Genomic DNA, 70,386 nt, shown 5'->3' on the forward strand with positions numbered 1-70,386 from the left:
TGCGTTACATGTAGGCTATATGGCATTATTGGTCTTTGTGTGTTGTTGCTGGTACGTTGCAAATAGAGGGGCAGCACAATTGTTTTTCGCCTAGTGCGGCAGAAGTGCACTCATTCGAAGTGTAAAAAAAGCTGTAAAGCACATGGAGGAGCTTTACAGGGGGTATGGCTTATCTAAATGAGATGTAAATGAGCCCTATTGTCACCCCCAGCAGCAGAGACAGGTGAGAACTGCACAATCTTTAGCTCGTTTTCTCCTCTTTGAGCTTTTTTAAGTGCCTACTTTAAAATGGCCACAACTTCTCCAAATATTATCAGATTTCCACATGTTACACATCGTTGGAAAGCTTGGATATTACACTCTCAGAATCTATGAATAACTCAAAATGCCCCAGAACCGACTTGTGTCCCTAGTTTCCGTGACTGGTCACATATGCATCAGAGTTTCTGGCTCTGTCTCGCACATGTCACACTCTCTACTCACATTTTTGTTTATTTGATGAATAACCACCTTTGTGTATATTCTATTGTGTCTCAGTTTGAAGTCCAAATTCTCACAGTCCAATCCGTTATATTTTACATTTAAGTTTCTCCATATTGTCTTTTCTTTCAAGCCAGGAAAAACTCTTGGCCACACCGCCTCTGATGCAGGCATTTTGATTTCTTTTTTTACCATTATTTTGTATATCGTTTTCACATTTATTTCCCGCAAAAACTTTTTTTCCTCATTTTCCACAATATACATTTCAGGCATTCCCCAATATCCCACTTTGGCAGTTTCACTTTCAATCCCTTCTACCCACTTTTCAGGCAGGCTTTTTTTAATGTTTTCACATTCACCATCCACTTTTGCTTTCTCAATTTCATCATCCCACGCCACCACACAATCATATATTGCCCTATTCGGTAAGAAACCTTTCACATATTCGTATGCCAAGTCTTTTACTTTCCTTACCCCCGCTCTCATGAATAGCCTGTTGTAGAGCATTTTCCCTCCCCTCCTTATTCTTGGGTTCAGGAATATTGGCTGATTGTGTACTTGGTTTATGTTTTCACATTCATAGTTTACATTCACCACAAACTCAGCCCATGCAATAAACAGTTCTTGATAAAATAAAGGCAGCTTTTCTATCATTGGCTTTTTTAACACCATGAACACTCCTTCTTCACCACAACCTCCACCTTCATTTAAATATTTTCTCATATACCCCTTCCATCCATATTCTATTTTGCCACATAAATACTTTTTTATTGTTTTAACTCTTATTGCATTCCTTTTTACATTTAAATCTATCAACCTCAAACCCCCCTCGCTGTAATCTGCAATTAATGTTTTCGATGATATTTTCACTCCTTTCCCACCCCACACAAAAGTATTCACAGCCTCTTTTATTCCATTTAACACCCAGTCAGGTAAATCAATTGCTCCCATCACATAATTACATTTAGTTAACAATAAAGAATTAACCACTACCACCTTGCCTCTTAGCCTTAATTCTCTTAGTCTCCAAAACTGTAATACTTGTTTGATTTTATTTAGCACTCCCGACCATGTTGCATCTCTTGCCTCTTTTACATCCTCTCCTATATTTACCCCTAGAATTTTTATAAAGTCTTTCGTTATTTTAAATGGAACATCAGCCCCTTCAACCATCACTCCTCCTATACTCATTATCTCTGATTTTTCCACATTTATTTTTGCACATGACGCTTTCCCATATTTTTCTATCTGTTTCCTTATTTTGTTAATGCTCTCTAGGTCCCTAACCGTAAACGTAGTGTCATCTGCATATTGATGTATTACACTCAATCCCTCATTTGGTATTTGGATACCTTTTATCTCTTCATCTTTTTTGATATGTATCGCCAGCGGCTCGGCTGTTATTGAGTACAATAATGCTGACAGCGGACAGCCTTGCCTAACTGACCTCTCTAACGGAAAGGGGTCAGTTAATATCCCATTAACTTTTACACAACTTTTAGCATTCTCATATATTAATTTTATCCACTTTTGCATCCTATCCCTAAAACCAAATTTCGCCATTGCCTGTTCTATAAAGCTATGTTCCACCCTGTCAAAAGCTTTATTTAAGTCTATCGATAAAATCAATCCCCCTTTTCTATCTTTCCCCGTCCCTTCTACTACATCCCTAATTGTGCAAATTGTATCTGTGATGTCTCTTCCCTTTATACTATAAGCTTGGCTTGGTGATACTATTGTCCCAACAACCTCTTTTATCCTATTTGCCAATACTTTTGTCAGAATTTTATAATCAGTATTTAAGAGATTTAACGGTCTATAATTTTCTAGCTTCATTGGACTCCCTTTATTTTTATATAATATTGTGATTACTCCTAGCCCCATAGACTCCGGCATTTCCCTTCCCTCTTCCATACTTCTATAAACCTTCCACAGTATTGGAGCTACAGTCTCTATTAAGGCCTTATAAAATTCATGCGTTAATCCATCCGAGCCTGGGCTTTTATTTTTTTTTGTCTGTTTTATAGCTTCTTTTATTTCTTCGATGCCTATATCTCTTTCACATTCATTTTTTTCCCCTTCGCTTAGCCTCACACTCACAGTATTTAAAACTTCCTCTACACATTCCTGTTTTACCCCTTGTTTCTTAAATAGTCCCCTGTAAAACTGTTCTACTTCACTTATTATCTCCACATAATCAGTAATCTTGTCACCTTTTTCGTTTTCCAGTTCTGTTATATGCTTTTTCCTCTGTTTTTTCTTTTCTAAGTTCACGCATACTGCGCTCTACTCCTTATCATTGCACCCTTACTTTTCTCATTTTCATATTCTTTTATCTCTGCTTTTATCCGCACAAACCTCTCTTTATCTTGCTCTGGATTTCTTTCTATTTTTTCTGCTTTCCCTTCCAGTTCATTTTCCATTGCCTCAACTTTACTCCTTCTCATAAAATCCCTTTGTTTTGCATATCTAATACTCCTTTTTTTTATTTTCTCTTTCATTTTTTCCCACCACTCACATATGTCTTCTTCAAATAATGAGTTTTGCATTTCATAATTTATGCATTTTCTGATGTTTTCTTTATACGCCTCTTCTTTTAGCAAGTCAGCATTCAAACACCAGATTCCCCCTCCCCTCTCTTCCCTGATTACACCCATCTTTACCATCATCATAGCATGGTCACTCAACCCTACAAACTTATATTTAACATTTTTAACATATTTTAACATTTCCCTTTTGGTTAAACAAAAATCTATACGGCTTTGCTTCAAAACCCCCATCACCATTTGTCTTCTGGAGAATTCTTTTTTGTAGGGATTCTCTTCCCTCCAAACATCAACCATGTCCTCATTATTCCTCCACTCCGTTAAAAATTTTCTGGAAACATCAGACTTAAAGTTTGCGCTGCATGAAGCGTCCAGTCTTGTGCACCATACATTAAAGTCCCCAACAACTATACAATTTCCTTTGCACAACGGCTTAATTTCTTTGAATAGTTCTTTTCTTTCATTTTCTGTATTTGGCGCATATATATTTATCAGCCTGAAGAGCTCATTTTGAAACACAAATTCAGTCACTAAAATTCTCCCATTACCATCCTTATATACTCCCTTCGCACTATAAACCCTCCCTTCTTTTATCAGGGTTGCCACACCACATGCTTTTGCATTACCATGATTGACAAAAACATCACCTTGCCATCTCTTTTTTATCTTTTCCATTATGTCATCAGACCAGTGTGTCTCTTGTAGACAGAGTATATCACCTTTAAGTACTCTCTTCACACTCTCCAACTTATTTCCGTCTCGTAGTCCATTGCTGTTCAGACAAGCAATGTTCATAATTCCCCACATAGCAAAAAATATGGCTTTTAAAACAGTAACACTCATTTTGATCCATCCAAGCACTTACTTTCTGCATTTTGCTCCACCCTTTCTTTCTTCTTTCTTTTCTTCTGCACTCTTTGCCCTTCACTTGTGTCCATTTCCTCCTCATCGGCTTTAGCAAGACTCTCTGGCACCTCATTCTTTCCTCCACCTCCTTGCCTTTTCGTTTTATCACCCGCCTGGCTCTTGCCTTCGCCTTTTGCTGTCTCCCCTTCTCCATCTTCACACTCCACGTCATTCGTTGACATCTTCTTACCAGGTACCTCTTCCCTCTCTTTCTTTTTTCTCTCTCTCTCTCTGCCTCTGCCCTGGAGCCTCCTCCTCTTGACTGCTCACGCTCTCGGTCGCTCTCCACTCCCCAGTTCTCCCTTTTCCACTCCATATGCCTGTTCTCTCTTCTTCTCCATTCGCTGCACCTCCCTGTCCTTCGCTCTCCACCTCCTCGTCCACCTCGTACAGATCTGACTCCTCATCCCTCTCCGCCGGCGTTTCACACACACACAGCCCAGGTCGCAATATTACACATACTGCAATTCACCTCCTTGCACTCTCTTGCGTAATGTCCCTGCTTGTCGCATTTGTAACATCTGAAGCCAGGGCAGTCTCTGACAATGTGCCCTGGCTGAATACACAAACGGCAGACTTTAACCTGCCTGTCGTGTATTACCCTAAAATGCTCCACCCCCCCTAATGTCTCAAACTTTGTGGAATACGGCAGTGACTTTACCTCCTCATTGAACTTTACTTTTAAAAACCTTGTCCCGTCGGCGATTTCAGTTCCCGCCAACATTCTCCTCTTCACTCTTGAGACTGCTTTGACTCCCCATTCCGAAAGCTTGCTCAGAATCTCCTCATCCTGAATGTATGTTGGCAGACCCAGGAACGAGACCACCATCTCCAAACAGTCCACCTCTTACGCCATCACTCTACTTTTCTTTATCCTCAATCCGTCAAGTAACTTTTCCTTTCCTTTTTCCTCTTCCATTGTCAACTCGTATTCTTTTGGTGTTTTGTATCTACACCCAATCACCACTCCGCATTCTTCTCTCACTTTCTTCAACAACTCCATCATTGTTATTCTTTCTTCTCCTTCTATTTCCACTAGCACTGTGAGCTTCTTTTCATAATTCCTTCCTCTTTGATCCAGTTCTTCATTTTTTTCTCTCAAGCTCTTTCTTTGCAGGCCTCTTCCCACCTCCATTTTGTCATCCAGCGCTGTCACCATCTCCGTACTTAAAGTATTTATCCCCAAACAGCAAGCGCTGTTTGGGGAGTAAATAGCTCCACTGCACACAAGTTCCCCTTTTTGAAAAGGTTATATTCAAATCACGGCTTCTGTTTATAGTTCTCAAACTCACAGTTCTCTTTGTTTAATCTCACTCTGCTAGCTGTACCACTTCCTGCTTCCACTAGGGCGTGACCAAGGTGGTATGGCCGTAAGCGAAAACTGCTGCCAAAATTGGGCTATTTAAAAGGTTAGACCAGGGGTAGGCAAGTTCGGTCCTAGAGAGCCACTGTCCTGCAGAATTTAGTTCCAACCCTAATCAAACACACCTGAACAAGCTAATCAATGTCTTCAGGATTACTAAGGCTATAGGCAGGTGAGGTTTTTCTCAGTGTTGGAGCCAAACTCTGCAGGACAGCGGCTCTCTAGGGCCGAACTTGCCTACCCCTGGGTTAGACCATTAATGAAGAAAACTAAGAAGAATTTTTGAAAAAACTCAAACTCTTTCAGGCTTTTTGAAGAAACTCAGGGACTCTTTTTTTAAAAACTATTAAGAACTTTTGAAAAAACTAAAACTCTTTCATGCTTTCTGAAGAATCTCAGAGACTTGTTCAGGCTTTTTGAAGAAACTCAGTGACTCTTTTTTTTTAACTAAGAAGAACTTTTGAAAAAACTCAACTCTTTCATGCTTTCTGAAGAATCTCAGAGACTTTTAAAGGCTTTCTGAAGAAGCTCAGGGATTCTTTTTTTTTTTTTTTTTTAATCAAAAAAGCTTACAGCACCTGGTATTGCCAGGCGGTCTCCCATCCAAGTACTAACCAGGCCTGACCCTGCTTAGCTTCCGAGATCAGACGAGATCGGGCGTGACCAAGGTGGTATGGCCGTAAGCGAAAACTGCTGCCAAAATTGGGCTATTTAAAAGGTTAGACCATTAATGAAGAAAACTAAGAAGAATTTTTGAAAAAACTCAAACACTTTCAGGCTTTCTGAAGAATCTCAGAGACTTGTTCAGGCTTTTTGAAGAAACTCAGTGACTCTCGTTTTTTTTAAACTAAGAAGAACTTTTGAAAAAACTCAACTCTTTCATGCTTTCTAAAGAATCTCAGAGACTTTTAAAGGCTTTCTGAAGAAGCTCAGGGACTATTTTTTTTTTTTTAAATCAAAAAAAGCTTACAGCACCTGGTATTCCCAGGCGGTCTCCCATCCAAGTACTAACCGGGCCCGACCCTGCTTAGCTTCCGAGATCAGACGAGATCGGGCGTGACCAAGGTGGTATGGCCGTAAGCGAAAACTGCTGCCAAAATTGGGCTATTTAAAAGGTTAGACCATTAATGAAGAAAACTAAGAAGAATTTTTGAAAAAACTCAAACTCTTTCAGGCTTTCTGAAGAATCTCAGAGACTTTTTCAGGCTTTTTGAAGAAACTCAGGGACTCTTTTTTTTTAAAACTATGAAGAACTTTTGAAAAAACTCAAACTCTTTCATGCTTTTGAAGAATATCAGAGACTTTTAAAGGCTTTCTGAAGAAGCTCAGGGATTATTTTTTTTTTAATCAAAAAAGCTTACAGCACCTGGTATTCCAGGCGGTCTCCCATCCAAGTACTAACCAGGCCCGACCCTGCTTAGCTTCCGAGATCAGACGAGATCGGGCGTGACTTTTTTTTAATTTTTTTTTATTAAAATCAGAAGTTTTACATTAAAAACAATATAAAGTAAATTTTTTATACATTCAAAGTTGTAAATAGCATACATACAATTAACATCTTTACAAAATAAGTGTTACATCCAAGTTAATTTCATCTTCTTTTATCATTCCCTAAACATTCATTTTTTTTAAATTAACTTTTCGAAAAACATGTAATGTTTCCAAAAAAACTCCACCACACTAAACTAAAACAGGGAAAGCAATCTACATATGTCTTATTCATACTCGAAATAATTTTCAATAACTTTTCTCTTTTCCTTTATATCAGTCCTCCTTAACTTCTGTTTTTTTAGCACAAGCTTTAAATTGGGAATTTCCTTATATCTGAGCACATGTCCTCCTATACTCTGGTTTTTCGGTTTATTTTTGGTAAAATTATTTCTTTCTTTACTTCTGGATTTTATAGTAGACGCATCCACCACAGTCAAATGGTCCAAGTCAACATCGAGCCATGGGCTCTCTCCCATATCCCCACTGCATATTTGCTCAGGTTCATTCCTTGATACGTTACTCAGTTCATGTGTCCTTTTTTCATTAAATTCGTGTATATCTGTCACCTTCTCCTCATCCCTGTGCTGTTTTTCTTCTCCTTTCTCATTGTTTTGTCAAAAACCCTTTCCACAGTCTTTTGGTTCAAAAACATTGTTTTCTTCCCTCATTGTCCCTTCTAATTCCACCAAAACTTCCTCCCCCTCCATTTTCTCTTGATTCTCCACATTAGTCTCTTTGTTCCCTCCATTTTCTTTCTCAGTCTCTCCAATATTTCCCAGTTCGGTTTCATTCAACATTTACCTCACTACATCCTCTGACTCTGCATTTTGCAAATCAACCTGATCCTCTATCCAACACTCACATCTTACCATCACCTTTCTGCAATCCGGGCACTTTAATGCATTGCAATCCCGCGCAAAATGTCCTTGTTCCTCACACTGTAAGCATTTGAACTCCGGACAATCTTTAAACACGTGCCCCGGATTCATGCACAATCGACAGGTTTTAACCTGACGATCATGCATGATCCGGAAGTATTGTGTTCCGTCCTCCGTTTCAAATTTTGCGCTGTACGGGAGGGATTTTACCTCTTTTGGGAATTTCACCCTTAGGTACCTTGTACCATCTGCAATTTCTGTACCAGGATACATTCGTCTCCTGATGTCAGATGCCGGTGCTACTCCCCATTTTGTTAATTTTTCTAGAATTTCTGAATCATTAATGTAAACAGGCAAATGTATAAAGGAAACCACACATTCTCTTACTTGTAGTTGTCTTATTCCACACAATTGTCCTTTTATCTTCAGTCCTTCTTCCAAAATCCCGCACTCATCTTTGTTTGTCAATGTTATTTCATAGTCCTTCCCATTTCTCGGTCTCACTGCCAGAATCTTTCCTTCTCCAATCCTTTCATTCACCGCTTTTATAATGTCCTCCACTCCTGCATCTCTCAATTCCGCAATGTCCACAATCACCGTCGCCTCTCTAGAATAAACCTTATCGGAATCCATTCGTCCGTGTCCAGCTCGTCGTCTTTTTCCCACTCCATTTTCCGTTAGCCTTCGTCCTTCTCCTGCCGTGTCCATTTCCTTGCCTTTTAAACCGTCCATTGTCCAAATTAACAAAAAAAAAAACTCACCAGACAGCAAACTGCTGCTGGGAGATGTGTAAACTCACAAGAAACAAGCTTAAACAAATCAAAACAAATGACTAAGATAGAGCACATGGGAGAGCCTCCCTCTCCCAACTGCCAACTCACTTCCTGGATCGTACCACTAACGAGATCGGGCGTGACCAAGGTGGTATGGCCGTAAGCGAAAACTGCTGCCAAAATTGGGCTATTTAAAAGGTTAGACCATTAATGAAGAAAACTAAGAAGAATTTTTGAAAAAACTCAAACTCTTTCAGGCTTTCTGAAGAATCTCAGAGACTTGTTCAGGCTTTTTGAAGAATCTCAGTGACTCTTTTTTTTTTAAATTTAGAAGAACTTTTGAAAAAAACTCAACTCTTTCATGCTTTCTGAAGAATCTCAGAGACTTTTAAAGGCTTTCTTAAGAAGCTCAGGGACTCTTTTTTTTTTTAAATCAAAAAAGCTTACAGCACTTGGTATTCCCAGGCGGTATCCCATCCAAGTACTAACCAGGCCTGACCCTGCTTAGCTTCCGAGATCAGACGAGATTTTTTTTAATTTTTTTTATTAAAATAAATTACATTAAAATTTCATAAATTGCATATTCAAACATTCGAAAATCTCCTAATAACAGCACTTTAGAATTACATAATTTTACATATTCAAACATTCAAACATCTCCTGGTAATAGCACTTCAAAACCAGTCCAAGTTCTTACAACATATGGATTATCTTTTATAATACATTTATCAAATATTTCCATATTTTCCAATGTTTTACAATAATCATATAAAATTTGTATTTCCTCCATCAAGATTTGTTTATATAATAAATTTATAGATATTTCTTTTTTCTTTTGTTTCATAATATTCCTCCTTCTCCATATAGCGTATCTTGCAAGTGTTAACATAAAGTTAAGAGCATACTTATTTTTGGCCCTTCCATCAAACCCAAACAAAAGCAATACATCCCATTCTTCCAGTATAATCGTTTAATCATACGACAAATCGCATACCATCGTTTTTAAACTTTTTAAAAAATCACTTAATTTTCTGCATTTCAAAAATAAATGCAAAACACCTTCCTTTTTCTCCAAACACAAGCATCAGTCAGTTTCGCCCTATTTCACTATTAAACGTCGAAGGCAAAATTTTCTTCAGCATTATTGCTCAGAGATTGTCAACCTACCTATTAAAGAATGGCTTCATTGACACTTCAGTTCAAAAAGCGGGCATTCCAGGATTCTCAGGATGCTTAGAACATATCAGTGTTATCTGGCAACGAATACAATCAGCTAAAAAGGAGAGGAAGGAGCTCCACGTGACATTCCTGGATTTGGCTAATGCATATGGTTCAGTGACACATGAGCTTCTTTGGGCATCATTTGATTTTTTCAGGGTACCGATGTCGATAACAAATTTAGTGAAAGCCTATTTTGGAGATTTGCAATTTAGTTTCTCAACTCCAGAATTCAGCACTACATGGCAATGCTTAGAGGTTGGAATAATGGCAGGATGCACCATTTCTCCACTGGCTTTTACCATGGCAATGGAAGTAATCATTAGGGCATCAAAATGGGTAGTAGGAGGAGAGCGCTTGGCTTCTGGGATGTGACTACCACCAATCAGAGCATACATGGATGACATGACAACCATGACTACAACGGTAGCCTGCACTAATCGGTTATTGGGGAAGATAACAGATAATATTGAATGGTCACGAATGCAATTTAAGCCCTCTAAATCAAGGAGCATCTCAGTAGTTAAAGGCAAGGTAGTAGATAAAATATTCTTCATTAATGGTGAGGCAATACCAACAGTTTCTCAGAAGCCAGTGAAGAGTCTAGGGAGATGGTACGATGGGGATCTAAAGGACACAGTTCGAGTGGGAGAAGTTAGACGACAAGCAGTGGAAGGGTTGAAGAGCATAAACAGCTGTGCTCTACCAGGCAAACTAAAACTCTGGTGCTTTCAGTTTGGTCTACTGCCAAGGTTGCTGTGGCCACTGACTGTGTACGAGGTTTCTTTGACAACAGTGGATAAGCTGGAAGCGTTAATAAGTTCATACATCAGGAAATGGTTGGGAGTTCCACGCTGCCTCAGCAGAGTGGGACTTTATAGTAAAGGAGTATTGCAGCTGCCAGTCTCTGCTTTAAACGAGGAGTTTAAGTGTGCCAAGGTCAGATTGGAAATGACTCTAGCAGAGTCACGCGACAAATGTGTAAGGGAGGCAGCCCCTGTGGTAAAAACTGGTAGAAAGTGGTCAGCAAAGAAATCTGTAGTAGAGGCAAAGGCTGACCTTCAAATTGGGGATATCGTGGGACAGGTACAGCATGGAAGAGGGGGTTTTGGGCTCAGTTTAGCTCCTCCTAAATGGCACAAGGCAGGCCCAGCTCAAAGGAGGAAGCTGGTATTCAACGAGGTGCGAAAGCAGGAGGAGAGGATGAGATGTATAAAGGCCATTTCCCAGGCCAAGCAGGGAGAGTGGATGAGATGGGAGAGTGTGGAACAACGAAAAATGGGCTGGCAAGACCTTTGGTCAATGGAAGAGAGTAGGATCAGTTTCCTTATTAGGTCAACATATGATGTTCTCCCATCACCGCAGAACCTAAACCTCTGGGTAGGAGAGGATCCCTCTTGTCCTTTGTGTTCATCACCTGCCACATTAAGGCACATTTTGACAGGATGTAAGGTGGCTCTTAGCCAAGGTCGGTTTACTTGGCGCCATGACCAAGTATTGCGATGTTTGGCTTTAGCATTGGAAGGCAAGCGTAGTATGACCAATAAGTTGCCGCCTGTTCTAGCAAAACATTACACGCAGAAGACAATATTCCTCCGCCCAGGCGAGCAAGCACCAAGAAAAGGTGCTAACACCAATTCTCGCCCAGGACATCTGGAAGCTGCTAGGGACTGGAAGATGCTGGCCGATCTTGATCAACGGCTTATTTTTCCACCTGAGATTGCCACCACTAACCTACGACCAGATATTGTTTTGTGGTCTGGATCAGCACGCATTGTTCAACTGATAGAGTTAACAGTGCCACGGGAGGATGCGGTAGATGAGGCATATGAGAGGAAGAAATTGCGGTATGCTCATCTGGCCACTGAAGCAGAACAGCGAGGATGGAGAGTCCAGGTTTATCCAGTGGAAGTGGGTTGTCGAGGTTTTGTGGCACACTCTACAACCCGGTTCCTCAGAGACGTCGGATTCAGTGGTCAAGAGTTGCGTCGCACAGTAAAGAACTTATCTGAAGCAGCAGAAAGGAGCAGCAACTGGCTGTGGTTGAGACGGAAAGATTCTAGCTGGCTGAGTACAGGCCGCCATGCTAAGGTTTTGTAGAATTCTTGAAAACTTGAAGGGTGTTGGTTTATTTGTATAGGTTGTATAGTATTTACAGTCATTACGTTCCTGTGTATATTGCCTGAATGACGGGATGTGGGGCAGATATTGTGTTTTGCGGTAGGTGGTATGCCATACGGAACCGTTGCCACTGAAACTGCATATTACCGCACCAGTGGGGCTCGACAGCCTTAGTCAAACGGGTTGGCGCGTATGGTTGAGTTGCGGAGAGATTGTGAGATTGTGGTTAGGTCTCAGCAGCACTGTTGGTTTATTTGTAGAGGTTGTATAGTATTTACAGTCATTAAGTTCCTCTGTATATTGCGTGAATGACGGGTGGTTGGGCAGATATTGTGATTTGCGGTAGGTGGTATGCCATACGGAACCGTTGCCACTGAAACTGCATATTAACGCACCAGTGGGGCTCGACAGCCTTAGTCAAACGGGTTGGCGCGTATGGTTGGGTTGCGGAGAGATTGTGAGATTGTGGTTAGGTCTCAGCAGCACTGTTGGTTTATTTGTAGAGGTTGTATAGTATTTACAGTCATTACGTTCCTGTGTATATTGCGTGAATGACGGGTGGTTGGGCAGATATTGTGTTTTGCGGTAGGTGGTATGCCATACGGAACCGTTGCCACTGAAACTGCATATTAACGCACCAGTGGGGCTCGACAGCCTTAGTCAAACGGGTTGGCGCGTATGGTTGGGTTGCGGAGAGATTGTGAGATTGTGGTTAGGACTCAGCAGCAAGAGGGAAGTAGAGGTCAGTAAGCTGGGCTGAGTTGAGTGGGGGACGGAGGGGGGTGACTCTGGGACGCCAGAGTCACTGTCGAGCCCTCTTGAGGTGTCGTGGGCTAGTCGACGAAACACTGAGGAGGGAAGGTGCCCACTTGAAGACCCTAGAGATGTTCCCTACTCCGCTCAATCCAGAGGGTTGTTATGGGGGGACCGCACTGTGGTTGCAGCCGTTGTGTGTGCTGACGCGCAAATACACTATTAACACCAGACAGAAGGAGATTCACGTCACCAGATGGAAAGAAGCGTAAATGGATGGAGAAGCATAGGTTACTGCAAAAGCTACGTCTTAGTTGGTGCTTATCTTGGCGAAAGCCGAGTACAAATCAGCATGAAGTTTTAACATCTACTCTCGTGTAATGGAAATCTTTACACAATTCATCTTGTGCTAACCTACTTTTACATAAAATCATTTCCGTCATCATGCAATTGTGTCTTATTAAAAAATCAAAATTTTCCAAAACCGGGCTTTTAAAATTCACTCTTACACTTTTCCATATTTTCGAAGCATCGAAATTGTCAAATAACTTCTCCCAATATTCTATCGCTTTAGGATTTACAAAAACAGACTTACATAAACAGGTATAGAACATCTTGACCACACAATCGTTTAAAACAGTCTTATCATCCCCCATTTTCAAAAAAACCTTTGGTTCTTCATTCTCACATTCTTTTTTTTCTTCAATTTCTTTTATCCAATATTCTGGCAATGCTAACTTTAATTTTGTATATTGTTCTTCAATTTTCCTTTTATCTTCTATATGTTCCATTTCCTCCAGAGAGTCAATTATTGCTTGTGTAGGTAAAAATCCAGGTTTCACTTCATAAAATATGTTTTTAACTTGTCTAAAACCTACTGCAAACCAATTCCTATAAAACATTTGTTTTTTGGCTTTATTATTTTGATTTAAAAACAGGGGTTGCTGTAAATACTGTTTTCTCCCCTCAATCTCTACATACAAATTATCATAAAACGCCTTCCAGGCTCTCAAAAGCTCTTTATAAAACTCCGGTATATTCCCTATCATATTATCCTTAAAAGCCATCCATAAAAAATCATCTCCCATTTTCCCACACTTATTAATAAAGTAACTCATAACACTTTTCCACGGGATATCTTCTTTGTTTAAAAACTTTTTAACCGTTTTAATCCTCATGCTTTTCATTCTCAACCATGGATCTATAAGTCCTAATCCTCCATCTTCCACCTTCCCGATGATTGTATAATATGCAATTTTAGATGGCTTTCCATCCCAAAGAAACTTTAAAACCATAGCTTTTATTCTCTTGTATACCCACTCTGGTAAACAAACCACACTTAAAACGTACCACATTTTAGAGAGAAAAAGAGAATTTAAGACAAGCACCTTCCCTTTTAGGAACAATATTTTAATCTTTTTTCCATTTTATTCACAACTTCATCCCAATTTATTACTCTATTTATAATGTCATCATATCCAAGCGTAATGCCTAAAATTTTTATGTTGCTTTTTTGTTCTTTGAAGCACCAATTTCTTTGTGGAACTTCCACTTTTCCAATCTTCATATATTCTGTTTTTTCCTTATTTACTTTTCAGAGGTGGAAAGTAACGAATTACATTTACTCGCGTTACGTAATTGAGTAGTTTTTTTGTGTACTTCTACTTTTTAAAGTAGTTTTTAAAATCTGTACTTTTACTTTTACTTAAGAACGTTTTCTTTGAAGTATTGTACTTCGCTACATTTGAAATCATATCCGTTACTGAGTAAAAAATAATAATACAAGGGGGGGAAAAAAATCACACACTCCGGAAACTACTGAATTGATTGAAGGGCGGGAGAACAAACGCGCAAAAAAGGTGACGCAGACCCAGCTGAAGCTGAAAGCTAAGCGCCAAGCGAATTATGGCCAGTATGAAAAGTAGAAAAAAAGCGTGGTTGTCCTCGAGGATAGATATCCAATTTGCAAAAAATGTGGATGCAAAGTGGCTGCAAAAAGAGGATATAGGACACCATCCCTCCTGCAGATAAAGGTATGTCCCGATTTACGTGATGCAAAGGGAATCCCGGAATCAGTCATGAAAATAGGATTCACTTAATGCAGATGTCACGTAAAACATGTAAAATAATGGATGGATGAATACATGGAAAGTAGAACTGTGCAATAAATCCAATCGCGACATGGTCTGTGAATATTTAAGCTAAGCACAAAAATACTGCAAGTAAATATATAACCCTATTGTTCTGCTAAGCTGCGTTTGTCTCAAGTACTCGTGACGTTCATGGTGTTTTCAGCGTCTCAGAAACAATTTGAGGATATGAATACATGAACATTTCCAGAGCTGCTCTGAGAGAACGTCTAATGAGCATTTTCATATTTTTATTTGAGAAAATCCATTGTCGTATCCAATACAATCCAATACACTTTTAACAGGTCTTCACAACCCGTCAAAATAAAAGTTCGGTTTTACTAGGAGAAATTATGACAGAAATATATTACTATTGTAGGCATACAGTAGAACGTAGCCTACTTCTCAAAATAATAATAATAACAACAATAATAATAATAAATTTTATTTGAACATTATTTAAAGGAATATTTTTTTTGTCCATGGTTTAATTTAGTAAATCTGTTTTTGCAGCGCTTCCCCAAAAAATAAAAGGACACAAGTTTAAATTTACATTTGATTACCACCGTTTTTGAAAATATATTTGGATTAAATCATAAAAAGTAGGGGTGTAACGATACACAAAACTGACGGTTCGGTTTTCCCACGGTTTTGACGTCTCGGTTCGGTTCGGTTTAGAAAGCTAAAAAAAAAATTAAAAAGTGGTTTAATGAAAAAATGGTGTCTTTGTCTTTAAATTAATTCAATTACAATTAAACGTTTTGGAAGGATTAAAAATCTGCTAATGCTGTATAGGGAGCCGCACATTACTATAACATTAAAGGTTAACAACAGAGCCTAAATTTAGATGCTATTTATTTTTTAGAAATAATAATCAACACCCAACAAATTTTATGAAAACATGTAAACTGAACATAAGGCAGTTTTTGCATTAACTTTACTCAAATTTGTTATTGAAATATAATAATTTACACAGTTGCTGTCATTTTCATTAAAGATATTTTAAACGTACTTGAAATAATCAAAATATAATTAACAGGTTAAGTAAAATATAATATATAGGATAATATTGTGCATTTATTTAGTGCAAGAGTTAATTTCTCTAGGAACCAACAAGTTGTGGACACTTAATCACTAGCCTGCTGAGGTAAATATAATGCTAGTGACAAGCTATGCAGTTTTATTGACGTCTTTGCGCTGATGAAACACTGATTGAGCGATTACACGAGTTATGATGCCTTTCAGTAAGTATACTGTATTTTTCAACATACCTTCAGGTGTCCATTCATGTTTATTCTGTAACTGAGGAAGAGATGATCGCGTTTACTCGCGTTTACTCCGCGCTGCCGCTGCTGTTACAATCCGTGGTGACAGATAGTTTTAAACTGTGGGTACAGATTGTCAATTTACATCCAAGTGGACAGATTGGTAAACTGTGCCTAGTTTTGTAAAACTGTGCACACGGTAGTTTATTTTTCTTCTGTAATGAAGCTTGGCTGTCCATCTAGTGAAAAATGTTGGTACTGCGGCCAAATAAAATCTTACTGAAAGCTCATTTTTTGAGATATCAACCTAAAATTTGGAACACAACTTCTTCAGATTTTTGGCCTACATTTTCTGGCAGTTTTAGAGTAAAATATATTTTGTAATATATATATTTTATATAAAATATAAATAATTATATTTTTACATTGTTCATTTTCATAAACTCAAACTTGTATAACTTTTTTTCTGTTTCACTTTCATAACTTCATAATACTTCATTTCAACATTAATCTGGCAAATGTCTTCTTTAAAACAAGACCAACCATTGGTCTATATTCCAAAGCATTTAAGTTTGAATAGTGATTTTCATGTCTATGCGAAAAAAGGGGGAGTGACAGTTAAAGGGTTAAACGATATTAAACTATTATATCTATATCTAAAATATAATTTATATATAAAAACTCTCCTACAGTCCAGCACCATCGGTCGCGACTCGCACGTATTTTCATTTAAACGTCACTCACTGACGTTTTCCTAACCAGAAAAAAAAAACGATTGCCCTGCTCTGCCTCTGATTGGCTAGTACTCATTGCCATCTGGGTCAGAGCCAATTAGAAGCAGGATGTGGGTGGGAAAAAAACTCTGTGTATAGGGAAAGGGGAGAGACAGAGGGAACAGGCAAGACAAACTCCTACGTTTAAATAACATATAGAAAATATCTGCTTGACAACGAGCTGAGAACAAGCTCAAATAAGCAACTACACTTTAGAAACAAGCCCAGAAAAAAAACGCGACCCGCGACTACCAATATTTGTAAGCGACTTTACAGAAAAACAAGCCCAAAGTCGCTTATAATAAGCGGACTTGGCAACACTGATTCCAGGTCCAATCAATGAGCCGGGCTGGGCGGGGCCGGGGTAGCTTGCTGGGCGGGGCGTGTTCGGTACGCCATGAGAGTATCGCTATTCGAATCGTGGGTTCTGTATCGCGGTTCTTCGGTTTGGTTCGAATATCGTTACACCCCTAATAAAAAGAAACATTAATTTTCTGAATAAAATACATTTCATAGGACATTATTATTCTTAAACATTTTAATAAATTATTAATGTTAAAAATAAGTTGTTAATCTAATTCATTATTAATTATCGAATTTAATTGATTAGACATGTTTTATTGAAATTTTAATAAACAAACAAATTATTTCAAGTTTGTTATAATAAAAGCATTTGTTCAACCAAAATAAAATCCTGTTTTCATTAATTTAACTGTCATTTTAACTGATGATAATAATAATAATACCCATAATTTAATAATACAGTTTATTTATTTAACAATTGATTAATACTGTAAACCGTGATATTTTCTGAGACGTTACCATACTGTGAAAATCTTATACCATTACAACCCTACACGGGAGGGTCCCCCACCCCACCCCCGCTGTCAAAAAAGTAACTCAGTAACTTTTACTCTGAGTCAATTTTAAATGAGCTACTTTTTACTTTTACTTGAGTAGATTTTTAGACCGGTACTTTTACTTGTACTTAAGTAAAATTTCATTGAAGTAGTAGTACTTTTACTTGAGTAGAATATTTTATTACTCTTTCCACCTCTGTTACTTTTGCACCTGAACCCCGACAATATTTATCAAAAATTCCCATAGCTTTTTCAACACTATTGTAATCTTTTAAAAACAAAGTGGTATCATCCGCATACTGGATAATCTTTTGTTCCGTTTCATTTCCTTCTATTAAAATGCCCTTTATTTCTTTTTCTCCCATTATCGCTAAACCTAACGGTTCAGCTACTAATGTATATAGTAAAGCTGACAAGGGGCATCCTTGCCTTATGGATCTAGAGATTTCTACGTAATCTGTTAAAAAACCATTTATTTTAAAACAACTAAAAATATCTGTACAAAAACATTTCATCCACTTTATAAAATTATTCCCAAAACCAAATCGTTTAATCAAATCAAATAAATATTTATGTTCCACCCTATCAAATGCCTTTTCTAGATCTATATTGAATAAAAAACCATCACCCTTTTTCTCTTTCATATAGCAAATTAAGTCTATAATGCTCATCACCGTGTCAGCTATGTCCCTTCCTAATACACCGTACACTTGGTTGGTTTTGACAATATGAGGAAGTACTCTTTTAAGTCTATTAGCAAAGATCGTTGCTAATATTTTATAGTCAGTGTTAAGCATACTTAATGGTCTATAATTTCGCAAATCATCTTTATTCCCTTTCTTTTTATAAATGATCTTAATCATTCCTTTTTTCATACTCTCGCTCAATTGTCCGTTCTGAAAGATAACTAAGAAGAGATCCCTCAAAATCGGTATTAAAACATCTTTAAAAACCTTATAAAATTCTGATGATAAACCATCTAGACCAGGGGCCGTATTCACAAAGAATTTTATTTTACCACTAGGAGTACTCCTAAATCACACTAAAATATTTTAGCTAGGAGTTTTCTCTTAAAAGTTATTCACAACGCCTTTCAGACCTACTCTTAGTAAGGAAAAATGACAACTCCTAAACTAAGAGTGATTCTCCGTTGCTATGGATGACGTCAATTCTCATGCACGAGTTTCCTCGCAATGATCACGGTGATTGGTTGTTAGATGACAGGGCCATCATGCGGAACATAACACAGACGCAACAAATCATGGAATTACGACATCTAAATATGTCTGTGTCCTACACAAAATAATAATAGTAATGTCATCGAAATGCATATATAATGACATGTTTGTGCAGGCCCCAGTGAAGTGTAATTCTAAAAAGGCAGAGAGAGAGAGAGAGAAAAGTGGTGAATTCAATTAAATTAAATCAAGGTAGCCTAATACCCTAATGAAACCGCCACTTGCCCAATAATAAAAAACGACACTTGCATTAACACTTGCTTGGTTAATTGGCATCCTATTAGTAGGCCTATGGAAGCTTGTTTCCGCCACTGAATAAAAATAAAAATAAATAATTGCAACATTTATCGAGATATGAAGTCAGAATTGTGAGAAATAAAGTCGCAATTGCGAGATATAGGAAGTCGCAATTGTGAGATAAAAAGTCGCAATTACCTTTTTATTTTTCATTCTGTGGCGGAAACAAGCTGTCATAGCCTAAATAGACTAGGCTACTTAAAGCAAGGAAATGTTGCTCCTATTGAAGTAATGTAATAGTTGAATGACGGTGGATTATGAACTCGCCAAAACGGAAAAGAAAGCCCAACTGGACGCAGGATCAGTTACTGCTGGCCCAGTTGGTGCTAAAAAAAAAAAAAACATATTAAAAGGGAAATTCGACACTGGGATATCAAGCAAAACTACGCGTGAGACATGGGAGAGGATTTGTTTGCAGATCAATGCAGCATTCCCGCTTGTGTCGCGAACCCCGGACGACTGCGAGATTTTAAGATCCTTTGTGAATAGGTCTTAGTGAGTTAGGAGTCCTCTCGACTTCTTTTAAGCTGTCCCAGACTTAGGTGCTACTTTTAGGGCTAAAATGCTTCGTGAATTACTCTTAGTGAAAAAAATTAGGAGTCCTAAAGTTATGAGTGGCACGCCCATTATTTTTAGAAGTTGCTCCTAAATTCGCCAATTAGGAGCTACTTTTAGCCTTAAAATTCTTTGTGAATACGGCCCCTGGACTTTTCCCATTACTTAATTGCATTATAGCTTCATTTATCTCCTCTTCTGTTATGTCTGTATCACACATTTTTTTATCATCTTCTTTTACTTTCACTTTAATTTGATTTAACAAGAATTCTTCATCTTCCTCATTAACTCCTTCTGTTCTAAATAAGACACCATAAAAATCCTGGACCGCTTTTAAAACCCCTTCTTTATCTTTTATGTTTTTACCTTCCAATGAAACATTCTTTATTAAATCAGCTTTTTGTCTAGTCTTTTCTACTTCGTAAAAAAATTTTGTACTTCTTTCTCGTTCCACCGTATTTCTTATCTTGCTTCTAATTCTAGCACCTGCACATTTATCCTCTTCCATTTTTTTAAAATTATCTTCTAGTACTACTATTTTCCTAATGTCCATGTTTCCTTCAGTTACCTTTTTCATTTCATTTTCCCATTCTTTATTTAATTCTCTTTCTTTAGCTCTTTTTGCTTTCTGTATTTTCTTAGAATATTCTATAGATAATCTTTTAATGTCTAATTTTATATTGTCCCACCACACACATATTGCTTCATCATATAAAACATCATCTACACTATTAATAATTAAATTTTCCATTTCCATTTTATAAATATCATTCTTTAAGAGTTCTGCGTTAACCACCCATACACCTGGTCCTCTTTCCACTCCACTGAAATCCATCATTACGTATAAAAAATCATGGTCACTCCCACTATACATTTTATAAAAAACTCTTGAAATAAAATGCTCAAATCTTCTGTCACATTAAAGAAAATCTATTCTACTTTGTTTTAAACTGTTATTCACCCATTGTCTTCTTGAATATTCTCTCTTAACTGTGTTTCTATCTCTCCATACATCTACTAATTTGTGTTTATCCATCATTCTTTTCAATTCTTTTCTTCCAACATCAGCTCTGTACACCATATGATCTTCAACATCTTTCCGTTCTAAAACAGTATTAAAATCTCCTATAACAATGACATTCTTCCATCCATTGATTAAAATACTCAATTCTTTAAAAAAAGTAACTCTTTCTGTATCTTCATTTGGAGCATGTATGTTGCATATTGTTATTTCCTCCCCCCCTATCCATGATTTTGACAGTTAAAATCCTTCCATGGTTATCTTTGAATAGAACATTTGTTGATTCTACTACTACCCTTCTGATGAGTATCGCCAGACCTTTTTTCTTTTTTACATCATTACTATACCATATTTCTCCATCCCAACATTTTTTTAAATCATCTAGTATTATTTCATTCCATCCAGTCTCTTGAATACATATAATATCACTTTGTTTTGTTAAAGTAATCACATTTTCAAACTTCCATTTGGATGACAACCCTCTAACATTAATCGAGACCAAACATAAATTACTCATAATGAAAAAAAAAAAAAAAAAAAAAAAAAAAAAAACACAAACCAAAAACAACCCATAATCCATATGTGATCTCTCTTAAGATCTACAAACATCTACTTTATCATCATTTATCCTTGTTCTGTTCTTCTCTTCTTAACTTTTGTTTCTTTAATACTTGTTCAATATTTATTTGCACTACTGTACTTTTACGTCTTTTGTTCATAATGTCCAATGTTCTATTTTCCAACCCAGTTTCCTCATCTCTTACCTCCTCTTTATTCCGCCCATCTTCAATTTCACTCAGTGTCACACCTTCCGTCTCTTCAATTTGTCCATCACCAACAGTAGAGTGTTGTATCTCAGTCTCTGCCATATACACTTCCATTTCTTTATCTCCATTGTCCTCTCTCCTCATGCATTCCTCCTTTTCTTGTTGACATAAATCCTCAGAAATTCCATTCACCTCCTGGATGTTGTCCTTCCTTCTACAACTGCTTGTCTCCTCCATTTGGTCCTGCACCTCTGTCTCCATTTCTGAATTACCCTCCTCTTCAGATTCACATGTGCACCTCATCCATGTCTTTTCACAGCTTTGGCACCGCGGGGCTTGGCAGTCCCGCGCAAAGTGCCCCTGTTCCAGACAATCTCTGCAGATATATTTAGGACAATCTTTTTTTTCATGATCTGTGCTTGCACATAATCTGCAAGTCTTAAGTTGGTTATCATGAATTACTCTGAAGAATTTCGGTCCCTCCTCCGTGTCAAACTTCACATTATATGGCAAAGTCACAATGTCCTGTGGGAATTTTACCCGTAAGAACCTCGTTCCATCTGCAACAGTAGTGCCCGGGTAATATCTCCTTCTTAACGGAAGAATCGGATTTACTCCCCAATCCACCAGCTTCTGAATTATTTCATCATCTTTTATGTAGTTGGGCAAATGCAAAAAAGAGACCATTCTTTCAATTTCACATAGTTTTTTGATCTTACAGAATTGTCCATCAACCAGTAATCCATCCCTTAGCTTGTCACAGTCCATCTGATTTTCCATTGTTAGTTCATAGTCAAAATTACTTTTTTTCCTCAGTCCATACAGTTTTCCAATTCCAGTCTTGTCTTCCACAGCCTTTATTATCATCATCACGGTTATTTTCTCTGGATCATTAACAGTCATTGTTAGTGTTGCTTCTTTTTTGTAGTCTCTCTGATATTTCGATTGACTTTTTATCTGTTTCATTGTCTCATTTCTTTGACCTTCTTCTCGTCTTCCATCCATATAATTTCTTGATTGTTTACCTTGACTTTTTTGTAGTTCTTCTGTTCCTCTACTTCTTACATCCATTCCATTCTGTTATCCCCTCATGGCAACCATTGCCCATGTTTCGTTGTCATCTTTATCTTTTCCCTTATCCTTTTCTTTGTTCCGTTCTGAGTAATCGTTATCCTCAGTCTCTTGGTCTAATATCCGTTCCTGTTCCATAGCCGTAGTATCAGTCATTTTGAAAAAATAAAACCTCAGACAATAACCTGTCTGAGGTTTAAACAAACCTAATTTAAGATGAAAACTATAAACTTACTAAATTATCAAAAGAAAACACAATAAAGAAAAACAAAAAATAGGAGAGCCTTTCTCTCCAAACTGCCACCTCACACTTCCTGGATCAGACGAGATCGGGCGTGACCAAGGTGGTATGGCCGTAAGCGAAAACTGCTGCCAAAATTGGGCTATTTAAAAGGTTAGACCATTAATGAAGAAAACTAAGAAGAATTTTTGAAAAAACTCAAACTCTTTCAGGCTTTCTGAAGAATCTCAGAGACTTGTTCAGGCTTTTTGAAGAAACTCAGTGACTCTCTTTTTTTTAAAACTAAGAAGAACTTTTGAAAAAACTCAAACTCTTTCATGCTTTCTGAAGAATCTCAGAGACTTGTTCAGGCTTTTTGAAGAAATTCAGTGACTCTTTTATTTTAAACTAAGAGGAACTTTTGAAAAAACTCTACTCTTTCATGCTTTCTGAAGAATCTCAAAGACTTTTAAAGGCTTTCTGAAGAAGCTCAGGGACTCTTTTTTTTAAACTAAGAAGAACTTTTGAAAAAACTCAAACTCTTTCATGCTTTCTGAAGAATCTCAGAGACTTGTTCAGGCTTTTTGAAGAAACTCAGTGACTCTTTTTTTTTTTTAAACTAAGAAGAACTTTTGAAAAAACTCAACTCTTTCATGCTTTCTGAAGAATCTCAGAGACTTTTAAAGGCTTTCTGAAGAAGCTCAGGGACTCTTTTTTTTTTTAAATCAAAAAAGCTTACAGCACCAGGTATTCCCATGCTGTCTCCCATCCAAGTACTAACCAGGCCCGACCCTGCTTAGCTTCCGAGATCAGACGAGATCGGGCGTGACCAAGGTAGTATGGCCGTAAGGGAAAACTGCTGCCAAAATTGGGCTATTTAAAAGGTTAGACCATTAATGAAGAAAACTAAGAAGAACTTTTGAAAAAACTCAACTCTTTCATGCTTTCTGAAGAATCTCAGAGACTTTTAAAGGCTTTCTGAAGAAGCTCAGGGACTCTTTTTTTTTTTATCAAAAAAGCTTACAGCACCTGGTATTCCCAGGCGGTCTCCCATCCAAGTACTAACCAGGGCCGACCCTGCTTAGCTTCCGAGATCAGACGTGACCAAGGTGGTATGGACGTAAGTGAAAACTGCTGCCAAATTTGGGCTATTTAAAAGGTTAGACCATTAATGAAGAAAACTAAGAAGAATTTTTGAAAAAACTCAAACTCTTTCAGGCTTTCTGAAGAATCTCAGAGACTTGTTCAGGCTTTTTGAAGAAACTCAGTGACTCTCTTTTTTTAAAACTAAGGAGAACTTTTGAAAAAACTCAAACTCTTTCATGCTTTCTGAAGAATCTCAGAGACTTGTTCAGGCTTTTTGAAGAAATTCAGTGACTTTTTTTTTAAACTAAGAGGAACTTTTGAAAAAACTCTACTCTTTCATGCTTTCTGAAGAATCTCAAAGACTTTTAAAGGCTTTCTGAAGAAGCTCAGGAACTCTTTTTTTAAACTAAGAAGAACTTTTGAAAAAACTCAAACACTCATGCTTTCTGAAGAATCTCAGAGACTTGTTCAGGCTTTTTGAAGAAACTCAGTGACTCTTTTTTTTTTTAATCAAAAAAGCTTACAGCACCAGGTATTCCCATGCGGTCTCCCATCCAAGTACTAACCAGGCCCGACCATGCTTAGCTTCCGAGATCAGACGTGACCAAGGTGGTATGGACGTAAGTGAAAACTGCTACCAAAATTTGGGCTATTTAAAAGGTTAGACCATTAATGAAGAAAACTAACAAGAATTTTTGAAAAAACTCAAACTCTTTCAGGCTTTCTGAAGAATCTCAGAGACTTGTTCAGGCTTTTTGAAGAAACTCAGTGACTCTCTTTTTTTAAAACTAAGGAGAACTTTTGAAAAAACTCAAACTCTTTCATGCTTTCTGAAGAATCTCAGAGACTTGTTCAGGCTTTTTGAAGAAATTGAGTGACTTTTTTTTAAACTAAGAGGAACTTTTGAAAAAACTCTACTCTTTCATGCTTTCTGAAGAATCTCAAAGACTTTTAAAGGCTTTCTGAAGAAGCTCAGGGACTCTTTTTTTAAACTAAGTAGAACTTTTGAAAAAACTCTACTCTTTCATGCTTTCTGAAGAATCTCAAAGACTTTTAAAGGCTTTCTGAAGAAGCTCAGGGACTCTTTTTTTAAACTAAGAAGAACTTTTGAAAAAACTCAAACACTCATGCTTTCTGAAGAATCTCAGAGACTTGTTCAGGCTTTTTGAAGAAACTCAGTGACTCTTTTTTTTTTAATCAAAAAAGCTTACAGCACCAGGTATTCCCATGCGGTCTCCCATCCAAGTACTAACCAGGCCCGACCATGCTTAGCTTCCGAGATCAGACGAGATCAGGCGTGACCAAGGTGGTATGGCCGTAAGGGAAAACTGCTGCCAAAATTGGGCTATTTAAAAGGTTAGACCATTAATGAAGAAAACTAATAAGAATTTTTGAAAAAACTCAAACTCTTTCAGGCTTTCTGAAGAATCTCAGAGACTTTTAAAGGTGGTATGGCCGTAAGCGAAAACTGCTGCCAAAATTGGGCTATTTAAAAGGTTCGACCATTAATCAAGAAAACTAAGAAGAATTTTTGAAAAAACTCAAACTTTTTCAGGCTTTCTGAAGAATCCCAGAGACTTGTTCAGGCCTTTTGAAGAAACTCAGTGACTCTTTTTTTTTAAACTAAGAAGAACTTTTGAAAAAACTCAACTCTTTCATGCTTTCTGAAGAATCTCAGAGACTTTTAAAGGCTTTCTGAAGAAGCACAGGGACTTTTTTTTTTAAATCAAAAAAGCTTACAGCACCTGGTATTCCCAGGTGGTCTCCCATCCAAGTACTAACCAGGCCCGACCCTGCTTAGCTTCCGAGATCAGACGAGATCGGGCGTGACCAAGGTGGTATCGCCGTAAGTGAAAACTGCTGCCAAAATTGGGCTATTTAAAAGGTTAGACCATTAATGAAGAAAACTAAGAAGAATTTTTGAAAAAACTCATACTCTTTCAGGCTTTCTGAAGAATCTCAGAGACTTTTAAAGGCTTTCTGAAGAAGCTCAGGGACTCTTTTTTTTTTTAAAACTAAGAAGAACTTTTGAAAAAACTCAAACTCTTTCATGCTTTCTGAAGAATCTCAGAGACTTGTTCAGGCTTTTTGAAGAAACTCAGTGACTCTTTTTTTAAACTAAGAAGAACTTTTGAAAAAACTCAACTCTTTCATGCTTTCTGAAGAATCTCAGAGACTTTTAAAGGCTTTCTGAAGAAGCTCAGGGACTACTTTTTTTTTTTTTATCAAAAAAGCTTACAGCAACTGGTATTCCCAGGAGGTCTCCCATCCAAGTACTAACCAGGCCCTACCCTGCTTAGCTTCCGAGATCAGACGAGATCGGGCGTGACCAAGGTGGTATGGCCGTAAGCGAAAACTGCTCCCAAAATTGGGCTATTTAAAAGGTTAGACCATTAATGAAGAAAACTAAGAAGAATTTTTGAAAAAACTCAAACTCTTTCAGGCTTTCTGAAGAATCTCAGAGACTTGTTCAGGCTTTTTGAAGAAACTCAGTGACTCTCTTTTTTTTTAAACTAAGAAGAACTTTTCAAAAACTCAAACTCTTTCATGCTTTCTGAAGAATCTCAGAGACTTTTAAAGGCTTTCTGAAGAAGCTCAGGGACTCTTTTTTTTTAAACTAAGAAGAACTTTGAAAAAACTCAAACTCTTTCATGCTTTCTGAAGAATCTCAGAGACTTGTTCAAGCTTTTTGAAGAAACTCAGTGACTCTTTTTTTTTTAAACTAAGAAGAACTTTTGAAAAAAATCAACTCTTTCATGCTTTCTGAAGAATCTCAGAGACGTTTTAAGGCTTTCTGAAGAAGCTCAAGGACTCTTTTTTTTTTTTTAAATCAAAAAAGCTTACAGCACCAGGTATTCCCATGCGGTCTCCCATCCAAGTACTAACCAGGCCCGACCCTGCTTAGCTTCCGAGATCAGAGGAGATCGGGCGAGACCAAGGTAGTATGGCCGTAAGGGAAACCTGCTGCCAAAATTGGGCTATTTAAAAGGTTAGACCATTAATGAAGAAAACTAAGAAGAATTTTTGAAAAAACTCAAACTCTTTCAGGCTTTCTGAAGAATCTCAGAGACTTTTAAAGGCTTTCTGAAGAAGCTCAGGGACACTTTTTTTTAAACTAAGAAGAACTTTTGAAAAAACTCAAACACTTTCATGCTTTCTGAAGAATCTCAGAGACTTGTTCAGGCTTTTTGAAGAAACTCAGTGACTCTTTTTTTTAAAACTAAGAAGAACTTTTGAAAAAACTCAACTCTTTCATGCTTTCTGAAGAATCTCAGAGACTTTTAAAGGCTTTCTGAAGAAGCTCAGGGACTCTTTTTTTTTTTTTAAATCAAAAATGCTTACAGCACCTGGTATTCCCAGGCGGTCTCCCATCCAAGTACTAACCAGGGCCGACCCTGCTTAGCTTCCGAGATCAGACGTGACCAAGGTGGTATGGCCGTAAGTGAAAACTGCTGCCAAATTTGGGCTATTTAAAAGGTTAGACCATTAATGAAGAAAACTAAGAAGAATTTTTGAAAAAACTCAAACTCTTTCAGGCTTTTTGAAGAAACTCAGTGACTCTCTTTTTTTAAAACTAAGAAGAACTTTTGAAAAAACTCAAACTCTTTCATGCTTTCTGAAGAATCTCAGAGACTTGTTCAGGCTTTTTGAAGAAATTCAGTGACTTTTTTTTTAAACTAAGAGGAACTTTTGAAAAAACTCTACTCTTTCATGCTTTCTGAAGAATCTCAAAGACTTTTAAAGGCTTTCTGAAGAAGCTCAGGGACTCTTTTTTTAAACTAAGAAGAACTTTTGAAAAAACTCAAGCACTTTCATGCTTTCTGAAGAATCTCAGAGACTTGTTCAGGCTTTTTGAAGAAACTCAGTGACTCTTTTTTTTAAACTAAGAAGAACTTTTGAAAAAACTCAACTCTTTCATGCTTTCTGAAGAATCTCAGAGACTTTTAAAGGCTTTCTGAAGAAGCTCAGGGACTACTTTTTTTTTTTTTAATCAAAAAGCTTACAGCACCTGGTATTCCCAGGCGGTCTCCCATCCAAGTACTAACCAGGCCCGACCCTGCTTAGCTTCCGAGATCAGACGAGATCGGGCGTGACCAAGGTGGTATGGACGTAAGCGAAAACTGCTGCCAAAATTGGGCTATTTAAAAGGTTAGACCATTAATGAAGAAAACTAAGAAGAATTTTTGAAAAAACTCAAACTCTTTCAGGCTTTCTGAAGAATCTCAGAGACTTTTAAAGGCTTTCTGAAGAAGCTCAGGGACTCTTTTTTTTTAAAACTAAGAAGAACTTTTGAAAAAACTCAAACTCTTTCATGTTTTCTGAAGAATCTCAGAGACTTGTTTAGGCTTTTTGAAGAAACTCAGTGACTCTTTTTTTTAAACGAAGAAGAACTTTTGAAAAAACTCAACTCTTTCATGCTTTCTGAAGAATCTCAGAGACTTTTAAAGGCTTTCTGAAGAAGCTCAGGGACTTGTTTTTTTAAATCAAAAAAGCTTACAGCACCTGGTATTCCCAGGCGGTCTCCCATCCAAGTACTAACCAGGCCCGACCCTGCTTAGCTTCCGAGATCAGACGAGATCGGCCCTGAACAAGGTGGTATGGCCGTAAGCGAAAACTGCTGCCAAAATTGGGCTATTTAAAAGGTTAGACCATTAATGAAGAAAACTAAGAAGAATTTTTGAAAAAACTCAAACTCTTTCAGGCTTTCTGAAGAATCTCAGAGACTTTTAAAGGCTTTCTGAAGAAGCTCAGGGACTACTTTTTTTTTTTTTTAATCAAAAAAGCTTACAGCAACTGGTATTCCCAGGAGGTCCCCATCCAAGTACTAACCAGGCCTGACCCTGCTTAGCTTCCGAGATCAGACGAGATCGGGCGTAACCAAGGTGGTATCGCCGTAAGCGAAAACTGCTGCCAAAATTGGGCTATTTAAAAGGTTAGACCATTAATGAAGAAAACTAAGAAGAATTTTTGAAAAAACTCAAACTCTTTCAGGCTTTCTGAAGAATCTCAGAGACTTGTTCAGGCTTTTTGAAGAAACTCAGTGACTCTCTTTTTTTTTAAACTAAGAAGAACTTTTGAAAAAACTCAAACTCTTTCATGCTTTCTGAAGAATCTCAGAGACTTTTAAAGGCTTTCTGAAGAAGCTCAGGGACTCTTTTTTTAAACTAAGAAGAACTTTTGAAAAAACTCAAGCACTTTCATGCTTTCTGAAGAATCTCAGAGACTTGTTCAGGCTTTTTGAAGAAACTCAGTGACTCTTTTTTTTAAACTAAGAAGAACTTTTGAAAAAACTCAACTCTTTCATGCTTTCTGAAGAATCTCAGAGACTTTTAAAGGCTTTCTGAAGAAGCTCAGGGACTACTTTTTTTTTTTTTAATCAAAAAGCTTACAGCACCTGGTATTCCCAGGCGGTCTCCCATCCAAGTACTAACCAGGCCCGACCCTGCTTAGCTTCCGAGATCAGACGAGATCGGGCGTGACCAAGGTGGTATGGACGTAAGCGAAAACTGCTGCCAAAATTGGGCTATTTAAAAGGTTAGACCATTAATGAAGAAAACAGAAGAATTTTTGAAAAAACTCAAACTCTTTCAGGCTTTCTGAAGAATCTCAGAGACTTTTAAAGGCTTTCTGAAGAAGCTCAGGGACTCTTTTTTTTAAAACTAAGAAGAACTTTTGAAAAAACTCAAACTCTTTCATGTTTTCTGAAGAATCTCAGAGACTTGTTTAGGCTTTTTGAAGAAACTCAGTGACTCTTTTTTTTAAACGAAGAAGAACTTTTGAAAAAACTCAACTCTTTCATGCTTTCTGAAGAATCTCAGAGACTTTTAAAGGCTTTCTGAAGAAGCTCAGGGACTTGTTTTTTTTAAATCAAAAAAGCTTACAGCACCTGGTATTCCCAGGCGGTCTCCCATCCAAGTACTAACCAGGCCCGACCCTGCTTAGCTTCCGAGATCAGACGAGATCGGCCCTGAACAAGGTGGTATGGCCGTAAGCGAAAACTGCTGCCAAAATTGGGCTATTTAAAAGGTTAGACCATTAATGAAGAAAACTAAGAAGAATTTTTGAAAAAACTCAAACTCTTTCAGGCTTTCTGAAGAATCTCAGAGACTTTTAAAGGCTTTCTGAAGAAGGTCAGGGACTACTTTTTTTTTTTTTATCAAAAAAGCTTACAGCAACTGGTATTCCCAGGAGGTCCCCATCCAAGTACTAACCAGGCCTGACCCTGCTTAGCTTCCGAGATCAGACGAGATCGGGCGTAACCAAGGTGGTATCGCCGTAAGCAAAAACTGCTGCCAAAATTGGGCTATTTAAAAGGTTAGACCATTAATGAAGAAAACTAAGAAGAATTTTTGAAAAAACTCAAACTCTTTCAGGCTTTCTGAAGGATCTCAGAGACTTGTTCAGGCTTTTTGAAGAAACTCAGTGACTCTCTTTTTTTTTAAACTAAGAAGAACTTTTGAAAAAACTCAAACTCTTTCAGGCTTTCTGAAGAATCTCAGAGACTTGTTCAGGCTTTTTGAAGAAACTCAGTGACTCTTTTTTTTTTTAAACTAAGAAGAACTTTTGAAAAAACTCAACTCTTTCATGCTTTCTGAAGAATCTCAGAGACTTGTTCAGGCTTTTTGAAGAAATTCAGTGACTTTTTTTTTAAACTAAGAGGAACTTTTGAAAAAACTCTACTCTTTCATGCTTTCTGAAGAATCTCAAAGACTTTTAAAGGCTTTCTGAAGAAGCTCAGGGACTCTTTTTTTAAACTAAGAAGAACTTTTGAAAAAACTAAAACTCTTTCATGCTTTCTGAAGAATCTCAGAGACTTGTTCAGGCTTTTTGAAGAAACTCAGTGACTCTTTTTTTTTAAAACTAAGAAGAACTTTTGAAAAAACTCTACTCTTTCATGCTTTCTGAAGAATCTCAAAGACTTTTAAAGGCTTTCTGAAGAAGCTCAGGGACTCTTTTTTTAAACTAAGAAGAACTTTTGAAAAAACTCAAACTCTTTCATGCTTTCTGAAGAATCTCAGAGACTTTTAAAGGCTTTCTGAAGAAGCTCAGGGACTCTTTTTTTTTAAACTAAGAAGAACTTTGAAAAAACTCAAACTCTTTCATGCTTTCTGAAGAATCTCAGAGACTTGTTCAAGCTTTTTGAAGAAACTCAGTGACTCTTTTTTTTTTAAACTAAGAAGAACTTTTGAAAAAAATCAACTCTTTCATGCTTTCTGAAGAATCTCAGAGACGTTTTAAGGCTTTCTGAAGAAGCTCAAGGACTCTTTTTTTTTTTTTAAATCAAAAAAGCTTACAGCACCAGGTATTCCCATGCGGTCTCCCATCCAAGTACTAACCAGGCCCGACCCTGCTTAGCTTCCGAGATCAGAGGAGATCGGGCGAGACCAAGGTAGTATGGCCGTAAGGGAAACCTGCTGCCAAAATTGGGCTATTTAAAAGGTTAGACCATTAATGAAGAAAACTAAGAAGAATTTTTGAAAAAACTCAAACTCTTTCAGGCTTTCTGAAGAATCTCAGAGACTTTTAAAGGCTTTCTGAAGAAGCTCAGGGACACTTTTTTTTAAACTAAGAAGAACTTTTGAAAAAACTCAAACACTTTCATGCTTTCTGAAGAATCTCAGAGACTTGTTCAGGCTTTTTGAAGAAACTCAGTGACTCTTTTTTTTAAAACTAAGAAGAACTTTTGAAAAAACTCAACTCTTTCATGCTTTCTGAAGAATCTCAGAGACTTTTAAAGGCTTTCTGAAGAAGCTCAGGGACTCTTTTTTTTTTTTTAAATCAAAAAAGCTTACAGCACCTGGTATTCCCAGGCGGTCTCCCATCCAAGTACTAACCAGGGCCGACCCTGCTTAGCTTCCGAGATCAGACGTGACCAAGGTGGTATGGCCGTAAGTGAAAACTGCTGCCAAATTTGGGCTATTTAAAAGGTTAGACCATTAATGAAGAAAACTAAGAAGAATTTTTGAAAAAACTCAAACTCTTTCAGGCTTTCTGAAGAATCTCAGAGACTTGTTCAGGCTTTTTGAAGAAACTCAGTGACTCTCTTTTTTTAAAACTAAGAAGAACTTTTGAAAAAACTCAAACTCTTTCATGCTTTCTGAAGAATCTCAGAGACTTGTTCAGGCTTTTTGAAGAAATTCAGTGACTTTTTTTTTAAACTAAGAGGAACTTTTGAAAAAACTACTCTTTCATGCTTTCTGAAGAATCTCAAAGACTTTTAAAGGCTTTCTGAAGAAGCTCAGGGACTCTTTTTTTAAACTAAGAAGAACTTTTGAAAAAACTCAAGCACTTTCATGCTTTCTGAAGAATCTCAGAGACTTGTTCAGGCTTTTTGAAGAAACTCAGTGACTCTTTTTTTTAAACTAAGAAGAACTTTTGAAAAAACTCAACTCTTTCATGCTTTCTGAAGAATCTCAGAGACTTTTAAAGGCTTTCTGAAGAAGCTCAGGGACTACTTTTTTTTTTTTTAATCAAAAAGCTTACAGCACCTGGTATTCCCAGGCGGTCTCCCATCCAAGTACTAACGAGGCCCGACCCTGCTTAGCTTCCGAGATCAGACGTGACCAAGGTGGTATGGCCGTAAGTGAAAACTGCTGCCAAATTTGGGCTATTTAAAAGGTTAGACCATTAATGAAGAAAACTAAGAAGAATTTTTGAAAAAACTCAAACTCTTTCAGGCTTTCTGAAGAATCTCAGAGACTTGTTCAGGCTTTTTGAAGAAACTCAGTGACTCTCTTTTTTTAAAACTAAGAAGAACTTTTGAAAAAACTCAAACTCTTTCATGCTTTCTGAAGAATCTCAGAGACTTGTTCAGGCTTTTTGAAGAAATTCAGTGACTTTTTTTTTAAACTAAGAGGAACTTTTGAAAAAACTACTCTTTCATGCTTTCTGAAGAATCTCAAAGACTTTTAAAGGCTTTCTGAAGAAGCTCAGGGACTCTTTTTTTAAACTAAGAAGAACTTTTGAAAAAACTCAAGCACTTTCATGCTTTCTGAAGAATCTCAGAGACTTGTTCAGGCTTTTTGAAGAAACTCAGTGACTCTTTTTTTTAAACTAAGAAGAACTTTTGAAAAAACTCAACTCTTTCATGCTTTCTGAAGAATCTCAGAGACTTTTAAAGGCTTTCTGAAGAAGCTCAGGGACTACTTTTTTTTTTTTTAATCAAAAAGCTTACAGCACCTGGTATTCCCAGGCGGTCTCCCATCCAAGTACTAACGAGGCCCGACCCTGCTTAGCTTCCGAGATCAGACGAGATCGGGCGTGACCAAGGTGGTATGGACGTAAGAGAAAACTGCTGCCAAAATTGGGCTATTTAAAAGGTTAGACCATTAATGAAGAAAACAGAAGAATTTTTGAAAAAACTCAAACTCTTTCAGGCTTTCTGAAGAATCTCAGAGACTTTTAAAGGCTTTCTGAAGAAGCTCAGGGACTCTTTTTTTTAAAACTAAGAAGAACTTTTGAAAAAACTCAAACTCTTTCATGCTTTCTGAAGAATCTCAGAGACTTGTTTAGGCTTTTTGAAGAAACTCAGTGACTCTTTTTTTTAAACGAAGAAGAACTTTTGAAAAAACTCAACTCTTTCATGCTTTCTGAAGAATCTCAGAGACTTTTAAAGGCTTTCTGAAGAAGCTCAGGGACTTGTTTTTTTAAATCAAAAAAGCTTACAGCACCTGGTATTCCCAGGCGGTCTCCCATCCAAGTACTAACCAGGCCCGACCCTGCTTAGCTTCCGAGATCAGACGAGATCGGCCCTGAACAAGGTGGTATGGCCGTAAGCGAAAACTGCTGCCAAAATTGGGATATTTAAAAGGTTAGACCATTAATGAAGAAAACTAAGAAGAATTTTTGAAAAAACTCAAACTCTTTCAGGCTTTCTGAAGAATCTCAGAGACTTGTAAAGGCTTTTTGAAGAAACTCAGGGAATCTTTTTTTTTAAACTATGAAGAACTTTTGTAAAAACTCAAACTCTTTCATGCTTTCTGAAGAATCTCAGAGACTTTTAAAAGCTTTCTGAAGAAGCTCAGGGACTACTTTTTTTTTTTTTTTTTTTAATCAAAAAAGCTTACAGCACCTGGTATTCCCAGGCGGTCTCCCATCCAAGTACTAACCAGGCCCGACCCTGCTTAGCTTCCGAGATCAGACGAGATCAGGCGAGACCAAGGTGGTATGGCAGTAAGCGAAAACTGCTGCCAAAATTGGCCTATTTAAAAGGTTAGACCATTAATGAAGAAAACTAAGAAGAATTTTTGAAAAAACTCAAACTCTTTCAGGCTTTCTGAAGAATCTCAGAGACTTGTTCAGGCTTTTTGAAGAAACTGAGTGACTCTTTTTTTTTAAACTAAGAAGAACTTTTGAAAAAACTCAAACTCTTTCATGTTTTCTGAAGAATCTCAGAGTCTTTTAAATGCTTTCTGAAGAAGCTCAGGGACTTTTTTTTTAAATCAAAAAAGCTTACAGCACCTGGTATTCCCAGGCGGTCTCCCATCCAAGTATTAACCAGGCGTGACCCTGCTTAGCTTCCGAGATCAGATGAGATCGGGCGTGACCAAGCAACCGGTTCTCATCTCAGGGTGTCATATAAGGCCGTTTTGTCACGTCCTTAGGCAATTTCTGCCCACTTATATAGCACCCTGTTGCGTACACATGACACGCACATGGCTTTCAACCAACTTCAATGTAAAACCATCCGCGATGTTATTACACGCTCAGGGCTTCGCCAGTCCTCAATTCACCTCGACATTGACCGACTGCACAGACTAAAGACGTTTTCAGCAACAACGACGTATGTTTGCTTATGATTAGGATTGCCTACTACACCTATAGGAGGTCACTGTTTTCCATTATTTATCTTTCAGGAGGAGTCTATTTGCCATATTCAACACCCTTATCGTCTGTGAGAGACGCTCGGCTTAACCACCTCCAATGCAACCCACCCGCGTTTTACAGGACGCGCTTGGGCTTATATAGCCAATCCAAGTGCATGATATCAGACGCTTTCAGCATCAGTAGCGTGCGTAGGCTACAATTTCGTTTACTTTTAAATTAGCCTGTGGTAGCCTACTCAATTAAAACGTGACTAGGTATCCTAACTAATAACACCACAATATAGGTTCCATCATCCCTTAATTGCCCGCAGGAGTATATTGGCCGAATTCAACACAGACCCTTTATCGTGTGTCAGAGACGCTCATTCAAATGCAGCCACCCGCGTTTTACAGGACGCGCTTGGGCTTATATAGCCAATCCAATTGGGTGCTATCAGACGCTTTCAGCAACAGTAGCGTGCGTAAGGCAAAAATTTCGTTTAGTTTTAAATTAGCCTGTAGTATAGCTTCATGATGTAGTTTGCTCCATGATTATTATAGGCGGTCATTGCTTTCCATTATTTATCTTTTGAGAGGAGCATAGTGTCCATTTTCAACACCCACCCTTTGCGTGTGTCAGAGACGCACCTGACTTTCAAGCAAATGCGAATCCATCTACGTATTTAAGCACGCATTTGGCCAGAAAATAAAGACGCTTTCAGTAATTAAATATTTGAAAATGAAAAATATAAATAATATGTATAAATTATAAATAATATACATTATAAATAATAATATAATAAATAATATAATATAAATAAAATATGAAGTAGGTTCATTGAAACTGATCATGAAGTTTCGTCCTATAAATTTCATCCTACAAATATAAACATATATTTTTTTTTCCCTCCAGTTTTTATTGTTTAGATTAACATCGCAGTTGGTGCGGCTCAGACAGACGCTTGCATATCATAATTTTCAATTGCCTTGATTTGATGAATATAAGGCTTTCTCCAGTTTTTGAAAGCAGAATCCCATAATTCCAGAAGGTCACAGGTCACTTCTCTGACGCAGTCCATACCGGAAGTCTTCTTCGACTCTCTAAATCTTCTGTTTACTTTTCTGATTCAGGTAAGTGAAAATGTTAATATAGACATACATGCTCATGTTATGGTCATGTTAACTGTTGAAGCTGTTTACAGCATTTTATTTTATTTAACTCCCTACTTGGAATTAGTGTCATAAAAACGAAACATTTTAATAATAAAAATTAAATCCAGAGCAAATTGCTATAATGTTTGCATCTGCCTCCTGTTCCTAAATGGCATTTATGCAGCTCTATACAGAATGCAACTCCAAATAGAATTAACTTATGGGTTCATTTAAATAAAAGGGTTTATTATTATTGGGCATTTTCAACACGCACATGTCACCCAGGGCGTTTGTTTGAAACGCTTAGGGTCATTCTACGGAAATGTCCATTTTTCTGTCCCTAGCCTTTACAGAAATATTACACACACACACAAAAAACACCTTAGAATTACAATTTCTTTACATTTTAAAATAAAACAATATGTTATTTGAACAATTACACCTTCTTGAGCCATCAAGTGGCAATATTAAATTTTTTATTAATTCTGTAAAATTCCAAGCACCACAGAAGTGCTCGTCCCCACAGTCATGTACAGAGGGAAAATGCTTTATTTTGAGGTCAATAAGATGTTTTTACACAATTTAAAATACAATAATGTATACATAACTATCTAATATTCAAATTAAATGACCCATCATACCACTGATCAGCTCTACCAAACTTGGATGTCTTTTTCCAGTAATAAACAAACACTGTTAAGTTGTTTTGATTGATACTGTGAAGCAGCTTTGATACAATCTGTATTGTGAAAAGCGCTATATAAATATATTTGACTTGACTTGACTTAATATATTATGTAAATGACATAAAAAAACTAAATGCAGAATAAATATTATAAAATTTATAATGAAAGTAGTGGTCCCCTGGAGTTGTGTCACTGGTGTTACTGTTAAACAAAAATCACTTATTTTGAAATAAAAATCACACTGATGACATCAATTGACTTCCTTCGTCCAATTTCCTGAATATCTATGAAGAAAAGCCCATAGTAAATCCTCTGTCTCTTTTCAGTTATCAGAAATATTCTCATTTATCTCTGATTTCATATGAAGCTTTTAGTTGAAGTCACTGGTATGACCTACTTTATTGTTAGGTAATTGAAAAAAACAAGAATACAAATGGATTATACTACTTAATTTAGTTAGTATACCATGATTGACAACATGTGGTTTGATACCTTGCAGCAGCCATTTTGTAAAATAAATTTTTCATGAAAATTGTCACTGGTGTCACCTTTCTTATGGGTAACACCAGTGACTCCCATTTCTAGATAAACTTTATTCAAAGCTATTCATTTAGATTATATGCCAAATGTAACAATTTAGTCTCATCTACTTAATTATAGTTGAAGAATAATGATAGTCTTTTTTTTCTGTCACATTAAATACAATGCCACATGTGACATGATAATAATTTTACATCCATTTAATTCTGCTACACTCAAAAGTTAAGATTTAAAGGATTGCATCATTACTTGATTTTAACTGGTTTTCAAATATTTTCATTGTTATAGCAAATACAAGGTTGCGGAAACGAACTAACCTCATTCAAGCACACTTTTAACAAACCTGATTCAAATAAATAAAACATAATCTCCTTATTTGTTGCATTATTATTATTTTTTGGTAACTCTGACTACATGTGCTGAAAAAAATTAGAAATAATATTTCATAAAAACATTTAGTATTGCCAAAGAAGTAAGGTAACACCAGTGACAAAAAAAATGGTAGATGCGGTCTTTAAATAAATGCACAAAAAATATAAAAAATCATTAAGCTGTCATTTATGCGTATTCATAAAGGCAACGGGTAATCTAATAATGTGGCATTAGCTTAAATGTTAGAAAAAGAAATACATTTTAAGACATCTTGCCATACCAAAAGTGGACGTTTCTGTAGAATGACCCTTTAACCAACTCAGAAGTAAACCTTATCGACTGAAATATTGGACGCTCATGGCTAACTTCGCTTGTTATCAGTGTCCGACTGTCGGGTAGCATTGATTGCTCTCTGTATACAATGAATAGGTTAAATAAGCCTTGCTATTGTGTCATATTTGTCGTTCAGCCAACAAAGACTGTGAAACAGGCGACAGAACGGTGCTTCGGACAAGCGTTCTGTTCAAAACTTCGCGCATTCCCGCAGTACGTTACGTTACGTTACGTTAGCCTACAAGCAATACACTAGGCCTTATAGGCCAGATATTAAATAAATTGACCTAAAGCCGTATTTCAATCTTCAGTGTTGGGATGTCTACATATTTCTCTAAGGCATAGGCTACAGGTGCTTTGACTGTTTATTACTTCCATAATCCCCATCTTCACATCTTGTAGCCTACCCTGCAGCAAAGATACTAGTGAACACTGATCTTATTCACATAATAATCCAAGATGATTATAAAGATTAGATTGTATGTTTCTATTTATTTCACTGACATGGACTGTCAAAATTCTCTCCTTTTCAGTGTGTTTGAAAAATGGAGCAATTGGATGATTTGGAGTTGGAGGATGATCTTCAGGACACCGATAAACTTCTGCAGGATTTAGATGTGGGTTATTGTTAAAAATCATGCTTTTTATTTTTAAACTGAAGTGCAGCTAAACCACCATTAAGCCAAGTTGTTTCTAGTGAAATTGGACACTGCATGTTACTACAGTTTCAAACATTTAAACCTTCTAAAAAAATATTAGCCTACACAAACATTCATTTACACATTAGGCTATATGGAGTGTTGCATTTTACATCTTGTTAAATTGAGTAGAATGAAGCACAGAGGAAACAAAAACCAGCGCCAGTCCATTGGAGGAAGAGAGATGGGCAAGGAAATCGTATTCCTCAAAGGCCATTTAGGAAAAAGCCATCTGGTCAGTATTACTACTCCTCTTGCCCCTTTTGAAATGTTTACCAAACAATTTCCACAAGGAAATATAATGCAACACCATTGTTATTTTCAGCACACCCCGGCCCCGCAAAGCGACAGCAGTGTCCAGGTAAAGGAAACAATTTCAATTTTGCAAAAAGCATATACTTGAAGTTGATGTTACGACTGCTTACATGTTCTTTACAGTAAATAGTCTGTGAAAGACAATTTAAAACCGTCAGATTATTTAATTTTCTGAACAATAGTCAATATAATGTATAAACAGTCTTTTTGTTGTCTTTTAAATTATATTGTCTGCAACTCTTTGCCTCCTGCTTAAAAAAATAGCATTCTTTTTTTAGGGACAGTGCATTCCCAATGTGATGTACCAACTGATGTCAGTGTCAGCTTCACCGAAGGTACGTGTCTAAAAACACACACACACACACACACACACACACAAACACACACACACACACACACACACACACACACACACACACACACACACACACACACACACACACACACACACACACACACACACACACACACACACATATATATATATAAGTTTTATTTGTATAGCACCTTTCATTCACATAATGCAGCTCAAAGTGCTTAATTAAGTGCTTAAAGTTCAGCCCAAAGTGCTTAATTTAACTTTTGAAATTTTTTGAAAAAGCACTTTTTGAAAAAGTGCTTAATTTAAATGTTGAAAATTGAACACAATAATAGTGAAGAAAATAGTAATAATAATAATACATTTTGAGGCTAACACAGCAAGTTGTTGCGGTGGTGTGTATATATATATATTCTGTCTAGTGTTAACACGCGTCAGCACACACAAACGGCTGCAACCACAGTGCGGTCCCCCCATGACAACCGTCTGGATTGAGCTGAGTAGGGGACATCTCTAGGGTCTTCAAGTGGGCACCTTCCGTCCTCAGTGTTTCGTCGACTAGCCCACGACACCTCAAGAGGGCTCGACAGTGACTCTGGCGTCCCAGAGTCACCCCCCTCGTCCCCCACCCAACTCAGCCCAGCTTACTGACCTCTACATCCCTCCTGCTGCTGAGACCTAACCACAATCTCACAATCTCTCCGCAACCCAACCATACGCGCCAACCCGTTTGACTAAGGTGTCGAGCCCCACTGGTGCATTAATATGCAGTTTCAGTGGCAGCGGTTCCATATGGCATACCACCTACCGCAAAACACAATATCTGCCCAACCACCCGTCATTCACGCATTATACACAGGAACGTAATGTCTGTAAATACTATACAACCTATACAAATAAACCAACAGACTCTTCAAGTTTTCAAGAATTCTACGAAACCGTAGCATGGCGGCCTGTACACAGCCAGCTAGAATCTTTCCGTCTCAACCACAGCCAGTTGCTGCTCCTTTCTGCTGCTTCAGATAAGTTCTTTACTGTGCGACGCAACTCTTGGCCACTGAATCCGACGTCTCTGAGGAACCGGGTTGTAGACTTCCACTGGATAAACCTGGACCCTCCATCCTCGCTGTTCTGCTTCAGTGGCCAGATGAGCATACCGCAGTTTCTTCCTCTCATATGCCTCATCTACCGCATCCTCCCATGGCACTGTTAACTCTATCAGTTGAACAATGCGTGATGATCCAGACCACACAACAATATCTGGCCGTAGGTTAGTGGTGGCAATCTCAGGTGGAAAAATAAGCCGTTGATCAAGATCAGCCAGCATCTTCCAGTCCCTAGCAGCTTCCAGTTGTCCTGGGCGAAAATTGGTGTTAGCACCTTTTCTTGGTGGTTGCTCGCCTGGGCGGAGGAATATTGTCTTCTGCGTGTAATGTTTTGCTAGAACAGGCGGCAACTTATTGGTCATATTACGCTTGCCTTCCAATGCTAAAGCCAAACATCGCAATACTTGGTCATGGCGCCAAGTAAACTGACCTTGGCTAAGAGCCAGCTTACATCCTGTCAAAATGTGCCTTAATGTGGCAGGTGATGAACACAAAGGACAAGAGGGATCCTCTCCTACCCAGAGGTTTAGGTTCTGCGGTAATGGGAGAACATCATATGTTGACCTAATAAGGAAACTAATCCTACTCTCTTCCATTGACCAAAGGTCTTGCCAGCCCATTTTGCATTGTTCCACACTCTCCCATCTCATCCACTCTCCCTGCTTGGCCTGGGAAATGGCCTTTATGCACCTCATCCTCTCCTCCTGCTTTCGCACCTCGTTGACTACCAGCTTCCTCCTTTGAGCTGGGCCTGCCTTGTGCCATTTAAGAGGAGCTAAACTGAGCCCAAAACCCCCTCTTCCATGCTGTACCTGTCCCACGATATCCCCAATTTAAAAAACAAAGGTCAGCCTTTGCCTCTACTACAGATTTCTTTGCTGACCACTTTCTACCAGTTTTTACCACAGGGGCTGCCTCCCTTACACATTTGTCGCGTGACTCTGCTAAAGTCATTTCCAGTCTGACCTTGGGACACTTAAACTCCTCGGTTAAAGCAGAGACTGGCAGCTGCAATACTCCTTTACTATAAAGTCCCACTCTACTGAGGCAGCGTGGAACTCCCAACCATTTCCTGATGTATGAACTTATTAACGCTTCCAGCTTATCCACTGTTGTCAAAGAAACCTTGTACACAGTTAGTGGCCACAGCAACCTTGGCAGTAGACCAAACTGAAAGCACCAGAGTTTTAGTTTGCCTGGTAGGGCACAGCTGTTTATGCTCTTCAACCCTTCCACTGCTTGTCGTCTAACTTCTCCCACTCGAACTGTGTCCTTTAGATCCCCATCATACCATCTCCCAAGACTCTTCGCTGGCTTCTCAGAAACTGTTGGTATTGCCTCACCAGTAATGAAGAATGTTTTATCTACTACCTTTCCTTTAACTATCGAGATGCTCCTTGATTTAGAGGGCTTAAATGGCATTCGTGACCATTCAATATTATCTGTTAACTTCCCCAATAACCGATTAGTGCAGGCTACTGTTGTAGTCATGGTTGTCATGTCATCCATGTATGCTCTGATTGGTGGTAGTCGCATCCCAGAAGCCAAGCGGTGTCCTCCTACTACCCATCTTGATGCCCTAATGATTACTTCCATTGCCATGGTAAAAGCCAGTGGAGAAATGGTGCATCCTGCCATTATTCCAACCTCTTAAGCATTGCCATGCGGTGCTGAATTTTGGAGTTGAGAAACTAAATTGCAAATCTCCAAAATAGGCTTTCACTAAATTTGTTATTGACATTGGTACTCTGAAAAAATCAAATGCTTCCCAAAGCAGCTCATGTGGCACTGAACCATATGCATTAGCCAAATCCAGGAATGTCACATGGAGCTCCTTACTCTCCTTTTTAGCTGATTGAATTCGTTGCCAGATAACATTGATGTGTTCTAAGCATCCTGAGAACCCTGGAATGCCCGCTTTTTGAACTGAAGTGTCAATGAAGCCATTCTTTTCATACAAATGGGATTGATTGATTGTTTTTGTAGTTGTTGTTGTTTTTTCTAATATTAGACTGTAAGGATACTCAAAGAAGATCTGGACAGCCTGAATGCTGCGAAAAAGGAGCTTGGCATTGATGATGACACAGTGCAGCTGTGGGTGGCTGATGTGCAGAAGTGGGCAGAGGGTAAGTTTGCCTATTTAAAAACTTTCATCATAGAACCCTGCACATTGACAACTAATTATTCTAAATTTCAGCATTGTAGCACACACTGTATATCAATGTGCTTATCAACATTCCTGGAGTTGCATTGCTAAGCCAACTGCAAAAATGTTTTTGCTGTATCATTTAATTGATTATTGCTCACCTTCTAAAGAGGGCAATGTGTGCTGAAAATTACTGTGCAAAATGGCCGATTCTTACCTAGCATTGTAGCTTACTGGGAGCACTGGCCATTAGCTACAGCTTCTCCAGTTCAGTAGCACCGATTTTGGTCGAGTAATTCCTATCAACGGTACTTGGCTACGATCAAGATCCATTTAGAAATTGGCCAGATTTCTCCTTTAAATTACTTGCTAATTGTATTTGAGGGATTGTCATTTCATGCATATACTGAGTAATATAATTCTAATTTAGAAACTGATCAAAGTGATGGTAGCCTTGGTGCACTACAGGCACGGATAGAGGAGCTGGCTGTCCTCGTCAAAGTACGCAGCCTAAACCTTTACAAACAAACAGGTATTTCAGTTACATACACCTATATTTAGGTTCTTATTAATTCTACTCAATTCTAATATTTCAGTTCCTAACCATACACACTGTGACCTTTTAGAAAATGTACACTGTACCTATGCAGCTAATGGAGCCTTGTCCCGACAGTTTATCTATGGCAATACGCGTGAAATCTGAATCAATTTTAAAAAACGAATATTCTGTGACACTTTTTTTTTCAGATAGCAACAAGAGGCGACATAAGATACGAAGAGTCATTTTAAAATGACAAAAAACGCCTGGCAGCAGCTATTGCCGAGTACAATCATCTGGCTGAACCATCTGGACAAATTGTGTCCACTGATGGCATTATCCAGACTGACACGTGGCCTTGGCAAAGTGAAAGTAAGTTCTCTCTCTTTTTTCTTTTTTTTATAAAGAAAAACATTTACGTTCTGCCTCATTGTGCAATATTGGTTTCTATCAGGGTTTCCATCCTCATGTAAACCTTAGACCTATGTCGCAGAAATGTCGAAATCCAATCTTGATATTGTCTATCTAGACATCAATCACATTGCACAAGACTCCTTTGAAAAGTAGATGTAATATCTCAATGGGACTCACCTGGAAAAATAAATTATAAATATAAACATGTTCTATACATAACTCCACTTTCACCTTTTGCAGACCTTCACACCAAAAGGAAGGTATTAGATAAGTTTATGGCTGTGCAACGCCTGAAGGAGGAAGAAGTAATCCTCTGTAAGGAAATGCTGCAACACTGGATAGCACTAAAGGCACAATACTTGACACTGGGAGCCCTTTCTTCAAACTGTAAGCATATCTATGTCTGTGTAACTGTTTATTTGGATAGAAGTGTCTGCAATAACTGCAATATACACTTTCACCTAAATACAGTTTTGCAGGATTGAGTATGTTTGGTGTAGATTCCCATTTCCGTGATTACAGCAATTAACTAGGCAGTCTAGAATGCATGTGCACACTAACAAATGTTATTGACTTCATTATTGATTTATCGTTATGTTTTTGCAGCCTCTCTTGTTGACCTCTCTGAGGATGCCCAAAAAGGACTGCAGTGTCTGGTTCATAAGAGGCTCAGCAAACTGAAAGCAGAAATGATTTTAGTCAAGGGCCATTACAACACTATCCTGAATGATAACTCACACCTGGAGATGGAGTTGGAAGAAGAAGACATAGAACTTGATACTATATACTCTGATTTCAGCTCTTCTGATGAGGACTCTGACTGAATGTCATCTGCCATCAAACATGCTTCAATTACTGTGTTGTTGTTGTGGTGTGATGTGTTGTTGTTGTTGTGGTTGTTGATGTGTTGATGGTTGTGGTTGCTGTGGTTGAGTATGTTGTATGATGGTGCTTGTGCCCTTGGGTTCTGCAACTCTGCCTGAGGTTTTGTTGTGTACAAAGTTTAATATGGCGGCAAATCAATGCCAATAATAACCGAGCGCACAACTGATGCTGGCGCGCGCGGTAATTGACTTTCGCGAGAAGATAACAGATCTACACGCGAGGAAACGGGAACTCGCGAGCTCATTCAAACCCTGCGCGCGCGCATGACATCTCCTCTGCACGCAATACAAGCCCTCGCGCGCGCGTGCATGATCATCTCCCACGCTCTCGCGCTTGATCTGCTCTCGCCTGCTGCTTTTGCTCGCTCGAACACTTTTGTTTTTGGTAGTTGAGGGGCGGGGCTTACTGTTTTATAACATCAAATGTCATTGGTTACTTCCCCTTTTCCGGAAGTCAGTTGTGATTGGACGCCTATGATTTTCAATCAAGAGTGGCAAAGGCACGACCCAGAGAACTGTTAATAACATCAACATTCGGCAAGAAAGATGGATAATCAAAGAGAGGTGATTTCCAAATTAAAATGTTATTTTTTGACACGTTATGTTTTTTATTACTTGTTTGAAAACATTGTAAAGGTGCAGATTAGCTGACTATAATAAGACACGATTTCTGTTCAGTATTCTATGAAGCCAGTTAACTAACTAGCTCGCAGCTAACCACAACAATCATAATATTACTATGCTTTATGTATGTAGTAGTTGTAAAAAAAATGTATCTGACATATTTGCAAATTTAGTGCATTGATTCTTTATCATAAAGCAAATAAATAGACTAGTAACAAGAAACTTCTTGTTTCCAGTACTTTTTTAATAGATTAACAGTGGAATAATTACAATACTATGTTGGACTATACATGTGGTTTTCTTGCTACTTTGTTCTCAAAGTTGGGGCTAATGATGCTTTCTCTATTAATTTACATTAGGCTGAGTTGCAGAATGCTGCCAGGCATGTTGTGACCCTTTTACGCAGTGCCCTATCTAGTGAGTCAAGCTCACCATCACAGATGGGTAAGTTAATTGTGTTGTGTGTCACTTCATTGAATTAAACATTGCACACCTGTCTTACATTGAAATTTAATGATTACCATTAGCCATAATAATATTGCTTTGAGTAGTAAAGACACAAAGCCTTCAGTTTTGTACACAGTTTTGAATGGTTTCAACAGATGAAGGGCAGGTTCAGAGAGAGCAGGTCACAGCAGGCAGGATGATACAGGGTCAGGCAAACCCTGGTAACAGGGTGCAGTTTGCATTGAGACCACAGCGGACCCTTAGTGTTGTTGCATCAGGGAATTCAGTGGACCAGAGTATGGCCAGGTTTGGATCTATCAAATAATCAAATTTTATAGTTCACATTATAAGAACGTTCTGTCTGACATTTTAAATATGTGCTAACAAAGTATTGGTAGACGAATAATAATATATGTAATTTAAAGATGTAACATTAAGACGTATGACATTGTAAAAATACCTACAGTAGCAATCCTCAAGTAGCATAAAGCAAACCTTAGGCATAAGTCTCAAGCATAACTTCCTAAACTGTTAAAAGTTATAACTGTCCTGTTATGGGCAGTTTAGATGAGTGAATGAGATTGATTGAATATTACATCATTGACATATCAGTTTTTCCTCTCAGAGCATTCCCTGGTCTGTTCAAGGGACGAAAAGACAGGAGTATCCCTACTCCTAAAAAAAGGCCTGCCAGGTCAACGCCAATCCAGTTTTTCCTGCTGAATAAAAGTGTTGACAAGACCCCAAAAACCTCGGATGAGATGTTACTTCTACAGGCTGGATTAGGACGGAGGACTATTGCCATCCCAGAGGATGCTGACCACTCTGACGTCTGGCACTTCAAGTTTTACATATAAAGGGACCCTTTTTTAAATTACTGTTCATTAAGCCAGTCTTTTTTTAATACAGCTTGAAGTGTTTAATTCCTCCAGATATCTAAACTATTGTTGGAGATGTATAAAAAATGGACTCATTGAAGGGAGCCTGGATGCCCTATAAAGCTGTTGGTAAGATAACTTGGTTGATATTTGATTAATATCTATTGCGACTCCAACTTTACACATCTGTACATCTACAGTAACTGGTTTGTTACTTTAAGTGGCATCTCTGCTAAAAGTAAGACAGTTTTAAAAGTATTCACAAAATTAGTTTGCCGTTGTTTGTTTACATTGGCTGTCAATCTTAGAGTGAAATAGAATATTCATTAATTTCTGAAACATTTATTTGATATAAATAGCTGATAATGGCTTCTGATCTTTTTCACTCAGGTGGATCAGGTCAGCGAAAGCTGAACATTGTTGCTCCGGAAGCTGAGGGATACACAGGGTCCTATCTCATCAAAACTGCAGGAGGAAAGGGCTGTCTGTACTGTGTATCATGCCTCTACAGGATACTCTAGACATCTCTCCTTTACCATACTCTGCAAAAGAGTTTGAGAAAATGCCGAAAGCACGATGCGCTAAATGTTTCACAGATATGCCTGTTCAGCTGCTCGCTGTGCACATCCAGGATTGCGAGACAGACATGTGTATCGACATCCGTGATTGTGAATCAGTAAAGTCAATTTCATTTTTTTTAAGTAATGTTTTCATTCACTTCATTTCATTTCACTTTCGTTTTCAAAATATGAAGTAAAATTTAAAATTGCCAAAATTTTAAAATTAACATTTCATTTGTTACAGGAGCCTAGAGATTACTCGCTGTCTGATTCAGAGTTGCCTTCCATTTCCACACAAGTGAAGGATGATCATGCCAGTGTAGGTTGTTCAGTGTCATGCATATACCAGTTTAACTTCTGAATAATATATAATTCCCCCTTAATAATTGATTTAACATGATTAACACATCAGACACAACTCAAAGATTGACTGTAAGTCTACTACTTTTTTAATTGGTAAAAAACTTATTAATGCAACCATGTCTGACAACTGTGATTTACATGAAAAGACCCTAGAAGTGACCTCTACTTCCTCAAGAATTGATAGTTTTAGTGGGAATGTAAGGAGTCATTTAAACGAAAAATTATGAAGTGATTTCTCAAATTGAATCATATCTTTTACATTTGTTTACATCCACAGTTAGGGGATGAGTTGGATTCTTCTTCAGCAGTGATTGATGTCAAGGTAAGACCAATGCATGCAGGACTATTTAGTGTAGTTTCATAGAAGGAAATGGTATGTAATGAGTATATAAAAGAAAATTTTTTTTCAGATTCATTTTCAGGTTAATTTGTTGTTAAAGGTATGACTTGATAATGATTTTTTTTTTTTTTTTTTTTTTGCACTTTAAAAGTGTTTCCCTGCATTTGTTTGTAAGGTACCTTGTCCCGTGTGTTCTGCCATGTATTCAGAAGACTTCATTGAAGTACATGCAAGTACCTATGGGGAAAGGTTACTATTTTTATTGTGTTTTCATGCAATTATTGCTTTAACCTACAATCTTTACCGTTATTTGTTTTTGTGTGTGGTAGTAATATTCAGCTAAATTGTATTCTTACTTTCAGAATTCAAGATAGACCAAACACAGTTTTGGACATTACAGAACAAAAGCAAGACAAGCAAAACAGGTGAATTTAAGTTTAAGTTATAGTATCTTTTTTACCAGGGCCAAAAACTAAATAATGCATCTTTATGTTTTCTTTTTCTCAAGCCTTACAGAATTAGTCAGCAAACTTAAAGAGGCAATAGACCCTACAACCATTTTCAGCGTCTGCGTTACAAGGGAGGACATGTTCAACCGAGGCTTGACACAATAGAAGCGGCAGAAGAAGTCCTCTCCGAAGAATCCCCTCAGAGTTACTTTCATTGGAGAGCCAGGGATAGACAGTGGTGCTCTTATGAAAGAATTCCTGACAGGTATGTTTTGTCTTCCTTAGATGCAGCATATATTTATGCAGTTTTATAAAATATAGTCACCATTTTCTTAACTTACTTCAGTTCCTTTGTATATTAATACTGATGATACAAATTTTCCACAGAAATGATGGCCGGGATTGAAGCAAAATTCTTCGAGGGAGGGAATTCTGGGAAAAATCTGAAGTATTCCATTACAGAATTTCAGAATGACAATTTCAGGTATGTTTATTAGTATTCTATACTGGAGTTTTTCATTTAATGCCTTTTTGCCAATTTATGAACTGCCCTGTTGTACTTTAGGACAGTTGGTGAAATAATGGCTGTTAGCATTACACAAGATGGCCCTCCACCCAACTTTTTCATGGAGTGGATGTACAATTTCATCTCTTCTGGGGAGATCAATAAAGATCAGCTGTCAAAGGCTGATGTCACAGATGCAGACCTGCTAGATCTTATTGCTAAGGTTTTCTAATTCCACTCTACAACCAAAATTATGAATTAATATATTTGTGTATATTTTGGCGATACGCGATAGTCAAACCAAATTACACATAAAAGTATTTTTTTATTTCTTTAGATTGAGACCTGTAACTGAGACATTACAGCCTTGCTTGACCTTTCTGAAGGAATTGTAGCATGTGGGTACACTGGACCTCTAACGTGTGAGAGAAAGGAAGACATTGTCAGGTGTAGTATACTGTATGTGATTCTGTGATGTTTTGTACTTCTCTTTCAATCTGGCTCTCTACAACTTTTTTTTCTTCCGAATCCACCCATTAGGGTTCGATTTTTGTAACCTTATAATAAGCATAGACCTACTTCCCCTGATTTTTACAGGGTTTCTGGTACTGTAAAAGTAGTTAATTTGATGAATTTCAAAAGTGTAATTTCCAGCCATGAAAAAGTAATAATTTCTATAATCAATGTAACATTTTCAAGCTTTGTTTATAATATTTCTTCAACTAGACATACCTGTGGGTGATGTCTGTAAAATATTTTTTAAAAAATGCTTTTTTCCAATCTGATGGAGATTCAGTAAAAGTATAAACCCAGTTTTTACTTTAATTTAACCCTTGTGAATCCTTATGGACATTTTGGTCTTTTTCAGTTTTTTTGTTGATAATTTTGCCTTTTAATGCCAGCTGCATAATTTTGGGCACTGGTGTGTATTTTTATTGGAATTTTACTATTTAATTTTCACCCCCATTTCCTTAAAAAAAAAAATTTTTTGTACTAGGTACACAGAATAGTTCCACTCAGAACATTTTGGACAAAAATGTCTCCATTGAAGGCCATTAAAACTGCAATTTTTAATCTCGGGCGATTTAACTATAAAATGATTAAATATTTCCAAATAGGCTGTCATTTAGTTGGCAAGGAATCCTTTTGTTTCTCTTTTTTTTTTACCAGGTGGCACCATTTTCGCATGTTTGGCCTATAAAGAATATACTCACTTTATTCCTGTTTTCTGCCTCTGCATATTATAGAGCCATATTGTGGATAAATTGTGCAGCTATAAATAATTGTGTGGTTATGTTAGTGTGGATGTCAGATTGTGGTTTGTATGTGTGTAATAAAAAAAAATTGTCTGTGTGCTTGTAATATTTGAGAGGGAAAAACTCTACTGCAAATCCCAAATCCAACCACTGTTTTCACCAGTGGAGTTTTGCTGCATGGCATCCAATGTCTGTTACTGCGCCCAAACAAAATCTTACCAAAAGCTAATTTTTTGAGATCTCAACCTCAAATTTGGAACATGACTTGTTTAGATTATTTACACATAATTCAACAATTATCTGCCACAGGTCTTCTTTAAAATGAGTCCAACCTTAAGTCTGTGCTTCCAAGCTCCAAATTTTTTCTGACAGTGGCATTTTTGTCCATAATTTGGACAAAAACTTTGTGTAACTTTTTTAATTTGCTACACAAGGGTTAATGTTCTATACTCTCTCTTTTGTTTGAACCAACCACTTTTATAAACTTTCATGAACACAAGTTTATTTATTTTTTTGTACACTTACTTTTTTCCTGGATGTACTCTTATATGCAGTGCTGTTGTCCTGCATTCTTCTGTGCGAATCCTACCAATGCTACAGCAGATGTGCAAAGGATTGGAGCTCTATGGCCTCCATGAAATTGTGAAACAAAATCCGCCTTTATTTCAGCCTTTATTTGTTCCTGGCCATTTTATAAAAGTAGGTGTTGTTACTTGCAATTTTTTTTATAATGGCTTTTGAGTTGTCTAATAAAAGGTTGTTCTTTGCAGCCTGATGCAGATTTTCTCACGATGGCCTTATCACCCATTTTAAGTGAGGTGGGTTCAGTAAAGCGTCAGAGGGAATCAAGAATTGTGAACTACTTGCAGGACTTCATTCAAAGCCTTGAAGACAGAGGAAACATTTTTGAATACGGGTATTGTAAATACAAGTAAAGGAGCAGACACAGAAATGATTGTGATTTTCTTGCAGTAGAAGGGAGCAGTGATGGCAAGAGCAGAGGTGAGGATGACAACGAACAGGTAGATGGAACAGAGGACTGCACTAAAGAAGACGCAGAACAAGACCAAATCACCGTCAGCAGCTTCATGCAGTGGCTTACTGGTCAGGGACATGTTCCCATTACTTCTGCACAAAGAGAAAATTTTAAAATACACATAGAATTTGATCATGACTGTCAGCTACGATATGGTGAGCACAATTTATGCTACCCTCTTGTAAATGCATGTTCCCATTATATTGTAAATGCATGTTCCTGTACTGTGACCTTGCCTACACGCCACCTAGGGACTTACACCGAGTACCTCGGCATTATGAGGCAGGCTGTGAACAATAGCAGAGAATTCGGTCGTTCATGAAATGATTCCTAATATAGTGTTTATTCCCTTTACTGTGTTCTCTTCGTTACTGTTATAGTGTTAGTATTTTAAAAGAATTGGGATGCAGTAGCTTTTGCAGCTTTAAATGTAGTTGTTTTATTTTTGTTTATCATTGACATGTATTGCAAAAAATGCAGCAAAGATTGCTGCTAAATTGTTACAGAAATGAAAATGATTTATATCAATATACGGTAAGCTTCTATGCAAAATAAAATCGCTATGCAGTCTTTAAAAGTCTTTATGCTTGCTTGGTGTGTTTTTTTTAATTACAACATATTTGTTGAAACAAACTCCCGACAAAGCAAATACAATTCTTTAATAGTGATATTAGGACCAGTAGAATTCAGCAGGTGTTCGAGAGCCCTCAACCAATCTGAACACAAAGGGGATTCAAATTCAGGAACAACGACTCCAAAATCTTCACAGGCATCATAAGAAGCTGCTATGTCCCAATCTAGATCTGGCTCTTCCATGTCCTGAAGGTATAGCAGTAAAGTGCATAGTCAAAAATCCACTAAGAGTAATACATAAACAGCATTGTGGTGACAGAAACTATAGAAGGGTCATCATACCTCGTATCTCTCTGATTGATCAATATTTGTGTGCATCATTCCAATCTGCCACAGTTGCTCTGGACTTCGATTGCCCTCTGAGGAGAGTGGATGATGATTCCAGGCTTGAAAATGTGACCAAGTCTCCCTGAAGTCTTTGGAGAAAAGTGTAGTGCACACTGAAAATGTCCTCGACCACTGATAAGTCAAGCAATCCTTCTGCCTCTAGGGAGTGCAGTGTCTCTGAGTACTTGTTAGTCACCATGGTTCTGACATCACGCCAGAGGCGCTCAATCCTATTAGAAACAGTAATTAGGTTTAAAAGCAATGCAGTGAAAGGCATTTGAGATAAATTACTAATAAATGTAAAATATTTTGTTACATAAGAGTGACATTGAAAAAGCTACCAACAGATTATTGAAGTTACAAAATATAAATTAAGTCTTTTCATTTTAGAAATTTCAGACAGTTGTAATTTACCTTTGATTATGGACACTTTTCCCTGATATGAAACTTCCTCGGTCAGTGCCTCCTGAAGAAAACATGAACCTGGCTATCTGTACATTCTCCACTCCTTGGTCTCCCCTGACCCTGATTTATTTTTATTTTATTTTTAATATTACAATACATTTCCAGACATAAAATTAAAATGCTTTTACTTCACTATACTCACCTAGATGGTAAGCCAAATGTTTGGACTGCTTCTGAGAAGAAGTGGTATGCTGTTGATGCCCGGTTGTTAGTTGCTGCATTCAAGTACATGACCTGCAAATACAAAATGCAACAATAAGTAAATATAGTTGGAGAAAATATAACATACATTGGAAATTAATGTACTACATGGTAATTTTCAATAAACAAGAGGTTTTTTTTTCATAGAAATCATAGTGACTGGAATGATCTTGATACCAGATGACTAGTATTTTTTATATATATCAACACAGACTGTAAACATACCTTCCTGGAATAACCATCCATACCACCAAATATTACAATGTTGTATCTATTTACAAGAAGAAAAAAAAAGGTTTAAAATTATACACAAACATACACTACACACACACACACACCATATATAACTTACCGGATCAATTTGTGATTTGTGTCTATGTGCACAAGAGGAAGGGGCCCTCAAACTGAGTACGTTCTTCGGACCACACATCCCAACCTGGCCAATCTAGAAAGGATTCCAATTGAATCAACGCGGTGCATTGAGGCAGCTATTCTCTGCCATTGCACACGCTTTCCTAAAGACAACAACCTCCCTCTAACCATTCTGTAACCAGCAACAGGCATATCATCCTTAATGGCTCTCACAAGGTTATCCAACTCCTCATCAGTGATGCAGCTATACAACCCTTAGATCGAAAGACCAAAATCATTCATCCTTCTAAAGATGGTTCTTGTGGAAACGCCCATCATTTTTGCAATGTAATGCACAGGAAGGTTTGTCTGCAGCATCTCTGCTAACTCTTCTCTTTCAATTGCAAACCTTGGACGTCCTCTCAGACCAACAGTTGAATCCACCACTACATGTGGAGCTGTGAAATATGGTGGTTGTCTAACTAGTTCAAACACTGCCTCCAGAGCCTGAATGATTTCGTAGGGTATTTCCGCATGTCTTGAGAGTGCTTGCAGAAGGTACAGCTGCTGGCGGCACACAAACTCCATGTAATCCAGGTCAAGTGGAGATCTCAAAAGTGCTCTCTCAAACTTAGAGAGAAGCTCCTCCAAAAGATGCCTTTTCAGAATTTGCTGCGAAATACAGAGGAACAAAATGTGATTAAACCCAGCAACATTAGATATTAAAATATTATACGGTGATCTTAATCATCTAACTTTTTGTAAGCTATAATAACTTAAGAGAAAAATAAAGTAGACAAGTACAGTACACAACATAAATGATTACACCCCATCTAAACATGACATATCTTAAAAAAAAACTAAAGGTGTCCTAGATGTATAGACAATTTCTGGATTTGTTGGGTTTCAGAGGGGTGTATTCATTCATTCATGCTGTGTACTGTATCTTAACTTGAGAAGCCAGAACCCCTTTTACATTTAATATAAAATATAATGAATCACTCAAAATTGGCATAATAGTAATACACAGGATGATAACAAAGCTTACACAACAACTCTTGCTTATTGATATAAACATAATTTATCTTTCATCCAAAGCCCTTGTTAGATTGACAACTATTTAATGGACACTTTTTACATTTCTGAGGTTCTCAGAACCAATATAATTTTGGTTGGGTAAACGTATAGTGGTAAATGGGAGGGAGTATAGTGGTTATGTAGTGGTGAACTATAGCAAATATAACTTTGCATTCCCATTTTGCTCCAATTTTTAAAAAAATATTTTAATGCAAATAACACAAATAATAGTTTTATAAATATAAAATGTAAAAAATTATAAACATTTTGGTAGATTTACCATGCGAATAACCATGGAAATGGGTCATTACAGTCTGTAAAAATCTCTTAACAACACAAGAATGCAATAGTGTAGACTAGTGTAGTATCTGGTAAGAATCTATTCTATATTAACAATGCATTAAATCACATTACACATTAATAAACAACAATAAATAAATAGAATAAAAACAAATTAAGTGATAACTCACATGCATCTGCTCCGTTAATGAAGCCATGTCTGTCAAGTGATTGTGAATTACGGGTCATCTTATAAAATGCGTCCAATCACAAGTGACTTCCGGGAAAAGGGATGTAACCAATGACATTTGAGGTTATTAAAACAGTAAGCCCCGCCCCTCGACTGCCAAAAATGAAATTGTTCGAGCCATAGACATCATATAGATAGACGCCCTATCGACCGCTACTGCCTATTGGCTCGGACGAGCCGTGGGGCCGCCATCTTAAACCGGTCACCCGCTCTGCTCAGTGTAATCTGTTTGGCAGGTGCAATGAGCTGCCAGCGCATTTAATTAATCATATCTCACTGAATACCGAACTGATTTTCACGCGGGGTTTTTTTGCTGCAAAGGTCATACAAGTAGCTACGATACAGGACACATTGAATATTTTGTTCACAAAATACAACTAATAGTACGGTAATGTTAAATGTTAAATCTTACTTGTGTAAAGTAATCCCCGAGTGATGGTCCGCCGATTTGAGCAGGAATATACTGCACAGTGCTCTGAAATCTACTGCTGCTATGCAACGCAAATTAGGAGTATGACCTGCTTAATATGGCGGCCGCATTTACATTTATTCATTTAGCTGACGCTTTTATCCAAAGCGACTTACAATTGCTATATTTCAGAGGTCGCACGCCTCTGGAGCAACTAGGGGTTAAGGGTCTTGCTCGGGGACACATTGGTGTCTCACAGTGGATTCGAACCGGGGTCTCTCACACCAAAGGCATGTGTCTTATCCACTGCGCCATCACCACCCCATCATGACATTTCTTGCGCCACAGCGGCCAATAGGGCATCTATGGCGGCAAATCAATGGCAATAATAATCGAGCGCAAAACTGATGTTGGCGCGCGCGGTAAATGACTTTCGCGAGAGAATAACAGATCTACACGCGATGAAACGGGAACTCGCGAGCTCATTCATAAGGCTTGTTTGAGATGAGCAAAATCTGCGCAGAACCGATCACCGGTGATCAGCGCGTAATGCATGCCGGTTAGAAATGTGTCCGAGAGCGGTCCGCCTTGCTGTGATGTCATGGTGACGTGTGTCAAAAAGCTCTCGCGAGCGCAAGGCGCACGTGTCGGATTCTGCAGTCGCGCGCAGTTGCTCTCCACCGACTGCGCTGATCAAAAGCATGATGGGAAACGACTTGCTGACGACACAGCTTAATGTTGATTGGTTTAAACAACCGTGATGTATTGTTCTCTTTTAAAATGTTTGATTTTAAAACTCGGATATCATGTTTTATGTGTATATGTACTCTCGGACAGTGCGATCTCTATGAGTTATGCAATGTCATTTTATTATTTAAAAAAAAACACACAAAAAAAACATCAATGTCACAGCCTATGTCTGTATTAAAGAAAAAATGATTGATAAGCACTTATTTGGAATGGAATTAAATAACAAGTACTCATTATTGTCTTGTTCATTATATTTATTTTCATATAAAGGCAACAGAACTTAAATTACATCCAGTTTATTAGCAACACTGTGCACGAGCGTGAATCCCGTGAATCCCGCGATATCCATCATTGATCTCGCAGGTGTCAGATCCACTGCGAGAAGCGAGAACTGTCCGGCTTGCCTGCGCTTTTTACACTCCTCTTCTCACTGCAGCCGCCTACTCTCGACTACATTTCAGGCGAGGCAAGGCGCATCTCAAACAAGCCTATACTCTGCGCGCGCTCATGAAATCTCCTTGTACGCAATACAAGCCCTCCCCCGCGCGCATGATCATTTCACAAGCTCTCGCGCGCACGCATGATCATTCCACACGCTCTCGCGCGCACGCATGATCATTCCACACGCTCTCGCGCTTGATCTGCTAATTAATCCTGTGTACTGTATCTTAACTTACAAAGCCAGAACCCCTTTTACATTTAATATAAAATATAATGAACCATTTATATTATGTAAAAATGCACATGAATTTTGGTAGATTTACAATGCTAATAACCATGGAAATGCGTTGTTACAGTCTGTAAATATCTCTTAACAACACAATGCAAACACTAGTAAGACTTTCTGTTAATAAAGTATCTGGTTAGAATATATTCTACATTAACAATGCATTAAATCACATTACACATTAATAAACCACAATAAAAGACAAATTAAGTGATGTATCAAGTCAAGTGAATTAGCCTACGAGTCATTGGACAGGCGTCCAATCACAACTGACTTCCGGAAAATGGAAAGTAACCAATGACATTTAAGGTTATAAAAACAGGAAGTCCCGCCCCTCAACTGTCAAAAATAAAATTGTTCGAGCGAGCAAAAGCAGCAGGCGAGAGCAGATCAAGCGCGAGAGCGTGTGGAATGATCATGCGTGCGCGCGAGAGCGTGTGAAATGATCATGCGTGCGCGCAAGGGCTTGTATTGCGTGCAGAGGAGATGTCATGAGCGCGCGCAGAGTATGAATGAGCTCGCGAGTTCCCGTTTCCTCGCGTGTAGATCTGTTATTCTCTCGCGAAAGTCATTTACCGCGCGCGCCAACATCAGTTTTGCGCTCGGTTATTATTGGCATTGATTTGCCGCCATAATCTAGTCTCTATATGATATCTATGGTTCGAGCGAGCAAAAGCAGCAGGCGAGAGCAGATCGAGCGCGAGAGCGTGGGGAATGATCATGCGCGCGCGCGAGGGCTTGTATTGCGTGCAGAGGAGATGTCTGCGCACGCGCAGGGCTTGAATGAGCTCGCGAGTTCCCGTTTCCTCGCGTGTAGATCTGTTATTCGCTCGCGAAAGTCATTTACCGCGCGCGCCAGCATCAGCTGTGCGCTCGTTTATTATTGGCATTGATTTGCCGCCATATATTAGGCTTGTTTGAGATGAGCAAAATCTGCGCAGAACCGATCACCGGTGATCAGCGCGTAATGCATGCCGGTTAGAAATATGTCCGAGAGCGGTCCGCCTTGCTGTGATGTCATGGTGACGTGTGTCAAAAAGCTCTCGCGAGCGCAAGGCGCACGTGTCGGATTCTGCAGTCGCGCGCAGTTGCTCTCCACCGACTGCGCTGATCAAAAGCATGATGGGAAACGACTTGCTGACGACACAGCTTAATGTTGATTGGTTTAAACAACCGTGATGTATTGTTCTCTTTTAAAATGTTTGATTTTAAAACTCGGATATCATGTTTTATGTGTATATGTTATGTGTGAATATTCCCAAACTCTCGGACAGTGTGATCTCTATGGGTTATGCAATGTCATTTTATCATAAAAAAAACACACAAAAAAACACATAACCTATGTCTGTATTAAAGAAAAAAATGACTGATAAACACTCATTTGGAATGGAATTAAATAAGTACTTTGGGTGTCTTGTTCATTATATTTATTTTCATATAAAAGCAACAGAGCTTAAAATACATCCAGTTTATTAGCAACACTGTGCACTAGCGTGAATCCCGCGATATCCATCATTGATCTCGCAGGTGTCAGATCCACTGCGAGAAGAGAAAACTGTACGGCTTGCCTGCGCTTTTTTCACTCCTCCTCTCACTGCAGCCGCCTACTCTCGACTACATTTCAGGCGAGGCAAGGCGCATCTCAAACAAGCCTATTGCGTGCAGAGGAGATGTCATGCGCGCGCAGGGTTTGAATGAGCTCGCGAGTTCCCGTTTCCTCGCGTGTAGATCCGTTATCCTCTCGCGCGAGGGCTTGTATTGTGTGCAGAGGAGATGTCACGCGCGCGTGCATGGTTTGAATGAGCTCGCAAGTCACCGTTTCCTCGCGTGTAGATCTGTTATCTTCTCGCGAAAGTCATTAGGCTTGTTTGAGATGCGCCTTGCCTCGCCTGAAATGTAGTCGAGAGTAGGCGGCTCCAGTGAGAAGAGGAGTGTAAAAAGCGCAGGCAAGCCGGACAGTTCTCGCTTCTCGCAGTGGATCTGACACCTGCGAGATCAATGATGGATATCGCGGGATTCACGGGATTCACGCTCGTGCACAGTGTTGCTAATAAACTGGATGTATTTTAAGCTCTGTTGCCTTTATATGAAAATAAATATAATGAACAAGACAATAACAAGTACTTGTTATTTAATTCCATTCCAAATAAGTGTTTATCAATCATTTTTTCTTTAATACAGACATAGGCTGTGACATGGATGTTTTTTTTTTGTGTGTGTTTTTTTAAAATAATAAATTGCATAACTCATAGAGATCGCACTGTCCGAGAGTACATATACACATAAAACATGATATCCGAGTTTTAAAATCAAACATTTTAAAAGAGAACAATACATCACGGTTGTTTAAACCAATCAACATTAAGCTGTGTCGTCAGCAAGTCGTTTCCCATCATGCTTTTGATCAGCGCAGTCGGTGGAGAGCAACTGCGCGCGACTGCAGAATCCGACACGTGCGCCTTGCGCTCGCTAGAGTTTTTTGACACACGTCAGCATGACATCACAGCAAGGCGGACCGCTCTCGGACACATTTCTAACCGGCATGCATTACGCGCTGATCACCGGTGATCGGTTCTGCGCAGATTTTGCTCATCTCAAACAAGCCTATTTACCGCGCGCGCCAGCATCAGTTGTGCGCTCGGTTATTATTGGCATTGATTTGCCGCCATAGTTTAACAGGGTTTCTATAGCTTTGGATCAAATTTTCATTAAGCAATAATCAATGTGTGTTAATGTGTTAAATAATCAAGATGTCAAACTTCAAACATAGCTAAATCCTGATCTGTCCATAAAAGATTGTGTCCATAATACAGACAGTCAAATGTTGTGTATTTACAAGTTGCAGTCAGACAGCTTTACATGTTTTCCAGTCTTATCTTATGTGTGTTTATTTTTTTTATTATTATTTTTTAAACTTGACATTGCCCCCCCCCCCCCCCCCACCCCCCACCCCCCACATACAGGTATGTCCGTCCTCACACACGTTCACACACCACCCAGCAAACAAATTTAGGTTCTGGGAACGTTAGTTTTTGGTTCCCAGAACGTTCCTAGAACTTTCCCTTAACGTTAGGGGAACGTTCCCGGAACATTTCCCTTACGTTATAAAAATGGAACCTAAAAATATCCTACATGGAACGTTCCTATAACGTTCTTGTTTGGTTCCCAAAAAAATAACCTCATGGGACCATTCGGGAACGTTAGGGGAACGTTCTGTGTTTGCTGGGATAACCACCAAAAACACACACCATTTCCTTCCCCACACCCCACACCCCACACACACAATTTACCAATTAGTAATACTTTGTATTTGTTGTACCACACTGATGGTGTCGATGAAGACACATACATTGTGGCCTGTAACCTGATTACCGGTATCTACACTTTTAATTCTATTTTCAGACTTTGTTTGTATATATTTATGTATGATATGTCATTCTGATCCTTCTGATCTTTATTTGTATGCCCTGTGACTACTTCATTTTCTTTCCTTTTTTTGTAACATTTTAGATCTTCTGGAATGACAATAAAGCATATTTTTTCTTTTCTTCAGTTTATTGAGTTTCATAAACTGGGGAGGCGGGGCTATAGGTGGGGGCTGGGGTGTAAGCAATGAATCTTCTGATCTCACTGATTTCTTTATATGCAGATAATTACTGGAGAATAGACAAGTGTCATTAACCTTTGTTGGTTCTTTATGTTATTCACATTAACTAACTGAATCCATTTATCCCATATGTAGGCCTCTGTTGATGGTATGAAATAACTGGCATGGCCCCTATAAAAGGCTTTTGTCACCTATTAACCAAAGCTTAGCAAATTTTGAAGTGAAATGAATTCATACCTTCGGGATGAATCTCCTGATCTCCTGACCGCCACAGCGGGTGAGAACAGTGAAAATGGGTTAATTTCAGCACAGCACACATGTACATCAATCAGCCACTACATTATGACCACCTGTCTAATATTGTAGTGTAGTTTACCCTTTGGCTGCCAAAACAGCCCTAACCTATTGTGCCATGGACTCAACAAGACCTCTTAAGGTGTGTTGTGGTATCTGTCACCAAGACATTAGCAGCAGATCCTTTAACTCCTGTAAATTGTGAGGAGGAACCTCCATAGATTGGACTTGTGTCCAGCACATCCCACAGATGTTCGATTGGATTGATTTATTTCTGTGGAAATCTGAGGCCATGTCAACACCTTGAACTCATTGTTGTTTCCTCAAACCATTCCTGAACCATTTTCTTTGCGGCATTATCCTGTTGAAAGAGGCCACTGCCATTAGGGAATACTGTTTTCATGAAAGGGTGTGCATGGTCTGAAACCATGCTTAGGGAGGTGGTACATGTCAAAGTAACATCCACATGAATGGCGGCGGACCCAAGGTTTAGCTGCAAAACATTGTCCAAAGCATCACACTATCTCCAGAGGCTTGCCTTATGCCCATAGTGGATCCTGGTGCCATTTGTTGTTCAGGTAAACGATGCACATGCACCCGGCCATCCACGTGTTGTATTGCCCATTGTTGCCATTTTTGGCAGTGGACAGGTCAGCCTGGGCTGTGACCATCACCTGTAGATGTGATTTGACATGAATTGGGACATTCCAACTTCCTCATGGACCTATAATTTGCTGTATTGTATATTGGTGAATCAAAATTACGGCTGATACCTTTTGATGTGTAGGCCTACTTAAAAAATCTAAGTGTAGCCTGTTGAAATAGCCGCCTGAGCCGAAACCCAGAGGGCCAGATCAGGCCCGCTATCTCTCTGATATGATACATTTATTAAACTTAATGCTGCAAACTATCCTCAGGAAGGAAGAGGCCACAAAAATGGACATGGAAGTTGGGTATGGAGGAGGATATGACAGCAGTACATCATGTTTGCTAGTGAGTATAGTAAACTAGAAAGGCCAAGGAATTACAAGTGCATGAAAATGCAACCTATGATGTAAAATATAATACAGAATAAAAACAGATAATGCAGGGATAGTTAAAATGGTTTAATTGTAATTTAGGTGCCTCAAAGATCTTTCTGGTTAGCCTACTGGTGGAGCATTGACAATCTTTGCAGTTCTTGCTGGAACTTATGGGATCCTTTAAGCACTTTGTAATCAGTTCAGAGGTTCTGGAGTCATCAAAGTGCTTTGGGGATAATTCGAGGAATGATATAAACGGTTATTGTAAGATCTTTTAACATTTAAGTGGTTCCTGGAAGATCTCTTATGTTACAGCCAGCATCTGAAGGAACCCAATGGTTCTGTGAGGCCAGAATAATATTATTATTATTTTCCTATTATTATTATAGGCTACTTAAGTTTAATTCAGTAGGCCTATACTTTGGCTTACATTTATTTAGTATAGGCCTATTGATTAATTTAAACCAACAACAACAACAACAATAACAAAATAACAAACAAACTGAATATATATAATAATAATAATATGAAGAAGAAGCAGGAGGAGAAAAGTTTTATTCCGTCACGAAACTGCTGCTATTTGTCTGCTGTCATCATTCAGTGATCCTCGCGCTGCTCGCGCGCAACAAAGCTCAGCTGATCATCATCGGATTTGAAAGTAACGGCTCCTCTCATCAAAGCCTGCTGCACCTTCCGCCGTTTGTTCGGCTATCCGTTACAAGGTTTGTAAACTTGCCAAAGAAATATAAATACCATCTAACGTTACTCACTATATATTCAAACACATATACTAAATGTATTATATATTACTACGTTTTTACAGTGTTTACCACTCGTTTATTGCACAGTTAACGTTATGTGGTATAGGTTTTAGCCGCGATTTTAACTTATCTATTGAACAGATGAAAACATTGAATTATTGTTTTAGATTGTTTAAGTCATTTAATTCAACGCATTCTGTAGAACTGTGTCTTCATATTACTAATATAACTAATTAATAGCTGATTCCTGCTGTCGTCATTGGCGTTTATTATGAATAACACAAGTGGTATGCTAACGTTATAACGTTAGTTTGGTCTGTTTTTGTTGTTACTTACTACAGGTGCCCTCATTCTCTCAAATACTATTTTAGCCGTTTACGGGCCAATAAATATTATGTTGTTAATGGATATAATCAGCTTTGTTCTTTAGTTTCCCCAGAACATCCAGCACATTTCTAAAAAAATCTGAAAATTTCAGAGGCAACATTGAATTACAGTCAGTTAACTTACCTTCACCACATGCAAGTAGCAAACTTTATTACTATGAGCTTTTCTGTGTGAAATTGTGTTTGTTTGAGTGTTTACTTGTGTTATTTAATCAGTTATTCTCTTAAAATCTTCCTCATGGTGTCAAATCTCATTCATGTTACTCAGAAAAATAATATCACAGGTTTGGTGCCAATAATCTTTTCACTTATCTAAATTAAGTACCTCACATGTCCCTTGTGAAGATTTTTTAGGGCCCGAGCACCGGTGGTGTGATGATGTGCTCTGTTTATTATTATTATTCTCCGAAATTAATCAAATTTTTGAGGGCCTAAACATGCACGAAAACTCACGAAAATTTGCACACGCGTCAGAACTGGCGAAAATTTACATCTGATATGCGTTTCAGATTTGGGCGGGGTAAAATGGCTCGTTATTGATTGCATTTTATGTTGCAGCAAGTAAAGGTGCGGTCACATTTGTGAATTTCGTGCAATTACACAGGCAAAAAAGTAAAAAAAAACGACATAATGTATGACGCACAGCTCATAAAGGATTCACTTTTCAAGCAGCTTTCTGTGTGTCAAATCCAGTGAATTCCAGTGACCAACTTGTGACCAACTTGTGACGCGCTTGTGACCAATGATTGATAGTGAAATTTTTGACAACACATGAAATTGCTGATCGTGTTGATTCTTATTGAAATTACTGGGATTCACCAGTGAAAATTCACAGAACAACAGATAATTTTACTACACCTCAACTCTGTTAAAATTGAAAATATTTTCTGCTTGTTATGACATATAGTCCGTGAGGCAGACCCCCACATTTCAGAAATTAGTATCATAAGAGGGCACCAATGCTGCTCTCTATTTTTATTCAACAGAGGGATGTCCCTGGACCACAAAAATGCATGATAGCAATTCTTATTGGGTAGCTTAAGGTACAAAAATCACCAATTTTATGTATGGCCCCCCAGAAATTTGACAAATTCCATAGAGGGTCAGTTAATTCATTAATTCATTATTTTTGGTACCAAAACATTTATACTTGAAGATATCTAGGTTGGAATAGTGTCAACACTTTAACTTGTTTCAATAATAATATTGATAATGATAATACAAAGAAATTCTGTTTTTTAGAGTTAGGTGAAGTTAAGTGAAGATGGACATTTTTAATTAGTCAAAATAAATAAAAAATTCATTCATTTATTACATGAAACATATGTGTTTCCAGGCATTTTGTTGAGATGTCTTTTCTTGTATAGCCTATTGTACTGTATATACATGGTTGATTGTTCATGTTGCTTATGTCTTATACAGTTTGTTTGTGTGTATTCATTGATATTAATCTATTATAGCTTTTTTTCCCAAGTGCATGAAGTGTATGTATTAAAATGGATCTAAAATATGTAATAAACAATTCTTATTTTGTATTTTGTTCAGTTGGTTTATTATTGTAGAAGTTAATGGTAAACAATGGTAACATTTTTTATGTGGTTCCTGGAGGCACCCAAAGCGGTTCCACACAGTGCCTTATATAAGAGTTCCTCAGGAAAACTGTATGGTTCCTCGGAGAACCACCCCTTTTTAAAGGGTTCCTAGAGGATCTACAGACAGTTCCGCCAGTGTGGCAAAGTGAAGAACCGCAAAAGGCTCCTCCAGGCACCTTTTATTTTTACAGGTTTATTTTCTAAAAGCCTATTGCTTTCTTTCAACAATAACACACAAAAAACATGTATATGTAATGATTTTAATGTATTGAAACATTCAAAGTATAAAAGAAAATATCCAAATCAATGAACAAAAGTTGACATGAATACATTTTTATTTCGGATCTGACCAACAATTACAATATAAAAATACAAAAAAACTTTATTAATTTTTGAGAAGATGAAACAAAAAAATAAAATATTTCATTAATAGATGCCAATCATTGGTATTGTTCTGCTGGCTCCCACGAGTCAGGCCATTCTTTCCCACTGTCCAAAAAGGAATGTAAAAAAGGTTATTAATAGGACAACTGAAACACTTACATTGAAAACAAATACAAAACTATGTATTGGTCCTTTTGAACTGATGAAAATATATCTGAGAGTGAATGTCCAAATAGACAAATAATAAACAAATTCAAAATGACCTCATTGACGGTCATATAGTCTGTATGTACATCTGTTTCCAGGGTAGGACTTACCATTTTGCGCAAGATGTCCATTTCACCCTGACTTCTTCTTTCCCCTGAAAATAGATGAAACAAGAAAACCATAACTTTAAACATATTTGCAAGAGCACAACATGCAGAACATGCAAGTGGAAAGGAGTGCGCTCAAAAGTGGTCGCTTTATTCTTAAACATAGGGTACAAAATACATACATAGATAATGTTTTCGGTGTTGTCAGTTAATTTATTCAGTTGAGTTCATTCATCTCTTTTTGCATGTCTTTCCAATTAATACCAACACCAGACGAGGATAGAATATTACAATAGTAGGCCTATCATAGTTATCAGATATTAAATCAAGGTCATTTTTGGCATTGTCACAGTGGGCTATATCCCATTTGGAAACCATTCTAGATTAAACGTGATTCAGCGACGACTAATATAATTTCATATGTAATATATTACATCTGTTTTGCTCAAAATCCTTGAGTAGTATTCTTTGAGAAGGAGGAGTTAGTCGGTACCATCTGAGGGGAAAAGGTCTAGTCTCATAGTCATTTTTGGCAAGGTATACCACCCTATAGTAAGACAATAAGTGATAGCATTGCACTGATAGTAGCTTTTTGTGTGTTATCACCCTGTATTGTATATTATACACTTATGCAAGGATATATTACTAGTGAAGGGCACAGGTGAGGGGTGGAGATAGGGATAATGAACAGAAGCACATGGCAAGGATAAATAAATAGTAGGGAGGTTAAGCCCAAAAAATAGGCCTTTGACTTCAAGTCATGATGCAAAGGTCTCCTTTGGTATGGAAGTACCTTAGGGTCATACAAATCAATTTATCCTAAGACACAAGTGAGATCACACTTTGTATCAGAAATAAACATGTTTTTTCAAAAATGGCCGCCAATGCGCCGAAAATACTCTAGAGCCCATATCTTTGCTTCTGTTATCGCTATAATGACAAATTTGGTGTCAAAGTGTACATTTTTGGGGTCAAGGAATCCAATAAAATCCCCATACCATGACAATTGGGGGTAAATATGCACATTTCACATAAAAACTGTCATCAGAGTGACTTTACTTATCTTTTCGTTCAAAATTTTTTTATTTTGTATTTAAGCAGTGCAGCTACTTCTGTACATTACATTTGTCCTAAGTAGCATGAGATTTCGACCAGTCAGGAGTAGCCTATAGCATATCAGTTCCTGCAACAACACATCCCATCTGCACCAACCAGCTGTTGAAGGTCAGAGGTGACAGGTTAACACTTCGAGGTTCGTATAATGTTTTTAATGTTAGATAACTAATAAATAGCTAGCTAGTTGACTATGGAAAAAAAACCTTAGAGGGAAAACCTCTTTTCTCGAGAATACTGAAGCCAAAAATGATCCTTATAATTTTTATTAATTTAAAACACACTTGCTGCAGCTAGCAGACCTAGGCGAGGCAGCTCGCGCGCCTATTGGATGCTATGCGGCAACTGCTGCAACCTATCGAGGCACTGCACGTGACGTAAGCACCAATGAGTGGGCGTGTGGGCGAATGGGCGTGGCTTATGCCTATATAAGCCAGAGCTCGATAAGATGCTCCTTGGTTTTCATCGACTGAAGCGAAACCAGATGGTAGCACAAGCACGACAGGGTTACGCAACACTCATTCCCTCTTCTAGAGAGTACCGAGGTTACGTTAGTAAACGTGACGTTCTCTTACGAGAGTACTCTCATGTTGCGTAAGCTAGCTTAGGCTACGGGAATCCAATTTAAAACGCTGTGCGTGCTAAATCTACCACAACACTGACCCAAGAGCGAGCGCCCTGAGTTTATATGATATGGGGATATAAAAATGGGAGGCTAAACCTTTAGATCGGCCACCAAACGAAACAAATAGCTGTCCTGACCGTCTGAAAGCAGCCGAACATTCCACGTAAATTCTAAGGGCCCTAACCAGGCAAAGGAGATTCACGTCAGACTCGCTGTCAGATCCGAAGAGAGAATGTCAGATTGAAGAGGCGGTGGTTCCAGTACCAGTCGGTCGCCTTCCAAGGTTTCAGAGCTGCGACGCATTTCTGATTGACCCTGAGGCGAAACAGATCGGAGCCCCAAGCTCGAGACGGCACTCGTGCTTTCAGCCACCACTGCAGTGGGCGCATGCGTAGCAGACCCAGATGGAGTACTGATGATGATGAGGCCATGAGGCCCAGCATTTTCTGAAATCTCTTGAGCGGGACTATAGTGCCGCAATGTTCAGTATGCGCTCTGGCGATAGTCGCGCTGTCATTGACAGCGAGTTCAGCTCTGTGCCCCGAAAGGATATTTCATGGCTGGGGGACAGCGAGCTCTTCGCCCAATTGACTGTGAGACCAAGATTCTCGAGGTGTTCGAGTAATATGGTCCTGTGTTCTATGAGCTCTGAATGAGATCGAGCTAGAATCAGCCAATCGTCCAAATAGTTCAAATTGTATGCCCTGAAGTTTCAGGGGCGCGAGAGCAGCGTTCATGCACATCATAATATACAGGACGCCAGGGACAGGACGAACAGTAGAACTGTGTATTGATATGCCTGGCCCTCGAAGGCGAATCTCAAAAATCGCCTGTGACGAGAGAATGTCAGATCCGCTGTCAGATCCACAGAGACTTGTGCTCTGAAAGGAGTGGCAAGTACTTTGGGGACATAATCATGTCTTGGTTTGAGGATGACCTTGGAGTCATTAGGCCCAAACTCAAGGCACGACGCGCTAACAGAAAGTGCGTGTAAGTCACCCACCAGCTTGACTGAGGCGATAGCCACCAGAAAGGCTGTTTTCAATGAGAGATACTTAAGGTCAACAGACTGTAGAGGTTTGAAAGGGGCACCCTTAATGGCCTCCAGGACCAAGGAAAGGTCCAAGGGGGGGCGAGGAGGGTTCATCCTTCTAGCTCCCCTGAGGAAGTGGACTACAAGGTCGTTCCTACCCAGTGACTGGCCATGTGAATGTTTGACAAACGCAGCAATAGCCGCCACATGTACATTGAGCATGGATGGGGATCTACCCTTATCCAAGAGCTCCTGTAGGAAGAAGAGAACCTCCGACACCCCACTATCTTGTGGATCCAGGTTGCGAGCTGAGCACCAACCTGAGAACACTGACCACTTGGAAGCACAAAGCCATCTAGTAGAGGGCGCTATAGCTTGCGTAATCGTGTTTAATACTCCGTCGGGGAGACTGACGGGTACCCTTTGATAGCCCACACATGCAGAGCCCAAAGCTCAGGTCGTGGGTGCCAAATCGTACCCCCGGCCTATGAGAGGAGATCTCTCCTCAACGGGACAGGCAACGGAGGCAAGCTCTGAAGCTTCATCAGCCCCGGAAACCAAACTTGGTTCGGCCAGAACGGAGCTACTAGAAGTACACAGGAACCGTTCTCCCTTATACGCTTGATTACCTGTGGTAACAGCATGATCGGAGGGAAAGCATAGAGAGGGCGGCTGGGCCAGTGATGGGCCAGCGCGTCCATGTTGTTTGTGAAGCATATTGGACACTGAGCGTTGTCTTGAGACGCAAAGAGGTCGACTTCTGCTGTGCCAAAGGTGTCCCACAACAGCTGAACTGTCTGAGGGTGGAGGGACCATTCCCCTGGGGGAACGTTGTCCCTGGACAGCCTGTCTGGACGCACATTAAGATGGCCTGGCACATGCGCCGCTCTCAGCGAGAGTAGGTTGCGCTGAACCCATACAAGGATGCGTTCTGCCAGTGCATGAAGGTTCCGTGATCTCAGACTGCCCTGGCGATTTATGTAGGAAACCACCGACATGTTGTCCATGCGGACAAGGACATGGTGGCACTTTAGAAGGGGAAGGAAGAACCGCAAGGCGTTCTCGACCGCCTTCATCTCTAGACAGTTTATGTGCAAGCTCTTTTCTTGGCTTGACCACAGGCCAAAAGTCGGTACGCCCTCATAGAGGGCGCCCCAGCCCGAATTGGAGACGTCTGTCGAAACCACTATCAGTTTAGAGATTACTCCCAGGTTTACACCTGTCTAATACCAGTCGACCGCCTTCCAGGGCTCCAGAGCTGTGACACAGTTCTGAGTAACCTTGAGACGTAAACGACCGGATGCCCATGCTCGACGCAGGACCCGCGTCTTCAGCCAGTGCTGTAAAGGGCACATGCGAAGCAGACCTAAACGAAGAAATTATTAAGTTGTGAACGGACTGTGTGTTTGGCATGCGTTTTTTAATAAAAAATTGCATACTTCACCTCCAATTGTCATGTTAAGGACAACATTATTGTTGTTTAGTCTTGGAACCTATTTTATTGGACTCCTTGACCACAAAAATGTACCCGTTGATACCAAATTTGTCATTATAGCTATAACAGAAGCAAAGATATGGGCCTCTCAAGTATGGTCGGCGGACATTTTTAAAAAATGTGCGCATATAAGATACAAAATGTGATCTCACTTGTGTCTTAGGATAGATTTTTTTCTATGGCCCTAAGGTACTTCCATACCAAAGGGGACCTTTGCATCATGACTTGAAGTCAAAAGTCACTTAACCTCCCTACTAAAAGGAACACATGGAATAGGACACAGTAAGTAAACAAAGGTAACACAAGAGGTGCAGACATGATGGAACACAACACTAGGCAGAGAAACAAAACCACGGCAAAACAAGACCCTTATAATTAGTCCTTGAAAAAGTATTCAGATCAGATGTGGAACAATATTGAGATTGTAAATACTACTGTAATATCGTCTGACACATTCCATTTGGTCAAAACCACTGTTGGTCGGCTTTAACCAAATCTTTAATTAATTAACCTCAGCCTGACTCAGCCAAATTTGTGTGTCTTACTTCGCTCTGGCCACAGTTCACATGCACTATCGTCAAAATATGCTCTCAACTTGCACCCTACATGTTTTACGAACAGTATGTTACTTTATTCTCTGAACCTAAATGAGGAAACCTGCAATTTTTTACACAGATATACATTTCTCGAGGTCACGAGTACTGTTGGTACGAAAAAAAACCCGGAAACAATCGGTTTTGCCTAGCTCGAGTTGCTACATCTAGCAGCTACAGCGCTACACTCTGTGGGAATGTACATGGGGGCTCATGGACATGCCCCTAGAGTGTAGTGCTGTAGATGCCTGGTTGGATTAGCTGTTGGCCATAGTAACTCGAGCAATTATCCCTTTGTCACAAGTTTCCCTTTTTTCGTACCGACAGTACTCGGTGACCGCGAGAAACAGAGCTCTAAGTGAAAACTCGCTGGATTTCTCCATTAAAGGCACCCATAACAGTTTTTAGACCTTAACATAACGTTCCCAAAATCATTTCAATGGCACATAACCTCATAACATGACGAACGGCACTTTGCCATTTTCTGAGCGGCCAAAATCAAAACGCCAAAAAAGCTGCTATGCTACAGAAATATATTTTTCTACAGATTGCTGTCGGTGCATTCCCTCAATATTATATTCGAGTTATGTTCATACTTTGTTGCAAAAGACTTTAGATCAGTTATTCTTGTGCTTCTCAACTGTAACCGAGAGCAACATAGAAGTATGCAACTTAGGTCTATGAAAAAATACTTACACCAACAACACGCTTATCCACAATGTCGGAATAATTGTAGATGGTCTGTTTGGCATGTTTTCTGCATTCTAAAAATGACAATAAAATAGGTTAGACAAAGTGTATGTTGTTCAACAGGTCAAAAATTAAGCAGAGTTGCAAAAGTCTGGATTCAGAAACTGAACGTCCTCCCAAGTATTGCACTTAACACAGGTGATTTCACGAATTAGCTTATTTACTTGCCTGAGAAGGGGTGATGATAGCACTCAGCTGGTGTAGTAGCACTGAAGCTAGACTTTTACCACATTTAATTAATTTAGCTGAAATCTAACCTTTAATTTTACGTTTTGAATTGCGTTTTGCAGGTGGTGGAGGTAAATAGGACCCAGGTGGTGGAGGGAGAGAGGACCCAGGTGGTGGAGGGAGAGAGGACCCAGGTGGTGGAG

At 38.5% G+C, this 70,386-nt stretch overlaps 3 long non-coding RNA genes, 15 other non-coding genes and 8 pseudogenes across 18 annotated transcripts; 1 reads left to right on the top strand and 25 right to left on the bottom strand.

Annotated features, from left to right (window-relative positions):
- Window positions 1-5,861: 5,861 nt before the first annotated feature.
- On the bottom strand, window positions 5,862-5,980 carry LOC143738821 (5S ribosomal RNA). Its single transcript, XR_013204038.1, has one exon. It is a non-coding gene; the product is annotated as a 5S ribosomal RNA (ribosomal RNA).
- Window positions 5,981-6,258: 278 nt separating this feature from the next.
- On the bottom strand, window positions 6,259-6,377 carry LOC143738818 (5S ribosomal RNA). The gene has a single exon (XR_013204034.1). It is a non-coding gene; the product is annotated as a 5S ribosomal RNA (ribosomal RNA).
- Window positions 6,378-23,457: 17,080 nt separating this feature from the next.
- On the bottom strand, window positions 23,458-23,576 carry LOC143738829 (5S ribosomal RNA). The gene has a single exon (XR_013204045.1). It is a non-coding gene; the product is annotated as a 5S ribosomal RNA (ribosomal RNA).
- A 166-nt stretch (window positions 23,577-23,742) lies between these two features.
- On the bottom strand, window positions 23,743-23,851 carry LOC143738837 (5S ribosomal RNA; annotated as a pseudogene).
- A 477-nt stretch (window positions 23,852-24,328) lies between these two features.
- On the bottom strand, window positions 24,329-24,437 carry LOC143738835 (5S ribosomal RNA; annotated as a pseudogene).
- A 578-nt stretch (window positions 24,438-25,015) lies between these two features.
- Window positions 25,016-25,134, bottom strand: LOC143738820 (5S ribosomal RNA). The gene has a single exon (XR_013204036.1). It is a non-coding gene; the product is annotated as a 5S ribosomal RNA (ribosomal RNA).
- Window positions 25,135-25,544: 410 nt separating this feature from the next.
- LOC143738842 (5S ribosomal RNA) lies at window positions 25,545-25,663 on the bottom strand. The gene has a single exon (XR_013204050.1). It is a non-coding gene; the product is annotated as a 5S ribosomal RNA (ribosomal RNA).
- Window positions 25,664-26,043: 380 nt separating this feature from the next.
- LOC143738841 (5S ribosomal RNA) lies at window positions 26,044-26,162 on the bottom strand. The gene has a single exon (XR_013204049.1). It is a non-coding gene; the product is annotated as a 5S ribosomal RNA (ribosomal RNA).
- Window positions 26,163-26,648: 486 nt separating this feature from the next.
- On the bottom strand, window positions 26,649-26,767 carry LOC143738825 (5S ribosomal RNA). The gene has a single exon (XR_013204042.1). It is a non-coding gene; the product is annotated as a 5S ribosomal RNA (ribosomal RNA).
- A 379-nt stretch (window positions 26,768-27,146) lies between these two features.
- LOC143738834 (5S ribosomal RNA) lies at window positions 27,147-27,255 on the bottom strand (annotated as a pseudogene).
- Window positions 27,256-27,808: 553 nt separating this feature from the next.
- On the bottom strand, window positions 27,809-27,927 carry LOC143738830 (5S ribosomal RNA). The gene has a single exon (XR_013204046.1). It is a non-coding gene; the product is annotated as a 5S ribosomal RNA (ribosomal RNA).
- A 375-nt stretch (window positions 27,928-28,302) lies between these two features.
- On the bottom strand, window positions 28,303-28,421 carry LOC143738822 (5S ribosomal RNA). Its single transcript, XR_013204039.1, has one exon. It is a non-coding gene; the product is annotated as a 5S ribosomal RNA (ribosomal RNA).
- Window positions 28,422-28,593: 172 nt separating this feature from the next.
- LOC143738831 (5S ribosomal RNA) lies at window positions 28,594-28,711 on the bottom strand (annotated as a pseudogene).
- A 483-nt stretch (window positions 28,712-29,194) lies between these two features.
- Window positions 29,195-29,313, bottom strand: LOC143738840 (5S ribosomal RNA). Its single transcript, XR_013204048.1, has one exon. It is a non-coding gene; the product is annotated as a 5S ribosomal RNA (ribosomal RNA).
- Window positions 29,314-29,686: 373 nt separating this feature from the next.
- Window positions 29,687-29,805, bottom strand: LOC143738823 (5S ribosomal RNA). Its single transcript, XR_013204040.1, has one exon. It is a non-coding gene; the product is annotated as a 5S ribosomal RNA (ribosomal RNA).
- A 170-nt stretch (window positions 29,806-29,975) lies between these two features.
- On the bottom strand, window positions 29,976-30,093 carry LOC143738832 (5S ribosomal RNA; annotated as a pseudogene).
- A 1,006-nt stretch (window positions 30,094-31,099) lies between these two features.
- LOC143738826 (5S ribosomal RNA) lies at window positions 31,100-31,218 on the bottom strand. Its single transcript, XR_013204043.1, has one exon. It is a non-coding gene; the product is annotated as a 5S ribosomal RNA (ribosomal RNA).
- Window positions 31,219-31,597: 379 nt separating this feature from the next.
- Window positions 31,598-31,706, bottom strand: LOC143738833 (5S ribosomal RNA; annotated as a pseudogene).
- Window positions 31,707-32,288: 582 nt separating this feature from the next.
- LOC143738836 (5S ribosomal RNA) lies at window positions 32,289-32,397 on the bottom strand (annotated as a pseudogene).
- A 582-nt stretch (window positions 32,398-32,979) lies between these two features.
- Window positions 32,980-33,098, bottom strand: LOC143738828 (5S ribosomal RNA). Its single transcript, XR_013204044.1, has one exon. It is a non-coding gene; the product is annotated as a 5S ribosomal RNA (ribosomal RNA).
- Window positions 33,099-33,470: 372 nt separating this feature from the next.
- Window positions 33,471-33,589, bottom strand: LOC143738824 (5S ribosomal RNA). Its single transcript, XR_013204041.1, has one exon. It is a non-coding gene; the product is annotated as a 5S ribosomal RNA (ribosomal RNA).
- A 282-nt stretch (window positions 33,590-33,871) lies between these two features.
- On the bottom strand, window positions 33,872-33,990 carry LOC143738819 (5S ribosomal RNA). The gene has a single exon (XR_013204035.1). It is a non-coding gene; the product is annotated as a 5S ribosomal RNA (ribosomal RNA).
- Window positions 33,991-34,260: 270 nt separating this feature from the next.
- On the bottom strand, window positions 34,261-34,377 carry LOC143738839 (5S ribosomal RNA; annotated as a pseudogene).
- Window positions 34,378-47,495: 13,118 nt separating this feature from the next.
- Window positions 47,496-48,034, top strand: LOC143738814 (uncharacterized). The gene is made up of 3 exons (XR_013204031.1): window positions 47,496-47,580; window positions 47,694-47,756; window positions 47,840-48,034. It is a non-coding gene; the product is annotated as an uncharacterized LOC143738814 (long non-coding RNA).
- Window positions 48,035-51,888: 3,854 nt separating this feature from the next.
- LOC143738815 (uncharacterized) lies at window positions 51,889-53,019 on the bottom strand. Its single transcript, XR_013204032.1, has 3 exons — window positions 52,552-53,019; window positions 52,429-52,474; window positions 51,889-52,236 (listed from the first exon to the last, which is right to left on the bottom strand). It is a non-coding gene; the product is annotated as an uncharacterized LOC143738815 (long non-coding RNA).
- Window positions 53,020-64,121: 11,102 nt separating this feature from the next.
- On the bottom strand, window positions 64,122-70,148 carry LOC143738817 (uncharacterized). Its single transcript, XR_013204033.1, has 3 exons — window positions 69,962-70,148; window positions 64,410-64,453; window positions 64,122-64,197 (listed from the first exon to the last, which is right to left on the bottom strand). It is a non-coding gene; the product is annotated as an uncharacterized LOC143738817 (long non-coding RNA).
- Between the last annotated feature and the right edge of the window lie 238 nt (window positions 70,149-70,386).

Source organism: Siphateles boraxobius, unplaced genomic scaffold (genome assembly GCF_051911475.1).
Source record: "Siphateles boraxobius isolate OS27281-9 unplaced genomic scaffold, OSU_SipBor_1 154, whole genome shotgun sequence".
Lineage (NCBI taxonomy): Eukaryota > Metazoa > Chordata > Actinopteri > Cypriniformes > Leuciscidae > Siphateles > Siphateles boraxobius.